This window comes from Cavia porcellus, unplaced genomic scaffold (genome assembly GCF_034190915.1).
Source record: "Cavia porcellus strain 051 isolate PalLab524CR breed Dunkin Hartley unplaced genomic scaffold, mCavPor4.1 scaffold_6, whole genome shotgun sequence".
NCBI lineage: Eukaryota > Metazoa > Chordata > Mammalia > Rodentia > Caviidae > Cavia > Cavia porcellus.
The window spans coordinates 11,501,178-11,573,266 of NW_026947489.1; the positions used below are offsets into that span (position 1 = coordinate 11,501,178).

General features: G+C 37.7%; 1 protein-coding gene and 1 long non-coding RNA gene across 2 annotated transcripts; one reads left to right on the plus strand and one right to left on the minus strand.

Annotated features, from left to right (window-relative positions):
• Positions 1–792: 792 nt before the first annotated feature.
• Positions 793–12,453, minus strand: Arrdc4 (arrestin domain containing 4). The gene is made up of 8 exons (XM_003475267.5): positions 12,062–12,453; positions 8,692–8,758; positions 8,341–8,488; positions 6,352–6,454; positions 5,133–5,389; positions 4,459–4,621; positions 3,798–3,952; positions 793–3,441 (listed from the first exon to the last, which is right to left on the minus strand). Exons 1-8 carry the CDS (start codon positions 12,312–12,314, stop codon positions 3,385–3,387), a joined length of 1,203 nt encoding a protein of 400 aa, XP_003475315.1. The 5' UTR covers positions 12,315–12,453; the 3' UTR covers positions 793–3,384.
• LOC134476366 (uncharacterized) lies at positions 12,329–26,393 on the plus strand. Its single transcript, XR_010047936.1, has 3 exons — positions 12,329–12,464; positions 21,963–22,041; positions 25,495–26,393. It is a non-coding gene; the product is annotated as an uncharacterized LOC134476366 (long non-coding RNA).
• The last annotated feature ends 45,696 nt before the right edge of the window (positions 26,394–72,089 follow it).

Sequence of the window (72,089 nt, forward strand, 5' to 3'; positions counted from 1 at the left end):
ATACTTTCTCAACGACCAACGTATGAAATGAGATTGAACGCTGTGAAAGACAGTCATTAATACCTCTTAAAATGAAACCAAAACAAAAAAAAATGAACCCCCTCTTCCCTTCCAGCATACTCATCCCATCACTCTGGCCACTTCCTGCAGCTGTTCTGGAACTCTTTTGTGTATTTAGTTGTGTTGCTGTGGCTGTTCCCACACCCCGAATCAGTTCAAAACATCTGACACCCGTGGTCACTTCGACTTTGAGAGAGGCCCAGAAGCGCAGTGCCAGAAGATCCCATGAATTAAATGAATGAGGACACACTGTGACGCTCTTTTCTTTGGATGACACTTGACAACAGCCTTCACTGTATTTTTTATCACACCTTATCATCCCCACTCAGGAGGACTTCCAGAACTTCTGAAAGTGCCAAGTATGCTAAGTGTGTCTGAAATGTGTGTGGAGAGGCATTTGGAGCAAGGATAAGGTCATGCGTCTTTCACTATAACGCTTTCTAAAAATTTAAACATTCACTGTATTTGGATCACACCTTGTAGCTTAGCCTTCCCTGTACATCTCAATTACTTTTCTTCCCCGATGTTAAAGACTGATTACCTCGGAAAACTAAGCACAGTGTAAAGGTAAGCAGAGTTCCTAGGGCTGTACCCCACCTTCTGATAACAGGAGCAGAACAAAATGATCGGAATGGCCATAGCGTTCTGTTTTTTGGTACCGATTTTCCTTGTCTCTGATCATTTCAATCAGTCTTTTAAGCAAAAGCAAAAGTGACTCAGGGACTCACAGGATTAGTGGAATCATTTTATTAACAAAAGGAACCCACAGGGTTCAAACAAGAGTACAAAATACAATCTTTTTTCTTGTGGGTTAAACTGTTACATTTTTAACAAAAATAAAAAGAGCTCTCAGAGTTAACTTATCAAAAACATATTCCCTGCCTACTGAGTTTCTCATTGTGCAAAATGAAAACACCAAAAGTAAAATTTTACCCAGGGAATGAAGAGTTTGTGTGCCAAACTACGCACATTGTCAATTTCAAACTTTTTGCATCTAAAGGAAAATTCTAAGGCCACTTTTTTTCCCCAAACTAAACATGAGCAGGAGGAGAATAAACAGGAAAACAATAGCAGCTAATTTTTTTTTCTCATTCACATACTTTCTGTGTGCCAATGCAGTTCTCCAAATTCATAAAATGTTACCTAGAGTATAAAAAGGTACTCAGCTTCAACCTATTGATAAGGTCAGGCCTATGCATATCGAGTGATACCTTTGATCTATTCCCTTAAATGTCAGTTCTGCTGGGCAAGTTTCTTAATTTCTCCAATAAAGTAATCCTACTGAAGGATTCCTTTAAGTGGTTTCTTTTCTACATGAAGCAAATAATTAAAACTTTCTCTGTCCATACTGTTTAGTCCCCCCCCCCTTTGTTTTGGTTTCATGGACATGGATGATGTCTTTACATGGCATGAAAACTGTAGCTTTGAGGTCAGGAAATAGCTGAAGATGAGCTGTCTGGACAGAATTTAAATACACACATGTAGTAAAAGACATACAGAAGAAAAAAAAAAAAAAACCCAAACAGACAAAACAAGTAAAAGACCTTTAAAAACAAAAGCAAGGAATACATTTTGTGATGAATGTACACAATTACTGGGATAGCCACTATACACTGTGATTTTAAATGGTGGCTTATAATGAAAGCCTTGTATCTGATGTTTCACTGTTACAGAGATAAGTACATCCAGGGATTGAAAAGCGCACATGCACCTAATGCTTGTAGAAAACAACCCCTGATGAAATGGCCAACTGATTTTTAAATACAAAATTTAACTGTGTAAGAATTTTTCTATTTCTAAGTGAACACACTGACTCACAGTATCTGCCTGGGAAGCACCAGGGTTTCTGTATCAAACCCTTATGAATCAGCTGGTCCAAAATTTCTAGGATGGGAAGCCTTATCTCCTTTTCCCTTAGTATCCGGAAATGTTTGCAGCTCACGACACTAACGGATTAACAGAAAAGCCAATGAGCATGTGACGATGAACAGAGGACAGGGGACAGTACAAACACTGCTGAAACTTCGAGCAGCAACACAATCCTGTTGGTCTGAATATCCTGAGGTTAAAATGACAACAAAATATTGCACCAAAACAATAAAATCACAGTTTAAATATAATTAATAAAGAATTGGGATAACTATGTATTATGGACTGACTGCCATCAGTCTGCTTAAGCTTCTTGACAGGAAAGCAAATTTATGCCTTTTTTTTTTAAGTAGCATTTCTACCTTCTGCGTATACATGTATTTTGAAATGCCTTTAGGCATACATCTATTTCCATTTAATGCCAACCTTACAGATTTTTCCCTTGGTTTAATTTCAGATTAACTGATAATAAGACTGCTGCTATAAATAGCAGAAAATCTAAATAGGGTTCACCAGGTCTAGAGTTTTGAAAAAGCTATCTGATAACCCCGTAAGAGGTAGGTTAAGATAATGCCTTTTTGTGACTGTGTGGTTATCAAGGCACCCTAAAGATATAACCATTTCTTCCCTCTTCCTTTTTCTGCTGTGCCCTTAGGTAGTTAAGACATGAGGACAGCCAAACATACACCCCGCTTAAGTACTTAGAAGTGGCAAAAAGTATAGCTTTCAACAGAACACATTTTCGTGTTAAAATTTATCTTTCCCATTTGAAGTGGCAAGCTTTACAAGAAAGCTTTTGCAGGTTTCCTAACACTGCAGAGCCAATTTTGAAAGTATATTTTAACCTATTATGCAAAGAGTGGAAACTATTCCCCGTTTAGGATTTTATGTGACCAAGATCTTAAGACAGGGGACTTGCCAGACCCTTGATCTTTGATACGACCATAAGACAGGGAGTCACGAAGACCCCGGACCCTGAAGATCTCACTGAGAATTTAGAGTAGGCCACTTTCGTGCACAGGCCTATGAGCCTACACTCTCAGAACCAAGTCTGCCAAGCAAATTCACATTGCCGTGAGTTCAGCACACATTTGCTTCTCTTTGCAAAGCCTTCTGAGAGGCTTCCTTGCTCTGGTTTCCACTCCACGGAATCCCTCCTCTCCGAGCAGCAGGCCTCCCTCACTTCCTCTGCCTCCACCAGCACTTCCGCTTCCCCTTCACCACTCACAGCGCCGTCCCATTCTCAAAGGCAGCAGAGGCCAGCATAGAATCCTGCGCAACCATTGTCTTGGCCCAATAGAAAGTTTTAGTTATCTTTAAACTTTGTTATCGCCAGTCTTGATGTTCATGGATGTCTTAACTTAATCGTTCTGCACTCTCCCCCAAAAAGGCAGGGGGGAAAGAACCAGCATTCCAATTTGATGATGCACACAGTGATTTCTGAAATACATTCATTCAGAGAATGAAGGAAACAGGCTGGGTATCCTCTACATCAGTAGGATGTGGGTCAACCTGCGAAAAAGAAGGCTGAGATTAGATTACTGCTGTGGCATTTGCTGAATGACTCTGCTGCCTCCTTGTTGCTCAGAGTCTAGTGTCTGTTAGCAAGTCCCAGGAGGCTGTGAAGTATTGCAAGGCCGCACAGAACATCTTAAAGGCAATCATGACACTGTGTATGCTACTGCTCACAAGGAAGACACCAGCAAGCAAGCTACAAGGGTCCGTGACAGTCTATCGCCACTGTGAAAGCAAATTTGTAATTTTTAATAATTATGAGTCAGCAACAGACACTTTAAATGAGTGGAAGATGACAAATAACTACTGGAAAATAGCAAAATAAAAGTGTAATTTGCTTTGGCTTTGTTTACCTCTGAGTAAAGAGGGGGAGGCTGAAACCGGAACTCTTGTATGCAGGCGAACATCGGGTAGCACGTTTCTCCCTCACAGTCTGGGGGCTGAGGGTAAGGAGGAACGTGTCTAGAGAATTCTTCCTCTGACACCACATCGGCGTAATTTGGTGGTGCTGAAACAGAGATGGAGACGCAGCTGAGAAATTCTCACAAAACCTGATTTTTTATGAACACTTTCAAAAATGAGAAATTTAGCTAAACTGAAGATAAAAATAAGGCATTTTCTCTCTAGTTGGTAAGATTTTATGTCCATTTCTGCAAAAACAGTTTTGCTCTTGCTTTTCTTAAACTATGGCTAACACTGACTGAGGAGTGTGTTTCAGCTAGGCAAGCAATTATCACTGAAATACGGCCACAGAAAATACGCAGTACTCTATACTTTCGTTTTGCCTCTTTCTGATACTTTTACTATTACAAATCGGCACTAGGAGACTTTACTCTTGAGTCTGCCACCAAACATCCTCGTGGCCCAGGTGAGTTACATTTTCGATGTTGTTTGCATGATTTTATTCATAGGCTAACTGTACCAGATTCACGTCTGAGCGCTCACTGTCTTCTAGTCCTGTCCTTAGCTCCTTCCTGCACAAAACTCCATAGGAAAGGACTCCAAGCTATTTACCTTCAGGCTGCTCTGGCAAGGTCAGCGTCAGCCAGCTCATGTCCATGCTGAACTGGCTGGCAATGCTGGAGTTTCTGCTGCCAAAGCCATGGTATGGAATGGTGCCAATGACCAAGGGCAGCTCGAGCATCAGTCTTTTAGCACCAGGAATGTGAATGTACACCTGCCGCGTCAGGGAGAGGACAAAGGCACAGAGTGAGTTCAGCCACGCAGGCGACTGCCCTGTTAGTGTCCTTTTTCAGCAAGGAATGAATTCCTTTGTTCACTACCACCCTGCTCCGCTTACACATGCAGACATCCTGACCAATCAAAATGAAAAAATGAAATGAAGGGTACAAAAAATACAGCGAACACTGTGTGACAGGCATCCGTGGGCTTCACATCTGTCAGTCTAAGCTGGCACTGCGCACCATGCCACAAAGCCAAGTGCATGGCTTCCATGTGACAGACACCCCAAAACATACCACAATCCCTTTATGCTGCTCTATTTCATTCCACAGGAGACAAAGAGAGTTTTAGTAAACGCAGAGGCCAGCATTGATAGAGTCCACAATTGGCAGTAATGGTGACACAGAATGACAATTTCCTACCTATCAACTCCGAAACTCACAGCAACGTGCCTCAAGTCACTACTACAGTCTATAGATTTTTACTTTTAAAAAGAGCTTGCTTACCGCTAAGGAATAGTCTACTCTGATAATGCAGCAGTCCAGGATGGAAGGAGTGACGGGCGGGATTTTTAAAGTCTTCCCATTCCACACGTCAGTGCTCCCCGAAGCGATGTGGTTCCCTCGCACGTTAGCGACCATGTGCCGGAAGGTCTTTGTTTTTCCACTTGCCAAGTACGTCTGGGTTTGGAAAATCGCCGCTTTGGGGACGATCAGCCGAGAGGAACAATTTTCTATTTCTGCATAAATAGGAATAGCTTCTCCTAGAAAGAAAACAAGAACAGGATAGATTCAGAAACTTTTCAAAAGACTTTTACCAAAATGGAGTAAGGTCATTACCAATTAAAGCTGAAATGTTGCTCTATTACTTCAATGAATTGAGAAGCCCTGATGGAAACTGAATATTAAAATACCCAGTGAGATAAATGAAAACTCAGTGTAATTTGTAGTGGGTACTATTTTCTAATGTTGAATTACTTATCTTTGTACTGTAGCAATATTACATTTACAATTCTAAAGACATACAAATGATCAGTATGCATATAAATTAAGGTAGGGCTTATAAATAAATGATTCAGCCCTACATGTTAAATAAACAGCATTAGCAAACTCACCTATCAGATCAAAATCTGCCTAACAGCAGAGCAAAGCTTTTGCTTTTCAGGAATTACAGCTGAGGTGCATATCAAACAATAGTTGGGATATACAAATTTTATAACACTCCCTCAGACTATTTCCTCTCACATTCATTTCCAGCAAGGCAGTGCCTGCGAGTGGGACCAAAGCCACTCCAGGAATTGGGTCATCCATACACGGGATTTTAACTTCAACATGCTCGGAGTTGGTAATCTTTTGTATTGTAAGTCTGTACATTTCTATATTTAGGCCAACATGGAATCAGAGTGCTAACAGTATTTTCCCACCACAGTTGTCTTCTAGAGGCTCTAAGTCTAGCCATTCTTTCGCAACATTGAGCAGGTACTGTATTTCCACCTCCTCTGATTTTATCTTTGTTCCTAAAATAATACCAAAAGTCTGACTGGAACTTATTCATCAACTTAAAACATGTAAATATCAATTATTTACATTAAAACTGGAATTTCATTATTCATGTTTTAAAATAGGCTATATTGTATAAACTACAAAACACACTATTTAAAATTGCTGAAAATTAGCCAGAAAATAGAAATGAATCTTCACTTGGACTTTCAAACGAGTTGCTCACCGTTACAGTATCCCTTTCTTTCAATTTTGGCACTCAGCGAGACTGGTCCAGAAGTGAAAAACCAACAGCCAACCATTTTTTCTTGAGTTTTCAATACAGGGGTCTTGAAAAATTGAAATAAAATAACTTTAATTAAACCATTCTAGAGAATCAAAGAGCTTAAGAATTACATCTCTTATCATCCAATAGCTGTACAGGAATTACTGTCATATTTCCATGTGACATATCAGGCAAGGCACGTACTGCAAACACGAAGTGCTGAAATGAATTTCTTTAGGGAAACCAGGGTGAAGGTTCAGATTTAACTGGGTACAATACCAACCTATTTACCCTAGAGTTACTGTACTTCTAGGAAAGGACATACTATCCCTTTTAAAAAGCACTACATAAAAACATGTCAGAATTTTTAAAAACCTTATATACAGATCAGGTGAAGAGAGAAATAACATAAAATCAATAATCAGAATATCCTACTTATTTTTGCACTTCCCATATGCAATAAGCAAATAGCCATTTTTACAAATCTCACTACACATTTCAAGCAGTCATGGAATGGTTCGGAGACTTTGCATAATAATGCAACATCATATTCATTATTAACAGATCTGTGAGGACACTAAATACATTATACCTCACTCTAGTGTCTTACTATATTAAATATCAAGAAAAATGACACAGGTTTAAGAGGTTCAGTTTACTAGCTGCATGCAACAAAACTTTCTAGAAAAAGTACAAATACATACAATTTATTTTTTCTTTATGGAAAGAACAGTAAAGAGTAACTAGAATTTCTTCTTGGTCAAAACAAAATCCTTTTAAGTAATTTGCCACCAAGATTATGAAGACTTCAGAAATATTTAATCTTGCAATTCCAAGTAGAGTTTTAAAACACCAGACATTTAGCATCATCCTCTGTCAAGAAGGGTTTTAAGGAGGCTTTAAAGCTCCAGCTACAGACCAGTGAGCTGGTGCTGACTATTTCATAATTTTGGGCCACAAGAAACTATGCAACCATAGCAGATTTGTTATCTTTTATGCAGAGGTGAACATTACAGTAAATTCTCTCTTTTTTTAATGTGAAAATAGGAGTTAAACAACTTCTAACTGTAGGCTTTTTTCCTTGTCTTTAAACACACTGCTAGAAAAAAGAATAGATCTTTGTCGCGTGAGTGTCATGATGGGAAGTTTAAATGATCTAAGTATTTTCTATGAAGTAAAAAAATCATTCATTCATATTTAAATGAAGAACCATTAGGTCCTCACAGCTATCATGAAAGCACAAGGTATAATTTTATATTATTTTGATAATATGGGTTTAGATAAAAGAATCCAGCTCATTAGCTCCCATCTTGCCTATTCTGTTGTTACTTATAGCCCGATCTTTCTTATCAGCCTACAGTATTTCTGGTGATGATTAGAAGTTCAATGCTTTCATGTGGCCAAATCTGTCATAAGGAAATGATAAGTGAAAGGATCTCGGCGGCAGCTGCGTGTACTTACTTAATGTTAGAAAATGACATGCAGAATGGAAGGATACATAGCATAATGGCCCGAGCCTCAATAACAGGCTGAGCATGATTAATACTCTTCCATAATTACTGCTCCTCAACCTGCTATTATTGAGGGGTTTAGAATACCACGGTCCTGTGAATGTGGCCACTCTGGTAAAGTAACTACTGTCTGTGTGGGCATTATTGTTATTAAGCCTTATTAATGCATTTCAAGCCTGTGTAACTTTTTGGCAAAGGCAGCCCTGAACGGCAGGGACATAATCAACAGTATTAACACACACAATTTGTAATTTGGCCAACCTAGAATCACATATTTATAGTGAATGCCTATGGGTTACAAGATTGTATTTTTCAAAGCCATCAAAAAGCGACAGGGCAGACTGCCCCTAAACTTGCTAAGTATAGACATTACTAGTGAAAGCAGGAGGAAGGGAATGAGACAAGAGACGGAGCAGGAAGAACAAAAGGAGGAACTTACCAGTAATGCAGGTGTGTTGACATCGATGTGACTGACAACCTGGAGCTCCCGTTTAACACTCTGGTCAGGGACCCTGGGGCGTTCTAAAACTGCCCTCACACAGTACTGAATCCTTCCGTATTTCCCTGTAAAGGAGGTCACCAAAGGTCTGGAACAAACAAGAGACATTCATTTATGAGTGCATTTCCCAACAAAGCCAAAAAAGCCTGGTTTAAAAGGTGGGCTTAGGTTGAAAACACAAGAGGAAGCAGGCATGTCTGTAGTGGCAGCTATTCAGAATCAAAGTGCGGACTTCACAGGCAGAAGATAATTGAGGGAAAGAAAGTCACAAAACCGTAGAGCTGCACTTACTCAGAAGGAAGTTGGAAGCGAAATGGAAATTCATGTTTTCCAGGTTGCAATAAAACGACTCCTTCACCTATAAAAGAGATTTTTTTTATTGTGACTTTGTGACTAAGGTTAGTAGTAGCATCAAAACTTTTCATAACCTAAGTCCTATTTTTAAAGGAGGTTTTCAGGGCTATAAAATGCAGTATACTTCAAAAATTCACTAAATACATGTATAGTACTGAGTAAGAAACTTTTTTACATATGTATATGTACACACACACACGCACACACACACACACACACACACACACAAATGACCAATTATGCAAGTACTATCATAAAGTACTAGACCCCAGGGCACCAACACACATAGACAATACATGTGTGGAAATCTGTATATATGCACATATAAAACAAATTGTTTATACCCCATTCTATTATACTAAAAGGCTTGGAAACATTAAATTGAATGAAAACTAATTTAGCAACAGAAATTTATTTTGGATGTACCATAAAACCTTACTATGTATTTTTGGGCAAAAAAATTGTAATTATTAACAGTGGGTATAATACAAAACAGCCAAACCAACAAGACAAGCTATTAAACAAGAGTCAGGTATCTATCCTTGAGTTTTACCAAGTTTAACAGGATTGCGGGGAGGGGAAGTCAGTTTGGGATTCACCAAGCAAGATCTTGACCTCTCCTGTGCTCTGGGATGCCATCTTGGCTTTATTTCATGTACAGGCTTAACATTGACTGTAAGAAGGCCTAACGGAGGGTGTGGATGGACTCTGTAAGATCAGGGGAACTAGAACCTCTGATGAATGTACCCAAACACTTTGTTTAGCTCAGATCCAAAGTAGACACAGTGCTTCCCACACTGGTCAGGTGGCTCCTGAAATATTTATAAATTTGTCCTGTGTTTCATCCTTAGACTTAAGACTACCATCTCTTTCTTGTGAGATTTTTCTTGGAGATTTGCCTGGTTACCAGACACTAAAGGAAGGTTTCTGTTTTATCCATTACAAAACAAAACAAAACAAAACAAAACAAAACCCCAAAAAACAAAACAAAACCAAACCCTGAGTATCCAGGAAGATAGGGTGTGCCTGGCACCTTGAGCACCTGTGCACTATAACAGGGCTGAACGGGAAGGGGCTTAGATGAAATGACCAGCATGAGGAAGCATTGTTAGGCCTGTTGAGAATAACACTGTCCCAGATTACTAAGAGGGACAGAACTAGAAAAAAGATGAAGTTCCCCTTTCACGCAGAAAACAAGCGAGCACAGGAGTTATATCACTTAAAATGGGACCTTCAACTATGCTGAATTATGAAACAAAACAATTTGAGCTAACTGATAAACATGGGTTTTAACATCTGGAATAAAAATTAAATTGTTTTCAATTACAAACGTTCACAAGCCGGACCTTCTACCCATTTGGGTCTCTGTTCCCAGGGCTTGTTACTTCTGTCTTGCACAGAGAACTACAATGTAAGAGTGAGACCTTTCATTTGCTGATGGTCTTACGCCAAAGCTCTAATTAAAGGTTTTCAAGAGCCCTGGGATCCACCAGACTATTTCAGAGACAAAGGTGGGCTGGGAAGAGTGACGGGGTAAGGGACTGGCCTAAGGTCACAGGGCTAGTGTTGCCCCAGAACCAAAACCAACTCTCTGGTTCTGTACTGTGTTTGTGTCACAATTCCTCAATAAAAATATGAAGAGTATCAGTCACAATGATAGTGTTTTTAGATTGACAATTCCAAAGTACTACTGAGGGACAGGATTATATTTCTCAGAAATCTAGCATTCTAAAACTCTTTAGATGATTAAAAGACAGCCCAGTTTTAGAATTAAATGATCCCGAGAATCTATAACTGTGTGAAGAGGCTTACTTTTTCTGAACTTCAGAATCAGAGGTGATTGCCTCTCAGCTAAAAGTGACCATGATTTCAAGTAAAATATGTTGATAGTATTTGTTATGACATATTCCAAAACAAGTTGAGATTTTCAAATTGTGCTTGTTTAGATGCTGTATTCCATTAGAATCAAGAAACAAGTCCATTCCATTAGAATGAAGAATGATTCACAAGTCCTGGCTTGTGAATCAAGCTGATACCTGTAATTTTACCAATGGCAGACCTTACCAAAGTGATTTTCATTTTGAATCCCATGTTCAGCTGTTTTCCTGTTTTATCTTTTTACTCAGTAGTTATGGGCTCAAGAAGTCTAGTTAGACAAAAACCGTTTGCCTCTCTTTTCCATGGCCCTTTCCTCCAGGGAGCCTTCTAGAAAATTCATGTCTGTGACCACTGGGGAGGCCACTGGGTGATCCTGAAAATTCTTCTGATGGAGGAGTATGAAGGGTAGCAAGAATTGTCATTTACCACACTGTTCTTGTTCAATCAAAATAGAAATTTGGTTCTAAATATTGTTTGTCTCCTTGTGTTTTGGGGATCACTGAGATTATCACATATTTGGAGGATTTGGACAGTCTGTTTCTCCACAGTAGGAAAAGATACAACCACATTCTACTTCATGTAAATTACAGCAAGGTTTTACATATCTACATACCATGCATTTTATTTTTCAAATTTAATAGCTGAAAGTTGATGAGGCAGAAAGGTAAAACAGTGTAACCCCTGGCTGAGAGAGAACTAAGAATCATTGGTCTTAGTGATTTCATTATTTTCACGATTATCAAAGAAATCGATTTTTTTATGTAGTATTAAGTCAATATCCACATAGTTGGTCCCAGCTTGGTTACTTTCCAGAAAAGTCTACACTAGGAACAAACACCAAGGTGAACAAGGAGTAATTGGAAGTGCTCGCATAGCTTTGTCTCCACAGGCCTTTTGGAAAACCAAGAGGAAGGAGGAAAAAGATGCAAAAGAGAACCAGACAGTAATATTAGATGTGGCAGAACTGGTGATAAAGCTCCCCTGCTTCCCAGAGGAGGGAACCCAGGTTAAAATCTAAGGACCCTTCCTTTGAACAATCCAGTCCAGAACTACTTCCCTCTTCCTAAGAACGACTTTCTGCCAATTCATCGCGAAGGAAGAGAGAAGCCTGATTGTGTAGCTCTGGGATGGGAGGGGTGGCGGCCTATGTAACAGTCAGCATCCCTGGTTCCACCCTCCACGCTTTAGACTAGAAGTGACTAGATCTCTGGGTCCCTAAACTCCCAATCCTATGTTTCCATGACAACCGCCCAGCTCGTTCCAGATCCTGGGATGCCCAGTGCTTCTCTGCCTCCGCAAGCCCGGGCTGGGTGCCAGTTTAAGCAGCTCACCAGCGGGGAGCCTGGGCTCTTCAGCCATCCCGGGGCGTCCCTGCCCGGCGCACCCCACCCTCTCGGACCCTCCCGATGCCCCGGGCCCCGGTGCTCACCGGCCGCGGGCTCGCGCAGGCTCAGGCGCACGTTCAGGTACTCCACCTGCGAGGCGGCGGCAGTGGCCCGGCCTTGGGCCTCCAGGCGCAGCGCGCGCAGGGCCACCGGCTCACAGGCCTCCAGCAGCACGTGCCCGGCCACCGTCTCGCCGCTGGAGTAGCAGCCCTTGCGCTCGTCCTCGAACACCAGCCCCAGGCTCTTCACGCGGCCCTCGCACCCCACGGCTGTCCTGGACCCCGCCTCTCCGCCCATCCTGAGAGGCGACGCGGCTTCGCCACCGAGGTCGGTAGCGGCCCGGAGCCGGGGTCGTGAGTCCAGCGGCGCCGCTGTCACGGGCGCCTGCCGCACGCGGAGGGCCGCAGCGCCGGTGGTGCGGTGCGGCACGAAGCACGGGCGCGCAGCGTAAGCTGTCCCTTTAACAAACCTCACCCGGGCTGGAAAGGGGCTGGGACAGCCCACCCCCAGCGCGCGGCCATAAGTCAGCAGGGAAACCTGCTGCTTTCCGATTGGTTGTGTGTGACCACTGAGTCATTTCATTGGCGCCCCCTCCACACACACTTACACGCGCTGGCGCAGGAAGGCAGTGCGTGATCAAGGAGTGCTGACCAATCCGGGGACGCAGCAGTGCACGTGCACAGGCCATTTATTGGCTGGAGCAAGGCACCCTCCGGGGCACAGACCAATAGTGAAGCGATGCGCCCACGTGGACAGACTGTGGGAAACAATATCTGTCAGGGAGGGGTGTGTAACAGGGTGGATCTCTCTCAGCGTGCTGGCCACTCCCTGGGTTACAAACTGGGGCGGGGATTCCCAGCTTTCAGAAGACTGTAGCAGGAATCCCTGGCTTCTCAGTAGAACTTGGAGTTGTTGAGGCAAGTGGTGGGCATTTCAAATAATATCTGCAGTAATGGAGAGGAAGTAGATTCTTTGGAAAAGCGAACTCAGAAATGTATACCTGTGAACCTGGGAGCTGGCTGCTTTGGAACTTTAATGGGTCTCTTGGAATCTTCTAGCCTCCCAAATTTCTGAGTTCCCCCTTTCCTAGCTTTCAAAATTCCTGTACTAGGTAAGAGCTGAAGACTAGACTGAAAGCTGTCTTTCTAAGTCTGATAGCCCTGTAGACTTCTCTCAGGATATCTAAGGTGGAAGTAGCTAAAATGCCAATTCTCCCCTCTTGAAATGAGGTCATGAATTCGGTTGTTTTAAAACAATAACGGCCATCCCTGTTGTTGCCAATGACAGGATTTCTTTCTTTCTTTCTTTCTTTCTTTCTTTTTGACTGAGTAGTATTTCATGTAATCATTATGGATTGTAAACATGTTTGGAATTATTGTACCCAATGAACGTGAACACATATGTCTCCAAAAAGAGACATAAAGCATCTATCACTCAGGATTCTGCCCCACCCAAACTTATTTCCTGACCTCAGTATCATAGTCCCTGACAATTACCAGGTTCTTTGATGACTTATATTCCACACCCACAGCATTTCTTCCCTGTACTAGGTTTCACATTTTCCCCTAATCTTTCATTCCATCACCCTTGTACATTTATTTTACATCTAATATAGGTGTTACTATCTGGCTATGACTTTCTAACGTTTTAAGTCTTCCATGTATCACAATTCCAAATTTCCGATCTGTTATGATGGATTGATTAGTCACAAACAGAGTTAAAAAGTTTTTCACATGTAGATTTTTTTAAAGATCTCAAAGAAATGTTACTTTTCTTGGAGTGTAGATTATTACTGTGGAATTTTAATAAGGCTTCAGTGTTCAAATTCAAAGCTTCCTTGGGACATCTCAGAATGGAAAGGACCACAAATGTAGCTCTACATAAAATGACACTCAATTTTCTGATCCTGTTATTAAAGAAGTCTCCAGTATGTTCTTCCTGGGCCTATTTTCTCTCATGACAACTTGGTCTTATGTGTTTATATGCATCTTATGTGTTTACTTGCATCTAGGTGATTTCACCCTGGGAAAAACAAATCTTATTAATTTACTTTTTATCTCCAGTATAAAACATACGGCTTAGTATACAATAAGAACTCAGTAAATGTGTGTTGACTCTGAATAAAGAATCCCAAGCCACGTGGTGTTATTGGTTCTGCAGTAGAGGAGCAGTACTCTTGAGTCTTAATATAGTTGCATTGTTTCCCGGAAGATACTCTTCAACCCACACACCTCAAAGTTAAGTGCCTGGGAAAGACAAAAAGGACCATGATCGCAATAGAATAATAAAAAGATAGAAATGCAGACATGGCATTCTGTGCTTTGTTTATTTGTCAGTTAATACTTTTGACTACAGGCAACAGAATCTGTGATCAATTGTAATTTAAATGATATGTTTCTTGTTTACTTTAGGAGAAGTTCAGTAGTGAGCACACCCAAGGATGGTTCATCAGACTTGAAATCGTTCTTCTCTGGAGTTCTAGCTCCCTTCCTGGCAGTAATGATGACTACAAGTCTAAATATGACTTCCTCAGAAGTTCCAGACATGAAGCAAAGACATATCTGTAGACAAAAGAAAAAAATCTCTCTTCTGGGAGAGAAAAACATATTTCCCTGATGTTCCCATTTCTTTCATGTTATTGGCTAAATCTGAGTTATATGTGCACTAGTAGGTCATTAAATAGCAATTCCTTTATACCAGTGATTTCTTCTCTGGGCGTTGACCAGAAAGTGGGGCAGATGGCTTTCCAGTAGGCAAGAGGTAGAGCCTTTGGAGAGGCTTCAGCAAGTCTGGCCAGGTTTGCCTCAGAGAGGAGATGTCTCTATCAGGCATTAAAAAGTATGGTTCAATAATCCAAAAATATTTTACAACTTGAAAGAAAGCAATCTACATGGAGACCCACCATACTCAGATAAAATTCCACTTGTATGTGCATATTTAAGATGAGCTAATGTTAGTATGGTAGCACAGAAGAGTTATTCATAAAAGTTCAGTCTGACAATCCCTGTGTTTGAATTGTTGTGCTTAGACCATTTGCATACAATGTAGTTTTTAGTAAGGTTGGGGTTGGGACCTGATTACTTTGTGTCCCCCTAGAATTTATATATTGAAATCTTAACATCCCAAGCAATGGTGTTAGGTGGTGAGGGCTTTGGGGTGAATTAGATCCTAAGGGCAGAAACATCGTGAATGGGATTAATGCCCTTAAGAAAGAGGCCTTGGAGGGACCTCTTGCGCCATCCACTATGTGAGGACACAGAAGGTCCTATCTATGAAGAGGGCTGATACTAGACTCCAAATCTTCTGGTGCCTTCATCCTGGGCTTCCCAGCTTCGAGAGCTTTGAAAAAGCAGTTTTGTTTATGGCATTTTATTATGGCAGCTCAAGTAGATTTATAAAAAGACTTTTTACTGACTTTGATTATACTTTGTGTACATTTCTCTGATCTCCCTTTCTTGACTTCATTTTGATTATTTATGCATCTTTTAGTAATCTAGTTAGATTTATTTCTTTTATTATGAATATTCATTTATATGTTTTCTGTGGTCAGTTGAAAAAATTATTAACCACAATAATTTTATGTAATAATTGTCATGTTTGTTATGTTTGCAAACATTCAGCACTCCACTGGAAAATATTTATGTGTTTGCTTTCAATAGTTATATGTATTTGAACTCAAGAGAAATACAATCCACTATAATTATCAAGATATTTATGATTTCTATGCTGTTTATTCCTGAAGCTCAAGTTTCCTTCATGGTAACATTTCAGTTGGGAGAATTTCCTTTACTATTTGTCTTAGAGAAAATCTGCTGGTAAGAATAAATTCACTTAGTTTTCCATTATATAAGAATGTTTTTATTTTGCCACTATTAATGTTGGTTATTTTTACTGGATATAGAATTTTAAGTCAGCAGTTCTTTACCCTTTTATGGACGTGATCACATTGTCTTTTGAGAACCTTGATATTTGTTAAGAATTCAATAATCCTTGAAATTGTTTTTCTCTCTATAGAATGAAGTCTTTTTCTATCTATTTTCAAGAATTTTTTTCAACTTTAGTTTGAAGCAGCTTAATTATAATGTTGATGGGTTTAGTTTTCTTTGAATTTATTCTTTGTGAGTTTTTCTTCATTTCTTCCACATGTAAAATAATGTCTTTTAACAAGTTTGTGTTTTCTGTAAATATATCTTCAACATTTTTTTCTATATTGTATTATTTCTCCTTTCTTTTTGGAGCTGGAATGCCAGAATACTAGATCTTTTCATAATTTTCCCTGAGACTGATTTTTTTCCAACATATTTTTTCTCTTTTATAGAAACTGGAAAACTTCTCTTGATCTATATTCAAATTCACAGACTCTTTTTGACCACTTTTATTGTATTATTGAGACCACTGAGTAGAAATTTATTGCAGATATCTTATTTTCAGTTCCAATCCCTTTTAGATTCATTTTTATGGCTAAAATAGTTTTCTTTCCATTCATTTCAAAACTGCCTATATCTCAATAAGTATAGCCTTAAGAGGTCTTTTAAGGCCTTTGAAAGAATTTCGGTGTCTCAGTTACCTTGAGGTTGACATCCAATTGTTTATTTCCCTGGAGAATTGTGTGTGTGTGTGTGTGTGTGTGTGTGTGTCACACTATTTATTTTAAAGGCTGAATAATTTTAAATTACATCCTGAACAGTTTGAGTATTTTGAGCTGTTTTCCTGTTGAAAGCTTCTGGAAATTGCCAGCTCTTTTCTTTCCACAGGCGCTGAACTTGGCATATTCAGACTGCAGGTTTTGTCTGACTGTGGCTGGGTTCAGTGTCAAAGTCTCAGTACCTTTGTTCTCCTGGTGCCCATCTGTCCCACACATAGTCTGGGGCTTGGGTGAGTCCATACTCAGAATTAAGGGAGCCTGTTTTTCATTTCTTCACTCTATGATATTTCCTCCACTCCCTGTGGCTCCCCAGAACCCCTTTAACTGTCCTCTAGATAGAAATTTGGTGTATCTATAGGTGTTTTAGGCATATATGCAACTGAGGGGTTTCATGTCATTTGGTAGAGCAGTGAGGGAAAGCAATAATGGGGATTCCCTTCATGTTCTAGCACTTTCGATGATACAGACAGCTCGCTGCAGGACGCTGTCCATACATTTGCCACCAATGCTCTGGATCTCATTTTCTTTAGCAAAAAAGACACATTTTCTCTTTGGTTTTAGGTACAACCATTGTCATTGAAAAATAGTTCGAGGATTGGAGCTAGAGAGAGAGTCAGAAAGATAGAGACAGACAGACAGACAGACACAGACACAGATACAGACAGACAAATTTTCATTGAGAAAATCTTTAAATAATGCAAAGGGGATTCTTTTTTCACTCAACTATGTGAGAGACTTAGTAACTTCCTTTCCATCTGATGACTATTACTGTATTTCAAACGGGTGATGAAGGTTACCATTATTGATAAGTTTTATCAATAGAATTTGCCTCCAAAATAATGTGTTATTCTTTCCTGAAATCCATAACTCCAGGGGAAAATGAGGAAAACCTCCAGCAAATCTAACCTAAAAGATTTTTTACAAAATACTCAAGAATCATTCCTCAAAACTCTGAAGGCCATGAAAACCAAGGAAAGACTGATAAACTATCACAGATCAGAGACATCTAACCAGACATGATGATTAAATATGATATTGTGAATCAGAGAAACACTATCAAATGAAAAAAACAACAGTCAACCAAAATGCGATCTGGGTTTTAGTTAATAATAGTGTACCAGCTGGGTGCGGTTAGTTTCCTCAAAAGAACCTGCAAATACAAGATGGTAACGTTACAAGTGAGGGACTACGAGTGAGGACATTGGACGTACAGTATGCAGGATCACTCATACATCTTTGTAGCTAATCATTTGACATAAAATTATTCCGAACTAAAATTTTATTAACAAATACAGAATTGTTTCAAAATTTTACAAATACTCATTTCCCTGGGTATTTGACTTAAAGATGGATTTTTTTCCTTGAGTTTTTGATTCTTGTGGTCTTGGGTAGCTCAAGGCCAGGAGATAAAAGAGATAAAAGAGAAAAGTCTCCACAGTACTCAGTCTTGTTAGAATTGTTCTTCAATTTTTTTTTACCTCTTTCCACAAATCACCTGCTCTTGCTAATGCTCAGATAGTTGCTGTTATTATTTTGAGAGATTTGGATATGACCTCTGATTGTCCACTAGTAGAAATCCTAATTTATCTTTCCTAATATTTCAGATCTCAAAAATGTAATGAAATTGCTGCATAAGTACCTAAAACTCACTATATTTTTATATTACACATATACTCATCTTGTTATTGCCTAGGCATTCTTTATTTTAGGAATTTAATTTGTATTTGTGCATATCTATGATTTAACTGAGAGACTATACCTATATACTTGCTAATATTTAAAATTCATTTATGGTCCTAATTCTCGTTTTACAGTTTTATAATCACAAATAAAATTCACCAAAATAATACCTTTAGAAAGAAAGCAGCACTCCCCTTTATCAAACATGTACTGTAGCCCAGGCCAGTTGTTTAGTCTCCATCCAACTCCCAAGAAGCCTGTGGAAGGGCGTCCTGAGATACAGAAGTCCAAGGTTACACACGAAGAGTCCACGGTGTGCCTAGATGGACCGCATACTTTGCTTCGTATTATATATCTAAGCTGTGGTGTGGCCCAGATGAAAGTTTCATACCCTCTTCTTGGTCTGTACTGCCTCTGAGGTTGAAGGGGAAAGAATAAGAATGAACTGATTTTAATTCCTGGAAAGAATAACCAATTGCCCTAGGGTTTCCATATGTATGCCTCATTGACCCTGGGGTGATGCAGTCTGGGTTAGTAACCAGTGAATGGAAGTAGTCCTGTATGAGAATATCCGCGTGCCTAAATTTACTCTCCACATCTTCCAAAAGTGGTTTGTGGCAGCTGAAGAGGAAATAACTTAAATGTGCTGCTTCTTTTTTTTTCTTTTTTCTTTTTGGGTTGGGATTTGGAAGGAAACAAGAAAACATAGGAAAGATGTCTAGGTTTGAGGAAATGAGATGAGCAGTGAACCTACCACCCAAATTGCCAAACACTAGGCAATTTTTGTTTGATTTTCCATTTCGATGGTGGGACAGGGAATAATATAAGGACACAGGATTCTTTTGCTAGCAATGTTCTGATTGGTAGAAAAGGTCCAAGCTTCTTATTTCATGGTTTACACATAAGTAATGTAATTGTACAATTATAATAAATAGGCAGAGAGAGAAAAGAGTTTCTGTGAATGAATTAATAGATTACGTTGCCATAACTGCACTGAGCAAGCAAACATGAAACTAAGAGAGGTAAGGTAAGTGACAAGGGTCTTAAATATAATTAGATCTATAGTGAATATCAAATCAATGAGAAAAGTTCATGTGTGGCCAAACCTTATTTGTTCCACATGATTGCTTCTTAATATCCCTCTGAGGGTCCATTTCAATTGAAATTTCCAGGTGATAACTGACTCAGGAAAAACTCTCCTTGCAAGTATTAGTATCACAAAAATTTCTGATTGAATTAAGGAATAAAATTATCAAAACAATGATAGAGATTATCGCAATTTTAAAATCTTGAAGGGAGGTCCAGAGATTGCAAACCTGGGGACCTGATAGGCAGACACATGACAAAGAGCAGATGAACATGTGATTTGATACCATTCAAACCATTCCACACCAGTTCTGAAGTAATGGTTGGTTTTGGTTGTTCTGAAGTAATAGCCATTGTTCTTAGCTTAGTGAATGCATTTACAGACACATGTGCATTTAGGAACTTATAGTTGTGTGTTTTTATGTATTATATCAGATACATCCTACATTGTTTTATGTATTTGTTTTTAACACACACATTTAGTGCCATACTCATGTTCTGCACTTTACTTTTCTTTACTTCAAACTATGTAGGGCTTTCTATCAGTATATAAAAATCAGCCTCATAGCTTTTAAGAGTAACACAGGGGGGCCAGGGTTATAGCTCAATGGCACAGTGCCTACCTGGAAAGTGTGTGGTCTTGAGTTCGATTCCCAGTACAACCCCCAAAAAAGTAACATAGTTTTATACTCTATAACCACACTATTATTCATAAAATCATAGTCTCACTGATAGTGATTTATATTTAGATTTGGGCATAATACTGCCACTACTACTTCTGCTGATAACAACAACAATAATAAATATTAAACACTCTTATGTAAGCCTGTTTGTATATACTTATGATTGTTTCCCCTAGATGGGGAAACTGAGCATAATTGCAAGGTCAGAGGATATACCAGTTTTACTATTAATAGGCTGTTGTCATGGTTTATCTTTGTGTCCCCCAGGCCTCATGACTTTGCATTGTTCATTTGTGATGGTTCATTGTCTAGTGCTTGGATTGATGGTGTCAGTGCTCCACCCACATAGGGGTGGAGCCAGGATGTGATGTAATGGCAGGAAGAAGGTGTGTCTCTCTTTTTGCTGGTTCGGGCTCGCTGTGGGCTGCCGCCATGAACTGCGGTCCAGCCATGCCCGCCTGTCTTGGAGCCAACTGAGTGTGGGCTGAAACCTCCAAAAACTGTAAGAAATAAACCTTTCCTTTCCCCAGTTTGGACTTCAGGTATTTTGTCTCAGCGACGAAGTAAAAAGTGACTAAGACAACTGTCAAATAACCCTCTGAAAAGATTATAACCTCACTAAAAATACATGAACTAATATTTAAATTCCCTGGCTATATATACCAGGCTACACTTTTTGCCAATCAAAAACACAAAAAAATGGTTTCAATGAACTTTTTTGTGGATATAAGGAGATACTAGTGAAGCTTAGCATATTTTCACAGTAGTCTGTATCTTTGTGAAATGACAACCCATTTTTTGTCTCTATTTTTTCCTTGTGATCACTGATTTTTTGGTATTTTTAGTGGATTCTGGATATTGAAACTTGGTGTTACAGATGGTAAATATTTTTCCCATCTTTTAATTTTTCTGTTTTACAGATACTGTTCCTTTAACTGAATTATATGTATATTCACTTAATATTGGTATATTTACCAATCGTTTATCTTATACCAACATTTAAAAAGAATCAGAAGGCCTTGCTGTACTTTGTCAGTATTTCCTTCTAGTACATTTGTGATTTTAAGCTCAACGATCTTTCATAGTCTGAACATCTTGTGAAAAAAAATCTTTCATTATTTTCTCCCAATAGATCAACAATCCTTCCAACATAATTTATTGAATAACCTTTTTATTTACTAAGCAAAATATTCACTTTTATTATATAACGAGTTGACATAAATCATAGTTTGTAAAATATTTTTCTTTTATACTGATCTGTGTTCCTACACTGCACCACATTTTTGTTTATTGCTTCTTTTCCTGTAGTGTGTTTTGATAACTACTAAGGCAAGCATCACTGAAACTCATAAACATTTAATTTTTCTATGCTTTATCACCTAGAATTTCAGAACTAATTTGTCAGGTTTTCATTTAAAAACCTGAATATTTTATTAGAATTGGGAAAATGTTGCATTTACCCATAAAATTATGGAGAAAGAGTATTTTTAAAGACTGATTTTTTTTCTACCCAGGGACTTTTAAATTCTTCGATAAAACTTTGTCTTTTTCTATTCATTTCTGCCATTACTTTATAACTTTCCCTCCCTATTTTGGACTGAGATGATTGTTCTCTTTGGTGTTTTGGGGTTAGTTGTTGCTGTGAAGAGGAGAAGTGTGGCCTTTTGTACGGAGCTCCTGTATCCTCAGCCCATCTTTCAGAACACTGGACTTGAACACAGAGCTTCCTGAGGTTTTTCTCAAGGGTCAAGTAGATCACAGCAACGTAGGGAATATTAGACATCAAGCTATTAAATCGATACTTCAGTTCCCTTTTTCTTATTTGAACTTTCTTGTGCTTGCATCCATTAGGCCTCACAAGAGAACAGCATTAAGCCAGACAGGTACCCGTGTCACTACCAGGATGATTGGACACCCGGCCACTGTTGAGGTGGGTGTGTAATGTGAACTTCAGAAGGATGTGAAAAGAAGGTCTGTTTACAGATGAAGGGCACAGCAGCAGTGCAAACTACGGAGGCTTTAGTTCCCAGGCTTGTAGCACTTCCAGTGTGGAACTGAGGAAAGGCCCAGCTCACCAGACTTCAGATGCTAGTGCCGTCTTTGTTTGTGTCCCTATCATATTAAATGCATACTGCATAAAAAGTGTCTGGTATACATCAGGTGCTCAACAAATGGAGGCCTTTGCTCTTGTTGACAAGAAGGTGGTGGTGGAGATGGACTTTTAGTGTGATAGGCCTGGCTCAGGGTCCTGGCCTTGCCCTTTCTTGGTGGTGTGATGCAGGACAAGCTACCCTTGAAGCCTCAGGTTCCTCAAATCGGACTGCACTTGAAGATTTAAGTGAAAACATGCAACATCCGGAATTTCATGGGCTGTGAAATTTCATGTAACAGTGGCCAGGAATCGTGGCATTCTTGGCAGTTTTCCTGGTTTCTCAGGGTGAGAGAGACCTTCTCATTGGGAAATAGAGAAGCAATGTATGTTATTGGCTTAGAGAAAACTGCATTTTGTGATGACACTATTTAAAGGTGACTTTGTGTATTCTGTGTACAACAAGAATTTCAGAATTTTGAGCTAATGAATTTTGTGTTTTAAAGATATAATCAGATTATTTTCCATGCAGCTCTGTAATAAGGACCCAAGGTAGCCATCGAAGACATTCATTCATAACCAAGTAACTTTCATGAAACTGAGTAGCACAAGACACTGCTTTACTGAGACATAATGAGCTCTGACTGCAGCCTTGGTATCTTGCCTTAACCTCAAGCAAAGGTGACATGGAAAAACAAAGACACAGCAGTTGTACTGGGCCCAATATCACTCTTCTCTTTAGAGCAGGTTAAAAAGATCTTTTTCACTTATAAACTAAACTTAAGCATAAAAGAGATGCAGTTAGGTTAGGTTAACAAGGGAGAATGAGCTGATTATTATAATGTTGAGTCTGAACTACAAGTTCTTTAAATTAAAGGGACATACGAACAAACTGCAGTGTAAGAACTAACGTCTTTATCAAAGAAACATTTTGTGAGGATACTTTTTCCAAATTATATCCAGCTCCAGATCAGTGGTTAATTTAACCATTCTGGAAGAAAAACCAGATGCTAACCATTCACCAATAGCTGTCCTTGGGTAAAGAACAAAAGAAAACAAAAACAAAAAATAGAAGTCAGTAAGCATAATTAACTGCGAAATCTAGTTTTAAGACTAGCTATCAACAGTCATCAAATCTGTTGCCAAAATCCATGAGTTTTAAATTTATTACTAAATGATTTTCAAAGAAGTAACTTACTCTAAGGATTAAATGGGAAAATCCAGCCAGGTGAAGTGATGCACACCTGTAATCCCAGCACTTGGGAGGCTGAGGCAGGTAGATTGCTGTGAGGTTGAGGCCAGTCTGGGCTACAAAGTGAGTTCAAGACCAGCCTAAACTGCAGAATAACACCCTGTCTCAAAAAATAATGGGAAAATCCATCTTCTTTTATAATGAATGTGGAAATGATGTGCTCATAGGGATGAGAGGAAGTTATAAATGCACACCTTTGTGATACTGATCCCCAATTTAACACCATATGACTCAACTGGAACTTCTCACCACAAGTGTTGAAAGACAGCCGGCATTGCAAGCGAGGCCACTGGTCTTTCCCCATCCAGTTTCATATAAAACAAGGTGGAGAAAGAGTTTATAGCTCATTAACAGATGTTGATTAAACTTGGGTAATTTATAGTATTTTTCCAGGTTTGATAATCGGGACGGGATTGCACCTGAGTAAAAAAAGTACAAAAAGAAGATCTGCTTTATCACCACTTTGAAGTCTTGGTGTTAACAGCCTCTTCGAGGAGGTGCCAAGAGGGATCAGGCAGGGGGAGACGGAGTAATGATTATCGCTTAATTAAGATCTATCTTAGGGCAAAGTGCCCATAACACTTATTAGACTGCTATTAGATTCAATTAGACTACTTAGAGTTTTCAGGATAGAAATGTGTCCAGTGTACAGAGTGAGGACCATGGTTCGACACACTTGGTTTCAGAGAGATTAGTTTTCATTGTTTTGAATCAATGGAATACAATCTGACAAGCCTTATTTGTGTAGAAACAGTGATATGATCAGGCTAAAATGAATAGCTTCAAAGAAGAACTAAAAGTAAAAGAAAAGTGCCAATGATGATTTCTTAACCTATGATTCATGTAGTTCTTAGGGATTCCATAACTCTTGAAATGCATGACAGATTTTGAGGACGTGTGTGCCTCCACATTAGGAGGAGGTAGGATTAAAAGACTGAACAGATTCATCCATTCCAGAAGCTAATCATAGGAAGCCACAGACAGCAGATCTTTTAGGAACTACCAACTGAACACTCAATTTAAGACAATTCGTGCCCACACAAAGGCATATATGTAGCTTTTTCAAGAGAAGGTTCACAGACCCTGAGTACTTCTCTAAACATTCACTTTTCTCTTATTGTTCCTGCACCCTGTCACTGCACTGGCCACCAGGGCCACTAGGATCCAGGGGAGTGGAGCAGCTCCCACCTGCATTCTGACTTAGGGAGAGACACCTTTCCTTGGGTGCCTTACTTAGCACAGCTAACTGAGCTTGATCTTCTCCAAACCACACATCGAGTTGTGAAACACATGGAGATGGGCAAACAGTGATGAAACAGTCATGAGACTCAAGAGTCAGATGGGAAGTTTGTTCATGTTTGAACTCCAGGTTTCTGTTTCACTTTCTAGGAAGCTTAACGTGTTTCCTTCCAACCCTGTGTTTCCCCTGGCTGGGATGGTCGTAGTTGTGGTGCAATGGGAACCAAACAGATATCACAGGTCACTAAGGGACTTTCTGATTACTTTTTCAATGTCTTGGTGCCTCTTGACATTCATGCATTTTATTATTTTATTTTGAAGAGTAAAAGGAAAAAGAACAGAACAGAGAAACAGAAAAATCAAGAAGCAAACAAATAAAACAACAACCACAGCAAAAGCAATATGACAACAATAACAACAACAAAGAGCAACAATACCTATATAGGTTTTCAAAATGATGATAGGAATTTAATAAATAGCAACAGTGGGAGATTTCCTTCTGTCTTGTCTTTGAAATCCAATGTGGTGTTCTGTTTTACTGTTTTTCTCTTTATTCCTATTTCTGATAACCTGAGCAATTATTTCGAAGATAACAGCCATGCATTTTAAACCTGAGTTGGTGAGGAAATAGGTTTCGATTCCCATTAAGTCTCACCAGAAGATAAGGACAACCTAGCAGAACATTTTTCTTTTTGTTAGTACGTGTGTGTAGTGCCCAATGTTTACATTTATTATAGGGAGAAAGCTTATGAAATTAACATGCTACTTCCTTTTTATCCTCCTTCTCCTTTCTCCATCTCTAGGTCCCTGTCTCATTTGCAAAAGATCTGTCTTCCTCTAACAAAATTTCTTAAATGGAAATATGTGAAGTGTGTAAATCTTGTTAAAATGGAGATTCTGGAATCCTCTGAGGACCACTGTGAGCTGTGAGTGTCTGCAGCATTTTGTTGATAATGATGCTGAAGCTGGTGGCCAGTGATAGTACTGAACCCTTCAGCTGTGTCTGCCATGGTGCTGGGAAAGGAACAGCGACACCCTGGTGACATGGGTTTAACATCTCAGACAATGGCTCTTGGTTCAGCCTATCAGCCCCATTTCTATCTGGAACACCAGGACTTATGTCAGCTCCTCACTGTGTCCCTTTACCTACCGGGGGAGGTGAGGTGATCTCTGTGAGTATGAAACAGCTCACCTATCTGCCTTCAGCAAGCCTTAGCCACGTGATGCAAACTTGCTGTCTTCTGTGGATGGAGTGGGACTGACATCCAAGCCATCATGGTGTGAACAAAACTCTGGATGTTTGGTGGACATCAGTCTGTGATTGCTTGGATATTTTGTTTCTTTTCAAATCCAGATGTTGTTCTCCCATGCTCTGGTGATGCTGGAGCCCAGCCTTGAAGCATAGAGGGTTCTTTCCTCTCTTCTTCTGAGTTCTGACTCTGACCCTGCTACTCCTGGCGCAACTCATATGGACTGAGGAGATGTGATGCACAGTGACCGGTGTTCACCTGTGAACCTTCCTCTTGCTTCCCAGGTGGCTACCTTTGGCAGCCAGTCAGTGCCACATAGGCCAGTTTTAGCCCTGTGACTGTGACTTGGTGACTTACATGTCCCTGAGTCTTACAGACTCAGGCCTGGAATTTGTTGATGTACTAAATTATTAACAGTAGCACTATTACTATCAATAAACTCAGTAATGAAAGCAGCAATAATGAGCATTTATTGAAGGATTCCAGTGTCCCAAACTCTGATTATGTGGCTTGCATTTATTGTTATATTAATTCTCAGAAGAGGGCTGTGAGTTTCCTTTTTTTTTGACAGTTTTTCCAATGGAGAAAATAAGACCCTAAAAAGCTTAAGAAACTTGCCTACAATCAGGGAGTAAACAATGAGACTCAGTTTGAAACAGTCTTTGGGTTAAATGTTTAACAAGATCTCTCAGTGCTTCCTCTTTCCTAGTTCCTACCTCCTACAAGGTACACCGAAGCTGAAAAGGAGCAGTTTGTAAGCAAACCAGGTCAGACTTGCTCAGGTGCACGGGGCCTCAGGCACTGTTACCGTGGCTGAGAACCCAGGCTTCTTTGGTCATGAACAATAGGAACTAAGTCTGACTAACTTGATTAGAAAAGAAAGCCATTTATTAGAAAATATGTGATAGTTTAGAGAAAGCAAAAGCTGAACCACACAGAACAAGCAATGGGAAAGTCCCAGACATCCAGGCTTCAAGGACAAATGTTCTACATTTTCAAATGCTCATTGTCAGGATGAGATCATTCATTTGCTCCTTGTGGGACCCCAGCCAAGACTTCTAGGGTAGAGTATTTGTCCTGGCTTAGATAGACATTCTAACATTGGGGTGAAAGATCAGAAATACCAGCCATTCTTCTTGCCCTGTTACCCATTCCCCTTAGGCATGTGGCATTGTAGCTTTTCTCATCAGAAAGAGATGTTTGTTTCCCTTCCCTTGATTCTTGGTTGGCTCGGTGACTCCTGTTAACCCATAGTGTAGACATCAGGGAACCTCACAAGCTTACTGTCTCTTTCTTGGTCTCTTGCTATAATGTTTAATTTCACGTGTCTACTTGGCAGAGCTAAGGATTATACAGATAACTGAAAACATTAAGGATTTATAAGTGTGTTTCCAAGGGTGTTTTGGAACAGATTAGCATGTGGATTGACAGATAAAGAAGACTGCCTTCGCCCAGAGTGAGTGTGCCTCACTTAGTTCATTGAGGGCTTCAACAGCAACAAAAAATGGAGAAAGTGTTAATTCATTCTCTTGTTTTAGGCCAAGATATCTGTCTTCTGCTGCCTGTTTGGACACTGGCACTGTTTCCTAGACCTTCAGATCTTGGGACTTATGTTCTGCCCCCCTTGAACCCTGTTTATCAGGCCATTGGCTTTGGACCGAGAATCATTGACTCCAGCGCTTCTCAGGTCTTGGAGACTGACCTAAATTATGCCACCAGTTTTCCTGGTTCTCCAGGTTTCAAGTAGTAGACTGTGGGAGTTCTCCATAATTTCATGAGCCAACCTTCATAGTTCATTCATTTTTTCCCCCACCTTTTGATTTCTCTTTCATTTTCCACCTTTCAAACACACAGTCTTAGTCCATATTGTGCTGCTATAACTCAATTTCTGAGACTAGCTAATTTAGAATGAACAGAATTGTATTGACTCGTGTTTTGCAGGCAGAGAAGTCTAAGACCAAGAGATTGGCAACTGGCCCAGCCCTTCTTGCTGTGTCATCCCCTGGTGTACGTGCAAAGAAAGGGTGAGACATAGAGTAGAGAGGGACTAGCTTTTATTATAACGAGCTCTGTCCTGTGATGATGGCATCAATTTATTCACTTTCCCTCACAGCTTAATCATCATATCCGACTCTTACATGGTAGATTAAGTTTCCAGCACATCATTTTGGGAAAACACACACACAAACCACAGCCCATGCGCATCCTATTGATTGCATTTTTCTAGAGAACACTGATTAATACACTTATAAAGCCTGGGGAACAAGTCTGGACCAGCAAGCACCACGGAAGATCAGAGGCCACATAAGGAGAGAAGAGCTGTTTCTGCGGAATCCTATTTTCCAGTGTATCGATTACTCTTTATTATGCAGTAGATTATTCCAAAAAACACAGTAGCTTCATACAATAATCACATTTTTTATTTCATAGTTTCTGAAGCTCAGGAATCCAGCTGCAACAAATTCTGACTTGGAGTTTCTCATGAATTTGCAGGCAAAATGTTGGGCAGGGCTTAATTGTCTGAAGAGTCAGAGGCATTTTCAAGGTGACTCTCTCCGGGCTGGCAGATTGCCAGATGGCTGGAGGCCTTGATCATCTCCCCATGAGGGCCTCTCTGCTCTGGTTGTTTCAGTGTCTTTGGGACAGGCTGGCCCACCTTTGCAGAGCAAGTGGTCAAAGAGAGCAAGCTGCAAGTGACAATGCCCCACAAGTCCCATCTTTACTCTGCCACATTCTGTTTACCAGAAATGAGTCACTCATTTGGCTTGCATTCAGGAGGAGAAGACTTATTCTCTATTTTGTGAAAGGCACAATCTGAAAAAATTTTTCAGGAACTTTTAAAAACCAACACGAAGACACATTCTCTAAGCAAATCTCAAGCTGACTGTAGGTACACAGATGAGGCCCCAAGACCAGCCTGGCCAGCCCATTCCAGCAGAAACTCACAGTCAACATGCAGACCCACAGGCCAGATGGATCCTTTGAGCCAGGAGGTTTCAGCATGATTTGTTACACAGCAATAATTGATGGCCTACCAAGACTGCAGCAGTGAAGGCTGGTTCGCCAATGGAGAGTTGGAATGTTGCAAGGTACAAACCAGGTCAATTAAAGCACATGCATTTAAGGAGCCAGGACCTTTGTAAGGGAAATGGATAGATAGTTGAAATTCAGGGAAATAGTAAAACAGTAGGAAGCATTATCAAAATCCCAACTGTTCACAGACTGTAAGCACTCACCATATTTTCTATTAGTATACCGAAATGCCCAAATCAGGCTAACTTGATGAGAGAAGAGGTTTATTTAGTTCACAGTATTGGAGGCAGAAGGTCCAGCCAACATGGTATGGAATATGGTGTAGTCTACTATGCTGTAGTTCTTTTTCCCAATGTGGCAGATGGTGCTGGCGGCACTGCCTGTCACAGCAAGAGATTATGTCACAAACCAGATGCTAGAGAGTGATTTAGGGATTGGGTTCACTGTTATACTAACTAGATCGTATCAGAGTTCAGGAGTCTTATCCGCCTTGATCTCTTCCAAAGGTAAATGCCTTAAGGTTGTGTAGACCTCTCACTGGTCCCCAGCTCTTATGATCCCATCTCCTTCCATATCACCACATTGGGAACTAAGCCTCACATGCATGACCCTGTGTGGGTCATACTCACCTGTATCCAAACCTTAGCCTCATGGTTAATTGAACAATCCTTCAAGGTGGGGTACTGTCATGGGGTTATATGGGGTGGGGTATTGTGACAACTTGGGAAGTTTAGAAGTTTAATTAAGAGACTCAGAAGGGGGCCAGGGTGATTCCTTTGTGAATATTCTCAGCCTGTGCAAGAGGAGAGAGGGGCACAGAGGTGGCGTGAGTGCTATGCAGCCCTGGGGTGAGTGGAATGGTTGAAATATGAGGGAGGAGAAGGAGCGTCCCTTCTGTTTTGGCTGCTTTTGCTGGCTGCTGCCTTGAAGTGTTGTCCCAGTTCCATGTCACCTGCCTTAGAGTCAACTGATTATGGACCAAAATCTCCAGAAACAGTGAGCTACATAAACCTTTCCTTCCTTCATTTTGGATGTTGGGTATTTGGCCCCAGCATTGAGAAAAAAAGTAACCAAGACAGGTACTGTGCATGTGCTCCTTTATTAGATCCTTTATTAGAATAAGTAAACCATAGACTCTGGAAGATGTTGCACTTGTTTTTCCTAAGAGATGTTAACTGAGTTGGGTTTTAAAGCTCAGTAGGAATTTCTCCAACATTCCCTCACAGTCTGTTCAGGGAACTTTGAATATACAATTCCTTGAAAGTGTAAAGCAGCATGGCATATGGATATATCTAATTCCTAGAATCTGGGCTGTAAGCAAACTCCAGCAGAAGAGCAGACTGAGGAAAAATGCAGGCCACCAAGAGTGTTACATTTGGACTGATCATCCATGCCAGGTTTTCAGGACAGTCTTGGTTAACACATGAGATCCTGGTATTGGGCCCCATTCACAATCGCAATGTTTTGGTTTGGTTAAAAAAAAAATACATGATCAGTTTAATTGTGTGCTACAATCAAAAGAGGTGTACACAGTTTAGTTGATACCTGGATTTTTCACTCTGTAGTAAAACAATAATAAAACAAATGGAACTATTGAATTTTTCAGTTCAGAATAACTTAGAAAATTAGAATCATGGGAACTGATTTCCGTGAGAGACAAACAAGGCAATACAGTTAACAAAATCTTCTTAACCTGTTTTCTACAAGATTATGTATTAATTTTCCTACAACTTCTGGTTAGAAATTTCAAATAATCTTTAATATGAATGGGAAGTTCTCTTTTACTCAAACACAAATGAAGAAGTTTAAAAAGGCACTGCCATTATTTGAAAAATTTGTATGAATTAACTCCTTACTTTTACTATGGTCAGAGACAAGCCGTAGAAGAAATGTCATTCTTTTTCTAGAAAATAATTATAAGCAGTGCTACTACTGACTCACATCATCTAGAGGTTTGCACTCAAAATGATTGCTCATTTTCTTTTGATTTTCAATTAAGTTGTCCAATTTCAACAACACTCTTTCCTACCCACCAAGTAATTTATTTGCCTTAGACTATTTTGTTCTAACAGAATACCTGAGCCTGACTAATCTATGGTGAACCAGGAGGTGAACTGCCTTCTGGTTCTGAAAACAACAGAGCATCTGTAGAGACCCTGGCATCTGTCCTGGCGAAGGCTTTCACATCACAGAAAGCTGCAAGGACAAAAGCAAGTGAGAACACTCCTGGGAGCTCTTTTGACAATGGTCATTCATAAGAGCTCTGACCCAAACACCTCCCAGTATTGGGCCTCATCAGAAGTCAATGCATAATTTAAGTGTAACATTACATCCCTCTAACCTAGTATATAGGTCTGGGTAAGTCCATTAAAACCCTCAATGTATGTATCAGGATCATCTGAAAATTTTCCTGGATTTTGCCTGATCTGTTTTGGATCACAGAGTAAAGGACATCTATACTCAGGTAGCTGCAAAACTCCCCATTTACTTCCTATGAGATACTGCCCTTAAAGAGTTTGATCAAAATCAGTTATGGATGAATACAGCCTCTTCAAGGCTTTAATTACAGCTGGCCTGGAAGCTCCACCCTCAGGACCCAAAGCGCAAGTAGGGGAAGGCTCAGACTCAGGAATAGTGGGCAAGCCTTTGTTTTAAATTGTCTTGGAAACCTCATCCTCAGGTTCCAAAAGTTGAGGAAGAATAGACTTATGCTCAATCATAGTGCCTGCCTTAAGGGCCAGAGGTGTCTGGTTTTCCGGGGGCTGCACTTACATTTCAACACAAGTACAGATTATTTCTGTAGTGCAAAGACAGTCTGAACATAATGCAATTTTGACTGTTTTTCCTTTCTTACAGTACAATTAAGATTGTGAACTAGTATCATAGTCAATAATTCCCTCTGTATTAACAGTCATCTTTAAGGAAGGAAGCATTGTTTAACACTAAACCTTTGCTTTCTAGTTCCCTGAAAGAGAACTGTAGAGTCCTCTTTTTTATTTGTTTTGATATCTACAATTTTAATATTTGCAGCTTCTTATTTGGGGGTCATAAATTAACCCATACTGGCTCAGTAACTTTCCATTGGTTTAAGTTTGAGTTAACGTCGACTTAAGGAGTCTCAGTGTAAAGAGTCCTTGGACTTCAGTGCTTTTCCCACCTCAGCCTCTCCCATAGCTGAGATTGGAGGTGCATGCCACTGTGCCTGGCCCAGCTGAGGGGAGCAGGGAAGGGGACGCTATGTCTGTGTTACATGGCTCTGTTGTTGGCCCCTTTATTCCCTTTGGCAAAGGTCCTGCACCCCCCATCGCTGCCTCTGTCACTACCACTCCCTAAGACAATGCAACAGTCATCTTGGGCTTGTTGCATTACAAACTCTGAGTGTGTAGGCTAAGAAAGACTCTCTTCAACTCTCATTAGTATATTTGTTGTGCTATATCTGTAAAGGCCCTCATATTCAGAAAGATTTAAAAGTTCAGTTATGTTGGCTCTATTTCTCTGTCTATTTCTATCAGCCTGATCCATTCCAACCCCTTGTAACTGAACACCGAAGTGTAAATATTGGCCAGGAGACAAACAAGATCAAGCCAAGAGTCTCACATCATTGGGAGTTAGGTGATATCCATTTATTACCAAATTTAAAATTCCAAGGATACATGTTTCTTCAGTTCCACTATTTAAGATATTTCGTTTTAATTTTTCAAGAAGTTTAAAATCAAACACCAACACTCAAGTATAAACTGGTTTTAATTATTAAATAATTTTTAACCACATCAGAAAGCAAGCAAGAATATCTCCTTGCATAGCCACCTTCTTGACAGCCTGTTAGTATGTAGATATACAAGGTTTAGAATGTTTGATCTTTATATAGTCTGGAGGTATAGGATGAGGAGTTTTTTAAAAAGTCTCACCCACTTCTGTGTCTCCCACGGGAGCCAGCAGCATGGTGAGCAGCTTTTATTTCCCTTGTTTGAAAACAGAAACTTTAGTACTTAATGGATCTAAAACAGATTTTACCAAACTCCAAACTGAGAAAGTCTCAAAAGAGTTTCTTCTTTGCTGTGAGCTCTCTTTAAATTTTTTCTTTTTTGTTTTTCACCTCACCCAGATTTTAAATATCCAAAGTTTATCACCCATGAGAACCAAAGATTGTACTTAATTATTTCCCAGAGTGTTTTGCTGATAATGCTAGCTGGCACTGTGTATCTTGCCTTCTTTAAAGAGTTTAAAGAGAGAGATTTTTAAGAAAGTGAATACCTATTGTTTCAATCCCAGTGAAATTCTTACTTGTGTCAAAAGCATTTACCTTAGCTCTGTACCAGACATCAGGTGAAATCTGAATGCCATTGAAACACTCCTAGTAAATTCATTAGGCAGGTGAGAATGCATTGGGTTCAGGCCAAATCCCAGTCTATTGCCAAATGTTAAGGTGTTTGTCAGCAAGAAGAAAGAAAGAAAGAAACAAAGAAAGAAAGAAAAGTAAAGGAAAGGGCAAGCAGGAGAGAACAGACAGAATGGCAGTAGAGCAGAGATACAGGTTGACCATTTGTTCATGAGGAATGAAAGACCACAAGGTAGACAGAAGTTGAAATGTATTGATTGAGGAGTGGGTTTAGAAAGGGAATTATTGGATGACTCAGAGGGCAGTAATGGTCTTATTCAGAGAAGGCTCTTAAATTTTAGTAGTCTTAGTCTTAGTCTTAGTCTTAGGAGGTGGAAGAGGATGGGTCCACCCTTAATGGGATAACGGAAAATCTCAAAAGAGTAATAACAAAAATCCCAAGGCTCCATTTGTACAACTAGCCATTGTGAATTTGTGGTCCCCAACATTGGTTATAATGTAGAGTTCACTGAGCTACTTGGATTTGTAGGTTTAGAGTTTATAACAAATTTGGAAAATTTTTCAATTGTTATTTTTTCATTTTTTTTTGTGTGTCCCCCTGGCCTTAAGGGATTGCAATTGCATGCATTTTAGGCTGACAGAAGTTATCCTATAGCGTCTCCTTGAAGCTCTGTTCATTTTTGAGTCTTTTTCTCCCTCAGTTTCATTTTAGATAGTTCTCATTCCTCTGCGTTGTTCACTAATCTTTATTCTGCAATGCTTAACCTTTCATTAATCCCATGAAGTATAAATATTTAACTTGTAGTTTTCACTTCATAATCTTTGATGTGTGTCTTTACTTCTTTCTGTGTACAACTTCATGAGCGTGTGGGATGCAAGTATAATAAATGTTTGATAACATTTAAGTGTGTGTTGCATCAATTTCAGTTTAATTTTCTCCTTAATATAAATTGCATTTTAGTGCTTGTTTCCATGCTTGGTAATTTTAATTGAAAATCAAATATTGTTAATTTTACCTTTCTTAAGTACTGGATTATTCTTGTTCTTTTAATATTTCTATAGAGATTTTTGAGCTCTGTTCCAAGACATAATTATTTGAAATAATTATGTCTTTTACATCTTGATCTTAAGATTTGTTAGTTAAGACCAGACACATACTCAGGTTGTGATGAATTCACACTTCTGAGATGAAGCCCTGTGAATATTCTACCCATTGGCTCATGGACCAAGAGGCTTTGCAATTTTGATAGTGTGAAAAGGCATTATTTTTAGTCTTATGTGAGAGCAGAACTTGCTACTGTTTTTCCAGCTAATTCTTTTATGACCTTTACTGGTTTCTTCAAACACCTGACTGATGAGTACTCAGCTCAAGTTTTCAACGAGATCCTCTGAGACCCCGTGCTTTCTCAGTCCTGCTTTCTTTTGCTTGCTATTCTATTCCCTAAACTCTAGCCATTTCCATCTTCCCAGACTCTCATCTCTATCTCCTTAAGTCTGAAAGCCCGCTCTTCTCTCATAGAATGCGTCTCTATACTCTGTGAATTTGGAACTGTCGACAGGCAGCAAGCTGAGGGAATCATTGGAATCACTTTGCTAATTTTCCTTTTCTTAGACATCACTGTTCTTTATTCTCTTCTGTCTAATGTCCTAAACTTCTTGAAGCTATTGATTTTATGTATTGATTCTCTAACCTCATATCTTACATAAGTCCTTTATGAGTTTCTAAAATTTACTGAATTATATTCTTGGATTTTCTGAGGAAAAAAAATCGATGGATATAAGGAGATATATTTTCATGTTTTTTCATTCTAAACTTAGTACCATTTTCTCTCTTAATATTTTTCTAGTAACAATCTATTTTTAGTCCAATAATGAACAATAGAGGGAAAAATAGACAATAGGATCTTTCCCCACTTTAATGGGATTGCATCAAAGCTCTAATCAATATGTACACTTGTTGCAGTTTTTAAAAAAAACTTTCCACTTTTGAATAAGTGAAGAAAATGTGCCTAGTTTAGTTTTGGTTTTATTTAAATACATGAGTTACATCTTCTTTTAAATGCCATTAGTACCTATTCAGATTACCATATGGTTTTTATCATTTAATATAGAGAATCATGTTAATATATTGATTGATGTTAGTATATTCAAGATAGTGTTATCTTCTTGATTCAGCTTTGGAAATACATAACTGTCTAGGAATCTGTCCATTTCTTCTGCATTTTCCATCTTAATAAAAATACAAATTTTCAAAGTATGTACAGATGATCTTTTGGATTTCTGCAAGATCTATTGTGATTTTACCCTCTTCATTGCTAATTGCATGGATTTGTGTCTTTTCTTTCCTTTTCTTGATAAGGCTGGGTAAGGGTTTGCCAGTTTTATTTAATCAGCCAAAAAACCAATTGTTCAGCTCATTGATTCTTTTCGTTGTTCTCTTAGTCTCCAATGTGTTAATTTTTGCTCTGATCTTTGTAATTTCCTCCCTCATATAAGCTTTTGGCTTAGCCTGCTCTTCTTTTTTCTAGAAGTTTGAGGTTCATCAATAAGTTGTTTATTTGTGCTTGCTCTGTTTTCCTGATATGGGTATTCACATCTATAAATTTCGCTCACAAGACTGCTTTCATTGTGCCCCGTAAGTTACGGTATGTTGTATTGTCATTATCATTTACTTATGGAAACTGTCTAATTTTTTAAATTTCACTTGTGACCCATTGGTTGTTTAGGAGACTGCTATTTAATTTCCATGTGTTTATAAAGTTCTTGTAGTTTCTTTTGCGATGGATTTCCAATTTCATTGCACTGTGGTATGAGAGTATGCGTGGGATAATTTCATTTTTTAAGGAGGATAATACTAAACAGAACAAAACAGAACAAAGCAGATCAGAAGAAAACAATGCAAATGACACAAATTTGAAAGCAAAACAACAGGAGATCTACAGTGGCTACCATAATGTCTCTTGTTTTCTTCTAAATAGTTGTCTATATCTTCACACACAATGAATTCATACAAAAAATAATATTAAACTGATCAGAACAGAGTGATGAAGGCATTACAAGCCTTCAAAACCAGACAATTGGAAAATCAACAATGGCTGCCCATAACGTCTCTTGTTCTCTTCAAAATAGCTGTCCATAACTTCGTGCATGTTGAAATTAAATAATACAAAACAGACTATAGCCACTCTGAACAAAGAATAATAGCATTACTGGATTTCATAGCGTGATGAAATGGAATCAGCAATGGATACTATAATGTCCATTTCTTCAAAGTAGCTATTCATTTCCTCATGCATAATATAATCGATTCTCATAAACTGTTTAGGAATAGTTCTATGCATGTAAAAGCCTCTACATGTATACCTATACTTTCTGTATTAGGGGGAAAAACAAACCAAATTACTAGAAAAATATGAAACAAAGAATACAAATATATAACAATAGCAAAGAGCCCCAAACAATGACGATACAGGCCTTCAAAACAAGGTGGTAGGAGCAATATCTAGAGTTGTTATTGTACGTAATGATCTTCAAGAGTTCCTCAGATCACACCAGACACTAACTTGCAATATTGTTCCACTCCTATGAATGTTAACTGTTTTGTTCCAATAACTTATAGAATTTGTAGCACAATCACCTTAGCTATCCTAAGTGTGTTTATACAATTTTAGATATTTTTTATATTCCCTTCGTTTTTCTTTTTCCTCCATTTCCCTGAGATATTATTTTTTACCTTTTGAGAAGATTCTTATCCTGTCACTGTATTCACTGAGGATTTTGTATCTTATGTACTTTTACCATTCTTTACCCTAGGGAGACTATATAGTCTCCCTATATAGTATATAGTTTTTACTATATAGTATTATATAGTATATATAGTATAGTATAGTATACTATATAGTAAATACTATATAGTATTTACACATGTGAGTTTGATTTATTTCACTTGTGAGTGTGGTCTCAAGTTGCACTAATTTACTTATAAATATCTCAATATAATCATTCTTTATAGCTGAGTAGTACTCCATCATATAAAATACCATATCTTTTTTATCCATTCCTCAGTTGATGGGCATTTGGTTGTTTCCAAGATCTGGCTATTACAAATTGTGCTGCTATAAACATGGGTGCACATATATCACTGTGATATAATGTTTTCAATTCTTCTGGGAATATGCCCAGAAGTGGAATAGCTGGGTCGTGCATGGGATAATTTCAATTCCTTTTCATTTACTGAAACATATTTTATGAGCCAGTACGTGGTCTATTTTGGAGAATGTCACATGTACAGCTGGGAAGAATGTGTATTCTGATGTTGTGGGGCAGTATATTTTTTAGCCATTTACTAAGTCCATTTGTTCAAAGGTTTGGTTTAGTTCTAATATTTCTTTTAATTTTTTTCTACTTGATCTGTCTTTTTGTGACAGTGGAGTATTGAGTTGCCCCATTATAACTGCATTAGTGCTTATTTGATTTCCATGTCCACTATCATTAGTTTTATATAGTTGGTGCACTGCAATTTGTTGCATATGTATTTATGATTGTTATCTCTTCTTGAATTGTTCCCTTTCAAGAATATAATGATCTTCTTTATGTCTCTTAATTAGTCTTGATTTGAAATTCACTTTGTCTGCAAATAGAATAGCTACTCCTGCTTTTTTCTGGGTTCCTATTGCATGGAATATTTTTTCTATACTTTGACTTTCACACTATGAGTTTCTTTTTGAATTAAATGTGTTACTTGTATTCAGCATACTGTCAGATATTTATTGCCTCTTGATCCATTCTTCTAGTCTGTGTCTTGATTGGTGAATTGAGACCCTTAACTTTGATGGTTATAGCTAATATGTATTGATTTTTCCTTGTCATGTTATTTTCTTATTGTAGGCTTTCCCCATTTGTTTAATTATTTGCCCTGACTGGTGGGTTATTCTGTTGGAATTCATGGACTTGTATTGCTTGTTATCTCTTTCTAGAATGCCCTTAAAAACATTTTGAAGTGCTGATTTGGTGATCATAAATTTACTCAAATGTTCATTGTCATGGAAGTATCCTATTCTGCATCAGTTTTGAAAGATAATTTTGTGGGCCTCATCAATTTGGATTAAAGGTTACTTTCCTTTAGAATTTGAAATACTTTACTCCAAGCTCTCCTTGATTTGAGGGTTTGTTCTGAGAAGTCAGCTGTGATTTTGGTGGGCTTTCCTTTATAAGTGATTTGTTTCTTTTCTCTCACAGCTTTTAAGGTCTATTCTTGTGTTGAATTTCTGGAATCTTGATCATGATATGCCTTTCCAGTCATAGCTAATGGGAGTTCTGTATGCCTCACTTATCTGAATGCCACATTCTTTTACCCTACCAGAAAAATTTTCTGTCAAGACATCTGTGAATGTGTTATTCTTTTCCTTATCATTTGTGGTATCTCTTGCTTTTTCATTGACTCCAGTCAATCTTATGTTATTCTTCTTTTCCTCATCTAGTAGTGGCTGGACTAATTTCTCATGGTTCTTTTAAGTTTAAGGAGTGTTTCTTTTGATGACCACTAGCCACAAGCCTGTCTTCTATATCTGAGATCCTGTCTTCACAGTCATTTGATCTGCTGCAGATAATTTCAATGGAATTTTTATTCTGCCGGATATCTACTTGAATCATCTTACGGCTTCCATTTATTTCCTAGGCTGACATTCATGGTTTCAATAATATTCTTAAACTTCTCTATTTTTGTTGGTTTTTTTGCATCTGTGCTAGAATCACTAAGCATGGTTTTCATTGTGGATACCATCTCTGCAGTTATCTGAGAAATTATGTTTGATTTTTTTTCTGCAGCTCATCCAATTGCTTTGGTGTTACCACTTCAGAGAGGCCAGGTGGGTGGCTTTCAGATTGTCTCACCACATCGCTCCCTGGGTTTACCTTTGGTGAAGTGAATATCTGGGTTTGCATCTTGTTTAAATGACTTCTCATTTTCTTTTCTTTTTTTAAGTTTAATTCCTGAATGATGCATATAGTGGGTTGCTTTATTGTTAGTATTTAGAAAGTTTAAATAATTACTGTTTCTCTGAGGTATCTTCCAGGTGCAAGATCTTAGGTCTTCAGTTTTCTGGGCATGAGAAGTTGCTGCCTATTTCGTCCAGCTCCTGGTTCTTTGGCATTGTGTCACAGTATTTTCTATGATCCTTAGTCTATCTCTGTGTTGGAATGCAGGAAGAATATCTGTTTAGAACAATTATGTCACTTTTGTCTAAAATGACACCATAAACCAATAACAGTAGCAACAATCATAGCCTAGAAAAATGGCAAACTAGGTAACCATTAATTGGCCACCTTTAACCAAGTGAACTAGTTTATAGTTATATAACAAAATGTAAAATAGGCCAGAATATTTTATGTAGTACATTGTTCCTGAATGTGTCAATTTTACCCTCAGGGGTTAAAATTAAAAAGGGGTTTAAGGAAAAAATAGAGAGAAAAAGAGGAAGAGATTAGAAGTTAGGCTTCAGGACAGAAGGGAATCACACTAATTTTGGGAAACCAGAGTAGAAGACTGGAAGGAAAGAAAGAAGGAAGAGATAAACAGACTAGAACAATAAGCACAAAGAGGTTAGAAACCATGTTCACACATATAAAAACAAAATCAAACAAGGAAGAAAACAAAAATGAAAACCAAAAACAAAACCACTACCACCACAACAAAAAACAGTGGATAGAGAGAGAAAGAAAAAGTCCACTTCTAGGTTTGTCTCTGCTGTCAATGTGTGGAAACAGATTTGACCTGCCAATAGTAGCTTTTTGGTGGGGTAGTGGGTGATCTCAGTGAGCCTGCACTTTTGGTCAAGACCAGATTCATTTGGCCTGCACCAATCAGCTCAACTTCACAGTCCTGAGCACAGCTGGGAGTTGCTAGGTGGAGCCAGCAGCTGTTCTAAGTTCTGAGCTCAGCTGGCCCCTTTATAAGAAGGTCCCCAGCTAATCACTGTCTAGTATGGGATGATTGACCCTCAGCATTCACCACTGGCTTGGTCAGTCCTTCACATCCCCTGCTCCCTTCCACTGCTGTGTCTCCATGGAAGCCTCTCATGTTGTCAGTAGTCATCATGGGTCTACAGGCTTGAATTAGCCTGGAATACTCTTTCCCTTGGTGTCTTCAGGGTTGCTATCCTCATTTCATTCTTATCTGTACCTGCCTTATCCTTGGATCTTTCCTAGTCACAATTGTGTTGGTCAGGATTCTCAAAAGGCCCAAGACAATCATAAATAGGTATAGATATAGACATGGGCATGGATATATATCCATCCATATATATATATATATCCATATGTATATATTTGTTTATTAGGGAAATTGGATCATACAACAATGGAGCCTAAGAAGTTCTAGAGAGGCCATCTACAAGTTGGAGATTATAGTTTGCTGGTCGCATGCCTCAGTGCAGGTTTGAACCTATATACATGTGTAAATCTTCAGCTATGAAGCCCAGAGATGCTGGAGTTTAATATCCAACAGATGGAGAAGAAAAAGAAGTACTGCTTTAGCTGAAAAGAAGGAGACAAGGAGAAAGAGAAAAAAGAAAGAGAGATGGAAAGAGATAGAAAGAGACAGAGAGACAGAGATTGAGACAGAGAGAGAGAGAGAGAGAGAGAGAGAGAGAGAGAGAGACAGAGAGAGAGGAGAAAGCTTGTCTTTCTTGTTTATTCCTATTTCAGTTCATAACTGATGCCAGTCCAGAGATAGTGCATTTTTTCCCACTTAGTCCACTCACCCCAGTGTCTTCTGAAAACACCACAGGCATACCCACAAACAATGCTTTACCAGCTTTCTGGATATGACCTTATCTAGGCAAAATGGCTCCTAAAATTAACCATAACCCCACTACTAACACATTTCACCCCCTATGCTATGTCTCCATATCTGATTTAATTTTTTCTCACAGAAATTATTGTTTTCCAATAAACCAATATATAACAGTTATAACCATTAATGTAAATGGTCTCAATGCACCAATTAAAAGAAACCGACTGGCAGAATGGATCAAGAAACAAAATCCAACCATATGCTGTCTATAAGAAACCCATCTAACCCAAAAGGATACCCACAGACTGAAAGTCAAAGGATGGAAAACAATACTTCATGCAACAGGAAACCCCCCCCAAAAATGGGGGTGGCTATTCTGTTTGCAGACAATGTGAACTTCAAGCCAATAATGATCAGAAGGGATAAAGAAGGTCACTACATACTGGTTAGTGGAAAACTCCAAGAGGAAGAGAAAACTATCTTAAATATATATGCACCAAATTCCAGAGCACCCAGTTATATAAAACAAGTACTAACAGAAATGAAAAACCAAGTTAACAGTGACACAATTCTAACAGGAGATCTTAACACACCATTGACACCAATGGACAGATCAACCAGACAGAAAATCAGCAAAGAAATAAAAGAACTGAATCGCACCTGTGAACAAATGGACTTAAAAGACATATACAGAGTATTCTACCCAACAACAAAAGAATACACATTCTTCTCAGCAGCACATGGGTCATTTTCTAAAATAGACCATATATCAATTCACAAAACATATCTAAATAAGTGCAAAAGGGTTGAAATCATCCCTTGCATGCTATCAAACTATAGCGCTATGAAATTAGAAATTAATGATAAAAGATACTACAAAATTCCCACAAACACATGGAAACTGAATAACACACTCTTGAGTAATCAGTGGGTCACAGAGGAAATCAAAGAAGAAATTAAACACTACCTACAAGAAAATTAAAACACAAATACAACTTACCGGAATCTGTGGGATGCAATGAAAGCTGTCCTCAGAGGAAAATTTATAGCACTGAGTTCACACATCAGGAAAACAGAACGAATACAAATAAATAACCTGATGTTACACCTCAAACATCTAGAAAAATAAGAGCAAGTCAAGCCCAAACCCAAAAGAAGAGAAGAGATTATAAAAATCAGAGCAGAAATCAATGCAATAGAGACTAAAAAAAATTCCAAAAAAATCAATGAATCAAAAGTCGGTTTTTTCAGTCATGCTTTGGCCTGTATTGTTATATTGTTATGTCCTGTTTTATCTCAATCTCTCCCTTATTCATTAAAAAATTATTTAGTTATTTCTTATGTTTTTTTAATTAAGGGGAAAAATTAAAAAAAATTAGGATATATAATAGTAACTTTTTTTGATTTCCTATTAACTTGTTTTGAAGTCCTGTAATACTCCCACGATCTTGTTTTGACTGATTAGACTCTGTTCCATTCTGTATGATAGTATCAAGTTTGAGGATAGAGGCAACTACTTTGAAGGCAATAAGATTCACTAAGATGCCCATTCAGGTTTGACTATTGTCTCCTTTGGAAGTCCTGTAATGTTTACAATGCTTAAGTTTTATTGGTCTTGTTCTCTACTGTTTTGTTCAACTTTATAATATATAATGAGATAGACAATTCTTTTTAAGGAAACAAGAGATATTGTTGATAACCATTGTTGATAACCTTGTACTCTGTTTTACATCATCATGTGCTATGTCTACCCTTGGTTTTGACTCACAGCTTTGTTTTGCCATATTTGACTTTATTCTCTCCCCCCCAAAAGTAATAAGAACTAAGGAGTAAAGACCCCCAAAATGTGTAAATTTTGTTGTAAAAAAGAGAGGGAAAAAAAGAGCTCTAAAGGATACAACAGCAAGTGTGTTTAGGGGTGTTAAATAGCTGACCATATTAATGTTTTTGGTTGGATCACTGAACACAACTGTTTGCAGTCTCACTGTTTGAATGTCCACTTTGTATGCTTTGATACTGTGATTTGAGCAACTATCTCTAAGATGATAATATGTAATCTATTAACTGGTGATTTCTTACTGGTTTTTTTTAGTAGTTCTGTATTACTTGTATCCTTACACCGCTTTGTTTTGTTTTGTTTTTTCTCTTTTTCCTTTTAAATAAAATTTTAAAAAGTTGGTTGTTTGAAAGAATAAATAAAATTGATAAGCCCCTAGTCAACCTTATTTAAAAAAGGGAAGAAAAAGCTCAAATTCATGCAATAAGGAATGAAAGAGGAGAAATTGCTACAGACCCTATAGAAATACAGAAAATCATCAACACCTATTTTGAAAACCTCTACCCTCAAAGGTTTGATAACACAGAGGAAATAAACAGATTCCTAGAAGCATACGAAATACCAAAGCTAGGTCACAAAGATGTAAAACTACTGAATAACCCAATTTCTATTAATGAAATAAAAAAGATAATTAAATCCTTACCTACAAAGAAGAGTCCAGGGCCAGACAGATTCACTGCAGAATTCTACAAGAAATACAAAGAAGACCTAATACCAACACTCCTCAAACTCTTCAATGAAATTGAAAGGGAAGCAATCTTTCCTAAGTCATTCCTGGAAGTAAATATTACTCTAGTACCAAAACCCGAGAAAGACCCAACTAAAAAAGAGAACTACAGACCAATCTCCCTAATGAACACAGATGCAAAAATCCTCAATAAAATATTGGCAAATAGGATGCAGCAAATCATCAAGAAGATCATACACCATGACCAAACGGGATTCATTTCAGGCATGCAGGGATGGTTCAATATACGTAAATCAATAAATGTAATACACCATATCAATAGAGCCAAAAGTAAGAACTACATGATCATTTCTATAGATGCAGAAAAAGCTTTTGATAAAGTCCAACATTCATTCATGATAAGAACCCTGCAGAAAATCGGAATAGATGGTCTTTACCTCAATATAATAAAGGCCATCTATGACAAACCAACAGCCAATATCATACTAAATGGCCAAAAATTGAAGGCCTTTACTTTAAAATCAGGCACAAGACAAGGATGTCCCTTATCACCACTCCTATTTAATATAGTACTGGAAATACTAGCCAGAGCAATTAGACAAGAGAGATAAATAAAAGTCATAAAGATAGGAAAAGAAGAAGTTAAGCTATCATTATTTGCAGATGACATGATACTCTATATAGAAGATCCCCAAAACTCCATTGAAAGACTGCTAGATATAATAAATAAATTTAGTAATGTAGCTGGCTATAAAATCAATACTCAAAAATCAATAGCATTCCTATACATTAAGAACAAAGTCACAGAAAGAGAAATAAGAAAAGCCACACCCTTCACACTAGCAACTCAAAAAATGAAATATCTAGGAATTACTCTAATGAAAGAAGTGAAAGACCTGTACAGGGAAAATTATATTACACTGAAAAATGAAATTGAAGATGATCTCAAAAATGGAAAAACATCCCTTGCTCATGGATAGGGAGAATAAATATTGTGAAAATGGCCATTCTTCCAAAACTTTTATACAGATTCAATGCAATCCCGATAAAAATGCCATCAACATACCTCATAGAACTCGAGAAATCACTCCTAAAACTCATCTGGAGTGAGAAGAGACCCAGAATAGCAAGGACAGTTCTAAGCAGTAAAGGCAAGGCAGGAGGTATCACAATCCCTGATTTGAAACTATACTACAAAGCAACTGTAGTAAAATAAACATGGTACTGAAACCAAAACAGAGCTGAAGATCAGTGGAATAGATTAGAAGATACAACCACAAATGCAAACACACTCAACCACCTTATCTTTGATAAAGGGGCCAAACAGGTTCACTGGGAGTACGACAGTCTCTTTAATAAATGGTGCTGGAAAAACTGGCTCTCCATATGTCAAAAGCTAAAACTAGACCCATGCCTATCACCATGTACTAAAATAAAATCTAAATGGATCAAAGATCTGAATATTAAAACAGAAACACTAAATCTCTTGGAAGACAAATTGGGTAAAAACCTTGAAGATATAGGAGTAGGTAGAGAATTCATGAACAGGACTCAAACCGCACCGGAAATACTTCCCAGAATCAATAACTAGGATCACTTCTTATTAAAAAGTTTCTGCACGTCAAAAGAAGTCTCCAGTGTGGTGAGAAGAAAACCCAAAAACTGGGCAAAAAATCTTAGTGAACTGCCCCTCAGACAAAGGACTTCTGTCTAAAATATATTCAGAATTAAAAAAAAATCAGGCCCCCCAAAATCCAAAGACCCAATCCAAAAATGGGCATCTGAGATGAATAAACAATTCTCAGATGAAGAAATACAAATGGCAAATAAATATATGAAAAAATGTTCATCATCATTGGTCATTAGAGAAATGCAAATCAAAACCACACTGAGATTTCATCTCACTCCTGAAAGAATGGCCAAAATCAAGAAAACCAACAACAACAAATGCTGGAGAGGCTGTGGAGAAAAAGGAACTCTCCTGCACTGTTGGTGAGAGTGTAGACTAGTGCAACCATTGTGGAGGTCAGTCTGGAGATTTCTCAGAAAACTAGGACTGGAAGCCCCATATGACCCAGCTATACCATTCCAGGCATATTCCCAGAAGAACTGAAAGCATCATACCACAGTGATATATGTGCACCCATGTTTATAGCAGCACAATTTGTAATAGCCAGATCTTGGAAACAACCTAAATGTCCATCAACTGAAGAATGGATAAAAAAGTTGTGGTATTTTTATATAATGGAGTGCCACTCAGCTATAAAGAATGACCGCATTGAGACATTTATATATAAATGGAGCAGCTTGAGACCATACTCATAAGTGAAATAAATCAAACTCACATGTATAAATACCGAATAGTTTACCTAGTGTAAGAAATGATAAGAATACATAGAAGTATGTGGTAATCATGATTGCCAGTCATATTGGTTTGAAGCCATATAGTGTTTTCACTCATTAACTGCAATGGTTTTAACCTGGGTTGTTCGATTTTAGTATCTATGATAGCACACATAGCTATTTTGAAGAAAGCAACACAACATAAAAGCTAGTGCTGATTTAATATCGTCTTGTTTTAAAGTCCCATCAAGCTGTAGTACATCTGTTTCCACTGGTTTTAACATGTTGTATCTTACTATATTTCACTATATGCTATAGTATAAACAAAACTCTTTATAGGCAAAGAGATAATATAGAAACCATTGTTTGTTTTCTATTAGCAGGTTGTAAATACCCTGTAATTCTTGCATTCTCTTGAAAGGCTCCACACTGTCTAGATATGCTTGATATTATAGCATGCGAAGTTATACTCAAATAATTTAAGGAAAGAGGCACCATGGTGACTACTATTATGTTAGATTATCTGGTTGAAACACAATGATACTTGAATTGCTCGGTTCTGCCCTGCATTGTTCTATTACAATACCCTCTCTTATCTCAATCTTCCCCCTATTTTTAAATTAATCTATTTTCTCTCATTTTTTTTAATTAAGGGAAAACTAAATTAAAGAATAACGGGACATATTATAGTAACTTTTTTGTTGTCCTATTAACCTGATTTGAACCCCAGTATTGCTCTCCCCATCTTGTTCTGTCTGATTATTATATATTCTGTTTGATAGTATCAAGTTTGAGGGTATAGGCAATCACTTTGAAGGCAATAAGATATACTATGATGCCCAATATGGATTGATGGATTGACTATCATCCTTTTTTTTTTTTTTTGAAGTCCTTTAAGGTCCTCAGGGTAGATTTTATTGGTTTTGTTCCATATTGTTTTGATCAATTCTATTATACCTGATGATATAGACAACTCAGTTTGAAAATAGCAAGAGGCACAATGGTAACCACTTTTGATCACCTGGTATTCTATTTTTGCATCACGTGCTATGCCCACCCTTCTGTTCTGACTCTGTTTTGCTTAGTCACATTTGTTTTTATTCTCTTCAAAAAAGTAATAAGAATCATGAGAGTAATGAAACCCTATAAGTCTAATTGTTACTTTAAAAAAGAGAGGAAAGTAAGGTGGACTAAGGGATATAACCACAGGTATGTTCGAGAGTGTAGGACGGAAAACCATATAACTGAGCTTTTGTTGGATCATTTTACGGAACAGTCTTCAATTCCAGTGTATGAATGTTCACTTTATATGCTTTAATTTAGTGATATGGACAACTGTTTCTGGGAAGATAATGTGTAGCCTGTTAACTGGTGATTTCTTACGGTATATAATTTTTTCTGGAAATACTGTATGATTTTTATGCTTTTACTGCATCTTTTTTATGTCCTTTCTTTTTTTCCTTCTCTCTTTAAATAAAAAAAAGAAATTATTGTTTTCTAGGATTTTCTAGTATCATTTTCTAGAATGTTTATAGGATAAAATAATATCCTATTTATTTTATTTTTTTATTGTTGATGTCTGCAAAATAGAAGATAATTGTTCAAGAACTGAGTTCTCTTTTACTTGTGGCTGTAGGAGCAACATCTCAGTAAATATTTGAAAACACAAGACAAATGAATACTATCCCTGCCTAAGAACTATGGATCATTAGAAGATCAATAGTGCATATGTCAGATTTCCATCATGATGGAAAACACCTGAGATTATCAACCTATAGCATGAAGAGATTTACTTTTAGCTCATAGTTGTAGAGTTTTCAGTCTGTGGAAAATTTGCCCCATTACTTTGGGCTTGTTGTGACATCATGGTGGGATAGCATGGTGTGACAAAACTGCTTATCTTACAACCAAAAAGCTAAATAAATAGATAAATAAATAAAGGTTGGAGTCATTTCAAGGCTTCTATTCCCAATACTGAAAAGATTTTTCCATAAACCCCACCTTTAAAAGGTTCTACTGCTCTCAATAACATTAAGTGGGAGACCAAACTTTTAATATATGAGCCTTTGGGGGAAATGTCAGATTAATAGTAAAACAAAGAGTTTTGGTGGAAATTAATTTAAATAATTGTACTAAAGTATACATAGATATTTTCTCTAAGTTCTATGGAACTCAAATTATCTATAAGTAAAGCAAGATAATCTAACTATTATAAAACATTAAGGATGTACATCTAAACATTGTCACAAAAGGCTGTAATAGTCCGCCTTATATGTCATAATTTTAAATGGGTAAATTGTGGATACAATCGGTCCTTGTATAAACATTCATGCTTAAGATTATAGTAATTAATTTGGAGTAGTTTCTGTAAGGCGTTAAAGTAAATATGCAAAAATAAATATTTGAAAGAATTTGTTACGTACCAGTTTGAAATGTTGATGATAAAATTTGCTGTGATCCCTTTGTCTCTCACTGGGTTGAACAGTTTTTGGTCAGCTCACAACGTATGTGGATTATATGCCTTGCTCCAGGTTTGAACTCTAACATGCGCACTGTAAGTCATTTGAATCCTTGGGAAGAAGTGGTAAGTTTACAAAGTGGTCACAGACATTTGTTGTCCAGAAAAGCAGCAGAAGTTTAAAAGATTTTTGAGGTAGTGTGAAAATATCTTGAAAACATAATGCAGATGATTTCCACTGGGATAACTGAGGTAATTTGCTCAACTAAACTAAATTATAGATAAAACAGCTTATATCCTTAAAATGCAGTAGGTTATAATCTATTGGAAAGGATTATCACTAGACTATATTCAAGTGAAAGAATTTTTCATTCCAATGCATTTTTTTTTCACTTAAATACACTCTTGCTTGTGGGGTTGAGACTGCTGGTTGCTTTCATGCTAGGCTCTTGCTATTTGGGAATCTTCAAGGCAAAATGAAGGGCTGATTGACATTTGTCTGGTCCTTCAGGTTTGCTCTTGTGGAATTTATATCTAATTCCTTCTTGTGCTTCAATAATAATTATCATTTCATGTTCGATCACTGTGACAAAATAGCTAAGAAAAATCAACTTGCAGGAGGGAAGATTTTATTTGCTCACGATTTGAGAGGCTTCCGTACATAGTCATGTGGGCCCATTGTTTCCTGGCCTGCTGTGTGGCAGAGCTCGGTGGAGCGTAGTGCTGAGTGGGAAATAAAGCAAAGCTGTTTGCAGTAATGGTAGTCTGCAAGCAGAGCGAGGAAGGGAACAGAATTAGTAAGGGAGTGGGGAGCACAAATACCTTTCAGAGAAAGCTCAGTGACCCCGACTTCCTCCAAGAGACCACAGGTCCTTAGGTTTCCACCACATCTCAATAGCCACTGAATTCAGTGGAGATACACAAAATTACTGACAGGCATTTGACTTTAGCCAGGATTCAATGCAGGGATGAAAAAGACCTTGGACGTTTATATTAAAGGCTTCTGTCCTCTATAGATCCCTCCCTCTTGTCTCATCGTTGGAATTTTCACTTTCTATATTTTTAAAGCTATACTGTTTACTGTATGGAGGAGACTCCTGCTATTGTATGATCTTGGTGGGTCTCACCTTTTGTCAGTATTAAGCATATTGTGTTCAGTGTTCTTTGTCTGCTCTCAATATACTTGTTTCATATCTGTTCTGTCTGTGGAAAAACTGCTCACGGCGTTACAGGGCTGCCATGTGCCAGCGTCCAGCTGCTGGCCTTCATTTCTTATAGCTTTCAGATAGGGCTCGTGCTTTGAAGGGAGATGAGAGAATGGGGAAATGGAACAGTGAGAGTACTCATCCTTCCTTCCTTCCTTCCTTTTTGCATTCCATCCTTATATCTGAATTGCATCTTCTTATGAAGAGATGCCAGCTACCGCTTGCCGGTCTACAGTGGTTATGGCAGCCCCTGTGCTCTGGGCACTGGAGATGAGGCCCCAGCCTGCCTCTTTCTACCCTTCTGTAACATTTCATTTTGAGGTCAGATCTTCCAGACCTGTAAATAATTCTCACCTTAAATTCTCTGTACCAACCTGGCAGGAGTTTCTGTTTCTCTGGTTAGGTTTAGTAAAATACATTTTCTTTTGTTCTCCTTTGTCTGATATTTTTATTGTCGTTTTCTTTCTTGTTAGTTATTGCCTGATATGTCATCACTGACTCTTTATTTTCAAGTTCCGTACCTCTGTATAAGTGCTTTGCTTTTAAACAGAATCGAGGTGAGCTACGTTTGCTTATTTGCTTAACTGGAGAGGACTTTTTCTATGAAAAGGTAAAATTAAGTCTTTTACATTTATTTGACCACATGCTTTTGCTCTTTGATTTTATATCAATTGTTTCTATTCTTTATCAATTGCTCAACTTTTGACTCATTTATAAAGGTGTTTATTTTCTTTTACCTATAGCCACCAGAAGTTTTCATCTCATTTCATGCCATTAAGATCATAACAAATGTTTTGAACCAAGTATAACGTATGTATAGAAAATTGACAAAACAAAATGTACAGCGTGAGGTATCACACGGTGAGCTTACATTGTAACTGGAATTCTTCAAGCCTCCTTTTTGTTCTCTTTCATTTATTTCTACAAAATGTACCCTAGAGTTTTGGCAAACATTTTTAAGCCTACAGTTTTCTATGGCATCAGTATCTGTCATCTCTAAAGAAAATAAAGCTTTTAACATTTCTAAAAATTTATATTCACCCTCCTCTTTTCTTTAAGAGTGAAGTTTTGATAGCTGTAACTTTGACTTTTTAAATTCTGACTCCAAATTTTTGAAAATATGCGTTTAAAATTTCCTTATGCCTCCTGTGTATAAATGTGTCATCCTGAACAGTTGTGTCAAGTCCTGGAAGTGCCTCGTCATTCTTGTTTCCATGTAGCTTCAGGTTTTACTGGTTATGTTTCTCTCTAGAATGTTTCATATCTAAGAGGTTTCTCTTTCTGGATGTATGCATATAACTTTTCATTTTGATCAAGTTGTCATTGAGCAACACTATTGTGCAGACATGACGTATCTGTTGGGTATTTCCTGAACCTGAACCACTGGGAGGGGGCCTGGTTTGTCTCCTGGTTTGTCTCCAGCTTGTGGAAGTTCTCAAGGTTTTCAGTATTGCTTTTGAATCAACAATGGCTGGCATTTCTTCATTGTGTTCTTGGGTTTTATATTTTCCACAACAAATTAAACCTTTCTTTGCTTCTTTAATAGACATATTTTATTTTTCTAGACATTCTTAGTTTTTTTTTAGAATAAACCTTTGAATTCAGAAATGATATTGGGGGATGTCTACTAATATTTGATGCCTTTCAGTATTCCTTTTTAATACTTCAGTACTTTACTTCTAAAAACTCAAATATTTCTCAAAAATACTTCTTAAATACATCTCATTTTTGTTTTTATTTAACATTTTTAAACTGAACTTTTAAATGACTACTTGACAGGTCATGTGTATGAACACTTTTTTATTCTGTCACGCTCTGAATTTTATTTAATGCTGGTCATATTTTATCCAAGGAGTTTTTTAAGATTTCTGATTAGACATCTTTATCAGCACGTTTTTGTTATACTGAGGGGTATAATATCACCTTCAATATTACAAGATATTTGGCCCTTATAGATTCCTTTCTCTAGAATCTTTGAATTATCCCAGTAGTCCTGGCCTCTGCATGGGACTCTGTCATAATATAGTCACTTGACAAGAAGGCCCCATCTATTTAGCTTTCACCCCCAGTCCTGAAGCAACAGATGCTCCACCTGGTTATTTGGATTGGTCTACGGGATATCAACTGTAAACTCCAAATGAAAGAATTTGAGTTACTAACCACTTCCGTTGGAGGCTGAGTTTATTTCTGCCTGATGAATTCAGACTTTGGCCCACAGAATTCTACACTGTTTGATGGCCCGTTGCAAAGGTACAAGGAGGTCTCCGGATTAAAGCAATTTTATAGCAGTTCTCATGGATTTGTTTCCATTTTTAAAATATAACTGCCGGTTAAGGATGGCTATCTATTAATACTAATGTTGTTAAAATATTATCTCTTTCCTCAAATATACAGTAAATGTGTATTAGCTTTTAAAGTAAATAAGAGGCTAGCACTTTATTTGAGCTATTATTGTGCAGGCTAAACATTAAAGTTTAACCCAGAGTGAAAGGCAAAGATACTGAGCGATAATAAAATAGATACAGTAAGAAGTTTGTAGATTGAGAGGCAGTGACCTGGATTCCTCCCTGCTCACCACTGCTTGGCCAACCTACTTTTTCTATAGAAAATGATTAACCTAGATCACTTAAAGCTATGCTTCAGTAAGAAGAGGTAGAAACTTAAAAGGGTTTTAACAGATTTAGTGATTATGCTATGTTCTATCTAATGTCAGTAATGAAATATTTAAATATTCAAATTTGACTTTGATAAGTTGATTAAAATGTATTGCCTATTGACCCAGAATCACGGTATCTGGTGAATAATTAATATTTCAAGATTTTTATTCCTCATGGATGGCATTATTCAAGTTTTGGACCGTGGTGGGTGCAGTAGGAATACAGTGGACATGAACAGTATTCCTATTTCAATTTCAGCAGCACTGCTGCCTAGATTTGTGAATTTGGTCCAGTTATTAATAGCTCCAGGATTCTATTTCCACATCCTATAATAATAACTGTGTGTTTATTAGTGAAGGGATAGTACCTGTTTCAGGGGGTGACGATTAAGACACTGAGCTCTGAGGTTAAGCGGGGTGAATTTGTTTCACCACTAATGTATAACTGGGTAATTTGTGAAAGTTGCTAATTTCTCCCAGGCTCAGGTTCTTCATGTAAACTCAAAATAATAATGACACCTTCCTGTAAGTTTTTGGTGAAAAAATACCATTTTTATTTCACAGTGTATAACACTATAAATAGTCAATCAATTTAAATATTTTTATTAAAATCATAGTATTTTAAAATGCATTTATTAATTTTTCCTTTCTTTTTCATTCTCTTTATTTTTTGTCCTTCATTTGTTATGTGAATGCAGACTACAACAGCACACAATATAGGTATTGTTTGTGCAATATTTTACTGAGAAATCCAGAAATAACCAAAACAATGACTGAGCAGGTGGACATGGAAACATGAGAATGTATGCCATGCTAATTATTGAATATATTTTGATTTGACAGTTTACCAAGGAAACAAACATTTTAATTTGATAGGAAAGACTTTAAAATATGCCTCAATCTGCCTTGTTCCAACTGGTTTTACTGTAATATCATTTTCAAATTGGCTTAAGGGCATCTTGAATTATTGTGTATCTATTATAAATTATATAGGATGTGATCTCTTTTTATATATGTTTTATTCTTTCCCCCAAATGTTCTGTATGAAATACATACAATTAACCACTTGTCTGAATACCTTCAGAGGAATTTCAGAATTTTCAATCTATTAGAAAACATACCATGTGCATATTACTGATTACCAAAATCTTGTCTCTGAGTTTAAAGAAATGTTACATTGTCAGAGCCATTATTATTTCTTTAATGACATATATATATATATATACATATATATATATATATATATATTTGGGTTAAGTATGGTAAGATATATAAAAGTCCCTGTAAGAATTTAGGTGAAGTTAAACACAAAATGAGCTGCAGGTTGTATGTTTCATGGAAATCCGGATAGTGAGTTTGAGTAGGTAATGAACTTTCCTGTAGAACACAAGTGTCAACTGTCACTTAAAATATATTACAAAAAAAGCTTGGAGAGCTCATAAACTAAGACAGAAAGTATAGCAGAATTGATACATAGATGAAGACAATATCACTGTTGTGAGTCCCACTGTTGATGGTCTTTCTAGTTTGAGGGCAGATTCTAGTTGGGGACTTGCTGGGGCTTTTAAAATTATAAATAGAAAACTCATAGTCCAACTGTATTGAATTAACAGAATACATATTTGGAGATAAGTTTAGAAGCTGGGAAATGACATGGAAACCCAAGAAAGGCGCAACAGAAAAAGGAGCCCCAAATTCTGTGTGTAAGCATCGTTAATCTTGCACTGACATTTGAACCACACAGGCTTAGGGCTGATTTTAAGCAATCTTTTTAATTTGAGGCTGAAAAATTAATCTGGAATTTCACCTGCTGCACGTTATACAGGAGATGGAGTTTGCAATGTCAGTCCACTTGCATTTACTGTTCTCTAAAATAACAAAAGGATTGTTTTTTGGATAAGCACATTAGAATCCACTTTCTTTGGAATGTATCATCACAGTATCTAGGACATTTCAGAATTATTTAAATACCTAAATCTAGGTAAAGAAGACTGACATTCTAGAGAATACAATCAATGGTTGTTCAGAAATAAACACATTACCACTGTTAACTGTGTGAATTTAAATTAGCAGGCGAATGTTAAAGCAACGTGGCAATTATGCTTACACACAAAAAAAATGTAAACAATGTTTACGTGCAACTATGCACAGTAATGAAAGATAGGAAGTCCTAGCAGAGAAAAGGAAACTATGAAATATGTACATGTCAGAATTCAGAAATATCTATAAATTCAGAACTACCTATAAAACTTACTTGTAATCAGGATTTTCAGGGAATAGACTCAATACACATATTTAGGATACATAATTCATTGGATATTTTATGATAATCACCTAAAAAGCCAAATGCTTAAGAGTGCAAGATCCTGTCTGTTATGGTTTGATAACTAGTGGTCAACTTAATGCCAGCTGGATTACATCAGCATGCATTGAGAGAAGATGCTCCACCTGAGAAGGGTTGCCAGGATAAATAGGTGGAGAAGAAGAGAGGTGTGAAGAGGGATTGAGGCGTTATGGAGGCATTGTTAGTTCTCCTACAAGTTGCTGTCTGAGCTGTTGGTTCTCCTGGAGAAGCTTTGGTCCTCACATCGAGCATTGCTTCCTGGCTCCGGAGGGGAAGACATGTGCTGCCTGGTCTCCAGGGTGAATTCGTCACACTGCTTCCTGGCAGGTACCCGACTGTGCTTGTCGCCGGAGGAGCTCGGGGCCTCCATGTCGCTGAGGACAGCTGTGATTCCTTTCAGGACAGCCTCGCTCTTTGTTGTGAGTGTGACTTCTCAGCTCCAGTGTAGAACCCTCATCCCACTAGCACAGCTCCTTCATCCTGCTGGCATGGACTTTCTGGCTTCCACCACTGACCCTTGGGTCTTCCCGGCACGAATCCGTAAAAGAGACTGGCGTGAGTCCTTCTTGTGGGCTCTGGACTTCCAGTTGGACTCGTGGAGGCATTGTCCTGAGCTCTGGGTTTTCATCTGGACTCATGTGGGACATTGCCATGGGGTGTAGACTCTTGACTAAATAATCTGTGTCGTTGGTGTTGTGGATGGATTTCCTGCATTCTCCTGTGTTAACTTCCAGTGACCATTATAAAAATATTATAAACTCCATGTCCTGATTTGAATTGTTCTCTGTGTACAACCCCTGACTACAACACTGTCCATGCACTAGAGACCCAAAGAATTCATCTAAGAGTCTGGATCCCACAGCAATGAGTACAGTTGAAAACTTACCACCCATGCCGATGTTATTTATGAGTCCAGCTGGGGTCTAGGGCCCATGGCAATATCTTGTGCAAGTCTGTATCAAGGATCTACACGGGGAGAGCTCAAAGGTCAGTGGTGGAAGCTAGAAAGTGCATCAGCAGGAGAAAGGATCTTTGTTAGCAGGCTGAAGGTGTTCTGCACTGGAGCCATAAAGTGATGCTCAAGATAAGGACCAGAGCTCCCCCCAAAAGAATCACAGCTCACCTCAGCAACAGGGAGGAACTGAGCTCCTCCAATGATGAGAACAGCTGAGTTTATATCAGGAAAGCCAGCATGACAAGCTTCTCCAGGAGAATCAATAGCACACCATTGTCCCTCTACGTCTCTTTTTTTATTGTTGGTGACAGTTCTCAGGTGGGCCCTGACAGCCAGCACCACATTGATTCAGTTCAGCGGGGTGTTATAAATTACCCATTAGTGAATCCACCACACCACTGAGAGCTTAATAACTGATTGAAAGAGATAGAGGAAATAATTGTTGTCTCATCAAAAATAAACACAAAAACTAATATGAAGAATCAAGGGAAAAATGTGGGTGTGGAGCCAATCTACAATGACATGGAGAATCCTGAAAAGATCTAACATCGTCGGAGTCTTAAAGGAAAAGTGGAAGAAATAAAGATTGAAAATATTTTAAGAAATAACAGCACAAGTTTTCCCCATTGGGGACAGGTAAAATTTACATATTCACACAATTCACTAAGGTAACTTTTTCAAAATCAAATATGGAACCCTTAGGAGCATGCAGAGACAACTGACACACTGTCAGCATGAGAAAAGTGATTGGTAATGCAACTAACTTTTTGTATTGAAACCAGGGAGACAGAAGGTAACGGAAATCAATGTCTTTAAAGCTTTAGGGGGAGAAACACTTAGGTGAATTATATATATATCCTGTAATTCTCCAGGAATTCTTTTTTTAATTTTTTTTATTGTAAAGAGAACAAAACAAAACAAAGCAGATCAGAACAAAGCAATGCAAGCAACACAAGCTTTCAAAATAAGACAACAGGAAATCAACAGTGGCTACCATAATGTCTCCTGTTCTCTTCAAAATAGCTGTTCATACCTTCACATATATTGAAATTAAATATATAAAACAGACTAAAGCCAATCAAAACAAAGATTAAAAGTGTTACTAGACTTCACAACAAGATGATAGACAATCAGCAGTGGCTAACATAATGTCTTGTTTTCTTCAAAGTAGCTATTCATATCATCACATTTAATAAAATCAATTCTTATAAACTATGAGAAGTTCTAGGCATGTATAAGCCTATACATGCACATCTATCTTTTCTGTATTAGAGGGAAAAACAAAACAAAACAAAACAAGACAAATCACACACAAAAAAAACAGAAACAAAAGACAAATAACAACAACAAAAAGCCCAAAACAATAACAATATAGGCTTTCAAAACATAGTGGTAGGAACATAATGAAGGTTATTTTGCATAGTTATTTTCAAAAGTTACTCAGATTACAGATATAAACATGCAAAATTGATCTAATGCTATGAATGTTAACTGTTTTTCTCCAAGGACTAACAGAATTAGTAACAATCATTTTAGCTCTCTTAAGTGTGTATTACAGATTTGTATCTTTTTTCTTTTCCTTTGCTTCTATTATCATTTTTTAAGTTATTTTTCTTACCCTCAGTTTCCTCCCCTTTCACAATACTTATTGAAGATTTGGTATCTTATTTACTCTTTCAGTTTCTTACACTAGGGAGACAATACAGCACTTACACATAAGTTAAAAAAAAGAAAACTTTTCACCAGTAAGCATTCAAGGAAGCCTGTGACTCAGCGGGAAACCAAAAATATTTGGGCAATCAGGAAAGAATGAGGAACACTAGAAATGTGGGGGTGAATATAAGACTTTTACTGTTAATTTCTTTAAATACATAAGACTGTTTAAAGCAAATTTCATAACTTTTAGTTTTCAGGTTCAAAATATATGTACATATAACATTAAAAAATACTATAGTGAATAGAGAAGAAATAAACGGACCTGTACTATGCAAGACAGCTACACTCTATAGGAAGCAGTACAATATTAACTCTAGTTAATGTCAAAAATGTCAGAATGCACTGTAGTCCTCATAATAATTATTAAAATGCAAACATATAATTTGGAAGGTGATAAGTCAAATTAAAATTGTAGTTCAGTAAAACTGATAGTTTAAAATGTGGCAAAATGGAGAACAAAAAACAAGAATAGAGTGATAAAACCCAGGAAAAATAGTAAAATATAAAATCAAAATACAATATTCATTCTTGGCTAATACAAAAATTCTAATTAAAAGGTCAAAACTTTTCAATTTGGATAAGAAAACTGAGACCCAATTATAGTCTGTGTAGAATAGGCAAGCTTTGAATGCAAGGACACTGAGATCCTTAATTGTGATACGTCAGTCTGGGTAAGAACCACCTAGCAGATTAGCAGGGCTCTGCGTGTCTGTGCTGAATGACGTGTAGACTGCAAACCGAGGCAGGAAGACCCACCCTGCATGGCTGGTAGTCTTGATGGCGCCCAAGAGCAGACTTGTGGACTGTATGGAATTAAAAGGGAAAGAAGGTGGTCTTCCCATTTTATCCTCGGAGGACTCCTGGCATTTCCCACTGACTTCTGACATTGGCCTCCGGTTCCTGCTGGTTGCCAGTGCACGCTCTGCAGCCTTCCATCATACACCTTTCAGCTTTCGAGTAGGGAACCGCACTGCATTCTGCAGTGAGCTTCAGCCCTGTGGCCTTAACCGACACCTGGATCCTATCCTAGGACTCTGTAGCGTGGAGCTGTCCGTTCAGCATTGGCGTTCTCCTGGATCTTGTAAGTGAGTTCTTACTTTTGTGAACCCTGATATAGACATCACTATCTAGAAGTATACCAGCGGGAAAAACAAAAACCATATGGACAGAAAGCTTAGGAAGGCTTCAGTATCTTTATTAACATCTGACATAGACAGGAGGCAAGGGGATTTAGTTTCCATAATGAAGGAGGGTTCTGGATGACAGGAGGTCAATTCATTAATAATCCTCAATGTGTATCACTGAACAACAAACTACATCAAACAAAAGCTTGAAAGAAGAATCACTACAGAACTTAAAGAAGAAATCATCAGTTTCACAGTCATAGTTAGAGATACTTACTCCCTCTCTCTTAACAGTGAATCAAAGAATTAAACAAAAAAGCATCAATGATGAAACTGATTTAAATATGGTCCTGTGTAACCAATATTTGCAGATGTCATACTTATTTTCGAATGGATCTAAAGACTTAGTTTCCATATCTTTTAAAAGACAAATTTCAGGTAGGAGAGGGTAAATTTAATTTATTAACATCTTTTCACAAAGGAGAAAAACAAGCACAGTACTTACGTCATTAGGATAAAATTTGATTCCAATAACCTTTTAAATTTTCAGCCTGTACTACTTTTTAGAGTAATTTTTTGGATCACAACTTGAGACACAGTCTACATGTTTTTGTCTCCCAATTACATATTCGAAATCAAGCAAAACTTCCACTCAACTGATATGAGAGGTCTTCATTTGATTTTTTAGACGAACTTGTGCAGAGTTGCTGAACTTTAGATTCTAAGTCTGTTACTATTATTTTTCCAGGTTAATGAGTGGCATTTTCCCATTGTTTTTGGACCAACATATGTGTTGAGTTTTATTTTTCTCACATTCTACATCCCATAGATGTCAGTCTTTCCTTTCACATACATTCAGAATATTAATATTCCTATTTCTCATTATTTCTACTCTTCCTACTTTGGCCCAAGCCTCCATCAACTCTTACTTGAATTATTCCATAATCTACTTATGGGTAATTGTTCTAGTTCTATATTATTGTTCTAATTATCATAAAAGTTTAAAATAATACCTATTATCTCATTGTTCTGTTGGTCAGAAATCCAGGCAACTTGTGGCTCATCTGTTTCTGTTTTCCGCGTCTCACAAGAGTAGAAATCAAATTGTGGACACGGACAGGTCCACAGGTCTTGGGGGCTCTGAGAATAAATACTCTTTCAAGTTCATTCAGGATTCTGTCATCCTGTGTGACGGTGTAGCTGAGGACCACTTTTCTTTCTGGCTATTGGGTGTGGCTAATTCTCAGCTTCTAGAACCTCAGCCTCTGTTCTCTTGTGGCTTTTTCGTCCACCATCAAAGCCAACTACAGTAGATTAAAGTCTCATAATTTATGTCCTTCTACTGAGTTGCCTCATTTTTTGCTTTTAGGTACAGGAGATTGTGTTGAATTCCTTCAATAATGCAAAATATTCTCCCCAGGTTAAAGTCAGATAATACCCTTAATTACCATCTGCAGAGTATCTTCATAGTAATATGTAGATTAGAATTTGATTAAATAAGCAAGGCTTAGATGTTTTATGGGAGATTTGAAATATTCTATCACACCAGTACTGCAGATTCTATTCTTGCTCTTCATCTCCTCCCCCTAGTATTTTCTAAACTCAGCGGTCACACTGATTGTTTAAAAACATAATTAAGGTCATTGTCATTTCTTTTCTGAGAATTTTTCTCCCACTAATATAATTAAGCTTTAGGAAAAAAAAAAAGCCTTGCGTGCATGGATTTCCTCTGTGTTCTAAAGTCTCAGAACGATGCCTTTTAAGTATGTGAACTCCATTTTAATTTGCTTTTCTCTTTTCCCCTTCAATTGAATTTATGTCACTTTAAACACAAAATTTCAGAGAACAATGAAGCAAAGACTTATGGACTCATCAGCTATATCTCACAAATGTTAAGCTTTTGCTATTTCCTTTGAGAAATGTTTTCATATAAACAAGTGCAATGTTACACACACAAGTAAAGTCCCTTTGTGAATCCCTAAAAGGCAAAATTCCCCTGCTAAGTTACAGGTCGTGCTGCCAAACAGACTTTATGAAAACAGTGTGATATTGGCAAGGGTCAGACATATAGATGGAACAGAACACAGACTCTGGAAATGGACCAACGCAAATGCGATAACTTCTTGTTGGCAGTGATGGGTTAATTAGTTAATGGAGCAGGAACAGGTTTTGTTATGAGTGGTGCTCCGGCAGCTGGACATTCATGGATTTAAAAATGAGCCCCAATTTAAAACACATGCTTTATTCAAAAACTAATGTGTAAAATTAAGACTAAAATAGGAGAAATCTACAAGATCTAAGCCCAAGTACAGTATTTGTAGAGTTGACACCAAAGACCACTGATCAGTGGAACCTCACCTAAGTTAAACAGTTTTGCTTAGTGAAAGATTTCAAGAGACAAAAAGACCGTAAACAGACCCAGAGAAGAGTCTGAGACTCGGGGAAGTACCTGGCACGGATGTGAACCGCTGAGGAAGTCAGTTATGAAAGGAGCAAGGCTGGAATCTGTGTGCCTTGTACGGTCAGCGCTGGCCCTTGGTCAGTGCGAACTTAACGGAAACCTGCGACACGGTGAGCCCTGGGCTGGGCAGTTTCCCTGCCGTCTGGGGGCAGCTGCCCTCTTCCTGCCCATTCTTTCATTATTAAGAGCAAGGCACGTTATACCTAAGCCAACACTTGAGTATTGACTTCCTTTGCTTATGGACATTTATTTGCAAGCAATGCATAGACCGTGCACTAGGGAGCTGCCTTGGCTGCGGAGCCTGGTGCTCGAGAACTTCAACCCTGCACGAATGGCCAAGGAACAAACCTTGGAACCCAGAAGTGGACAAATGCCCTCTTTTTGCACTGTCTCCTGCGCGCCCTCTAGTGACAATGCTTAACGGTGCCAAAGTGACCGGAAAAGTACTTTTAATGGGCCCGAGATCCCTTTCAACAAGCAGGCAAAATGAGGGAATTTAGACTCGAGAGGAAATGACAAGTAATCAACCCAAAAGATAACCCGAAATATTAGCATTATTTTAGAATTTTCTATCCTTACTGATCTTTAATATCACATTTATATGAAATTTCCAAATAAGTTTGCATCCACTGTGTGCATTAGTTTCCTTTGTTAGTTTATTTTTCTGCTAAGAATTACTCTCTTTCCTTCTTTGATATATTGCAGATCTCACAAGGCTAGGTCTTCTGTGGTGTTCTTATTAGCATTTCTTTTGGGTTTTTAATCTATTTTAAACACTCTGTCTTTGTTTTAGAATACAGCCTGGCAGACAGTAAGTTCTAGACATGGTCTTTGTAGTTACTGTTATTATTATTCTGTGGTATTGCATCTTCACAGCCAATAAAAGGTGCGTTTCATTTATTCACTTTTTAAAAATTTTATGTCCATTACAAATATTTGATTTTTGTAGAAGTGTGACACACTTCTCTGTAGGGGGATTTACTGTCATTGGCAATGTTACTTATTTTGTTAATCACAGCTCTCTTGTACATTAGGCTGGTGAAAAAAGATGCCATTGATTTTCTGTGCATTGATCTTGAGCCTAGAAACCGCACTAAAGTCTTTTATTTATTTTACTTATCTGTGGGTTCTGGTAGGTTTGTTATATGGAATAAGAGTGGATAAACTGGTTTCTGGAAAGGATCAGATGGCACATTTTTGGTCTTTGAAGGTCATACAGCTGTCACAACCACCAGGCTGTGATCTACTGTGAGAACAGCCACGTTAAACAAGTGGGTGATTGAGTCTAGTCTGAAGAAACGATGCAGATAATTTTAGTATCTTCATGCTAAAAGATGTACTATGCATCTTTTGTTCTTGGTCTTATCCCATTCCATGAGCTAGGGTTTCTAGTAAAATATTAGACAGTAGTAACAAACAGTGGGAACCCTTGGGCTTTCTCAGAATGGATTAGGCTTCCTCACAAAGTGTGATGTTAAAAATGATGTCATCACCACATTAAAAAGTAATCCTGGTATAACTTTTCCAACAGCTTTTATGATATTAAATGTTGACTTTTAAAACTGCTTTGTAACTGCTGACACAGCCCTCATTCTTTGATCATTACTCTTATTGTCGATTGATTTCATAATTTTGAACTACCTTTGCCTTGCTGATATAAATCCAACTCATTCGGGTTGTGTTAGTTTTAGACACCATTGGATTGGAATTGGCATTATTCTGGTATTTTTGCAATTATGCTTATTATTGCATTGGGTTTAGTCTAGTTATCCTGTGCAATTAGTTGGTGAGTACTCTTTTCACAGAATTGGAACTTATTTGAAGACTGCTTAGCAATTCAGAATGCATTTATTTGTGAGTAATTTTGATGATTAAGTATTTTTAGAAAATCTGACATTTCATATACTAAAACACAATTGCTTATGATGTTCAAATGTTATAATTTATCTGTGGTTTAAGTTTTTTCTATTACTAGTTATGTTAGCTTGTGACCTCTCCTATTTTTTCCTTGATCAATTTGGAAGAGATAATTAAATAGTACTCAGTTTTTCAAGTAACTAGATCTTGGTTTTGTTGTTCATATCAAAATTTCAAAGTATACTAAATTTTATTATTATAATTATTCATTCTCTGCTACCTTATTTCAATTTGCTTTTTTATTCATTTTTGAGTCTTCGTTCTTTAAAAATTCTTTCAAAGGTTTAAAATTTCCTGAAAGACTAGCTTAATTGTAACATACAAGTTTTAATATTTGCTGTCATTTAGTAGCACATAATTTACAACATGTTAAAATTTAGGAGTGTTTCTAAGTATTTTAGTGTTTGGATATCTTTGGCAGTTTTTAGAGTGAAGTTTTAATTTAGTGCATAATGATTAAACAACATTTTCATTGCATTAACTTTCAAATTTAATTTTAAAGGGAGTAAAATAGAAAAATAAATCAAATGGAGGAAATGATCAGACAGCAAATCTACAATACTTACTATATTACATATTGTTGCCCTCTAAATTGTTGTTCAGACTACCAACGTTTGGCTCATTGCATCAGGTTTTGAGTCGTGGTCTGCATACATTTCCTATATTCCTTGGGGGTAGCCTGCAGTGAGAATTCCTGGAATTGTAGGTGTGGGAAGGAACAGAGTTGTAGGCAGGCAGAGGCTCACTACAGAAACCAGTCTGCTTGAGCTTTTCCAGTCTCTAGCTTTCTTGATTGCCAAACTATCAAATTTTACGATGTGGATGGTTATAATATACTGTCTTGCATTTTAGCATTCTGTATACATTGGCATCAGGTGTATATTTTACTTAAGGACAATTTACAAATCAAAACAGAAACTCGTAATAAACTCTGCTTACAGTTGTGCATAGAAGAAGCCTCTGGTTCCCTGAGGCTTGACTGATAAAATGTAGCATTTATCCTATTCCTAGGACGATGTTCAGCAAACTTTATGAGAGAGGGAAACAGCTGGCTAAGTGGGTTCATGGAAAGGTGAAGGTAATATAGGCGTAACAACAAGAGGATAATGATTTTTTAAAAGATAATAGTTGTAACAACACCATTAACCTTTTGCTTCAAATTATTGTGTGTGTGGTCTTTTTCAGAGGTCTAACCAGGGGTTTGCAGTAACTGCAACATGAGAGAAATAAGGAGTAATACAGTTTGTCATAATTTTCCCCTTCAAAGTCTTCTTTTTCTCTAATTCATTAAGAAAATATGACCACTGCTGGGTTTAGGGTTGTTTTAGAAAGAAGATAACATTATTTCCAAATAAATGTATTGATTCTTGTAGTGGAAAAATATTAAAGGATGCATATATAGCCACTTAGTGATACCAAATACTTGGTATTAGGACCAGCTATTAGCGTCGATCGAGAGCAGAAGGCATATTGCTGAGGAGGTAGCGAATGACTGTTTTTTCTGTTATAGCTTTATAAATACGCTACCGAGTATTCCTGCCATTTGGACAATAGTTAGATTTAGCGGCAGCTGAAATCAGTCTCCTTGTAGAGTTGGCAATTTTGGTGGAAGGTGCTTGTGTGCAGGAAAGATGAATTTATTTGTAGAGCACATTAGATTGATGTAAATAAGATAATGCCTATGTTGGTGAGAATAATTTAGAAAAGCTAGGATGACCAAATTTTTGTCGGAGAGAAAGATAATTCTTGATACTGAGTCATTCTAAGCTGATGCTAAAGGGCTGGGGATACAGCTCAGTAGCACAGCACCTGCCTGGCAAGTATGGTCCTGAGATCGATTCCAAATACCAATAAAATAAAATAAAATAAACTGATGTTCAATGACATTGAGGTTTCTAGACTGTAGTGATTTTATAGGTTTCCTTGTGCTCAGTTATCAGCAACCAGCCCCTTGGAACCCCTCCATATTGTCTGTAGAGTGACTTTAACATTTACTCTTTCTAACCACATCTCAGAAGGTAAAAACTATTTTTTAACACCTCAGAACATTGTGCTTGCCTGTACTGTGGCTCTTCGCACCATGAAGTTCTTTATTTGTGTACATGTTTAAAAATTAGTATCTGTTGCTCGGATCCCACATGAAATATTTTAGTGACTCATTTATCTGGATTTTTGATTCATGGAATGAATGTTATAGTTGATCTTGTTGGGTAGAGAGGAAATTCATTAGTAGAAAAGATCCAAAACTTAGAGAAACAATCACCAGTAGATAGCTGTAATTATCTGTAATATTAATAATAATCAATAATAACTATAATTGCCTTGCCCATTTCTGCTCTTAACACATTGCATCAAAGTATGTGACAGCAACTTGATTCATTAGGTTTCATCTTTTATTAAAATAAAACAGGAGCAATATGAGTGTATAAGGAGTAGAAAGAACATCTTATTGTTGGTAAAACTACTACATTTTAATTCTGCACCTGCCATGTATTATCAGGTGAATTTAGTGGAAGCTTGTTGCCCTTCTTAAAGCTTAACTTTTTAATCACCATGTTAGAATCACAGAAATATATTTTTGTCTTATGACTGAGCTGTAGCATTGCTATATCATTATGCTTCTGGATATGCAGAACCATTGTCTTAATTTGAAAGTCCACACTAATCAAGAGTGTCAAAACAGAAATTGAAAGTAAGTGTCTTCAGCCTTTCCTCTTTTACTGTCCCCTTGGAAGACATCACTAGTGGATGTCACCTTTGAGGCCACACTTTGATTCAGGCTCCTTCTCAGCAACCATTACCGACTGATCAGCGTCTGCCTCCTCTTTTAATGTTAGCTTCTGAGATTGAGGAAATAGGAAAAAGCAGGTTTACAGGCAAATGCACTGTATATAGAACTATATTATTCTTTTATTGTTTTATGTCACAATAGCAGGGTTCTGCATGGGTACACGGTTCCTCAGAATAAAAATAGAATTTTCTGACCTATTCCATACTTGTGGCTATGGACTGAGATCTCCGGCAGTGAAAACTGAGCTGCTGTGTGTATCACCATCTGGAACTGATGAAGGCAGTTGTTACAAACTCTTTGCTTGTCTTCTTATCCTAGCTGGAATTCTGTTCCCTATAACATGGACCTATAAAGAGGAGGGTCCAGTGAGCTAGAAGAGCTTACTTCCCTGAAAATATTACTGAGCAAGGCCTGCAGGCCAGCCCTTGACCATTTTGTGTTGCTTAAGACCCTGATACATCACCATTGAAATTTGCTTAAAGATCATTATCCATCATATACAGTTCCCTTAAAGTCCGTCATTAGGAATTGTTCTCGTGTTATAAGGCGATCAAGCAAAAAGGCAAAACACATGGCTTTTAGGCTTGAGAAACAATGGGAAGATTTCTATATATTTTACCAGCTTGCAAACATTTATTATGCTGATGTCTAGCAACTGCTGCCATAAAGACAGCGAGCACGTCTTTATGAGTTAGAGCCGCAGCTTGGGAGACTAGAATGCCAGATCTTGGCTTTGGATCTTTGTAAGTTGTCCGAAGTTTTCTACCTACATAGTACTTCAGGTTTTTAGTTAAAAAATGGTCTGTAGGCAACAGGTAAGCTATGAAACCAGTCTAGGTACCCATTGTGAAGACACATTGAAAGAAGAACATTATATATACTTGAATATTATTTAAAAGTAGCATAAAATCCTGTCATTTTCAGTAAAACTAGATGTAACTGTAGGATATGATGTTAAGCAAAATAAATGATACCCAGGAAAACAAGTGGTATTACATGTTGTCCCTCATTTATGGAAATTAAAAAATAAAAATATAAATAGACTTGAAAGAAAAGACAGTGTTACGGACTGGAAAAGGTGCAGGACAGTAGTGGAGATAAAGACAAAAATGCTAATAGACATAGTTCACAAGGTATGTGTAGTTTTCAGCTCTTTTCCTCTAGGAACAAATATTGAAGCTGTAGTACTTAGAGAAAGAAGGGTTTATAATTGCTCCTGGTTTCAAAGGTTCAGTCCACGGCTGGCCATGGCAGAAACATTATGACAGAAGGACGTGGTGGAGTAATGCTGCTAAGTTCAGGGTGGCTAGGAAGCAAAGTAAGGGGCCATCACCAGAAAAGATGGGCAGGAGACCAAATACAGTCCCCAAGGTCACGCCTACATTATGCACCCAAACTTATCCAGAAGTGTGCACCACTAATCCCTTGGATAACTCCTAAGTCAGTAAAGTTGACAGTTAAGCTTGACCATCATAGGATACACATCCGGAAATATCAGTAAATTCTGCTCATCTATAAACAAATTGATATAAAAGTGACATGTGTATCCGAGAGGATGTGATAAAGGTTCACACTGATGAGGAAAGAAAGAGGTTTGTGAAGATGGGAGAACAAAGATACATAGTCTGCCAGTTTCTAGACAGCCAGCCATCAAGTGGGGAACTGGTGTGCTTGCAACGATCATGTCAGAGGGTTTACAAATCAAGGACAGGCAATGAGTGATACATTTGTACTGTGACAACTCGGTGTCCGTGGGCTTCGTGAATGCACCTGATACACCTTTAAGGGTGAATGGCTTTGTTCTTTTCGGTATGCACTGCTCACTTTAAATGTCTGTCACAAAGTCCTATCGTCTTTCTCGTATTTCGACATATTCCACATACATTTGAATATCTATAGTTATTCTGACTACAGTAAAAAAGTATACAATAAAATCATTTGACATCAAGAGCATCTTTTTATCTGCTTTGTTAGAACTTCATTTAAATAGCTGCATTCTGTTAATGCACAGTAGTTAAATAAACTCCAAGATTCTTACTCTGCAATAACCCATTAAATCATCTTAAATACTATGTCATAATGACAACTTGATGCAAACAGATGTGATATTTGGGGATTAAAAATACTTTTCTAAAGACGTAGCTTTCTGATTTCACACTGTCAAGCCTATTTGCACAGCTGTTAAATCTCTTGCCTCTACTTTCTTGGTGTGTATATCACTTATGTTCTGTTTCGTGCAAAACAGGGCTGTGTATGAGGAAAGTTCCCCAGGACATTGTGACACATATTTTTTGTGAGATCTGCACCAGCATCACACAATTCTGAAAGCATAATTTTCTTCCTCTGGAAAGGTATTGGCATAAGGGCATTTTAATAACAAGTCTTGCAAAGTTCTCCTTGTCTGGGAGTCAGGGAAGGTCAGTCTGGGACAGCAGTTCTCCTAGTTGGGTTTAGTAGAGGCTAACGGTTTGCATAATGTACAGCTACAATTCACTTACCCACACCTGGATTGTAATTGACTTTCTGGTTGGGTTTCAATATCATTGAAACAGGAATCAAATACTTTCGGTTCCTGCCCTGCATTGCAATAAATTACTCCCACAAGGTGTAAGCTTTGTAATACTTAAAGTTGCTATGGCACCTGGGTTGGAAGTGAACTTTTGAACTTCTGATTTTATCTGTTGGTATAAAAGTTGGCACAATTCAAAGTTGCGTGTATGATGAACCATCAAAGAGGCAAAACCCATTTGACAGCCATGTGATGCACTATACTTGGGGAAGGATAATGCCACCATCAAGCAGGATTCTTAGAAATTAGGTCATAATAGGCGCTACAAGTGGGCCCTAATGAACCCGGATGCATATCAGTGGTGAAATTATATGCTGGAAAATGTCCTCTGAAAAGCTGCCATCTTTCACTCTGGAAAGAAGCCCATTGCTGATACAACAAATCAATTGATAAGAAGTATCTTTATTGCATTCAATAAAAAAGCACAACCCCAAATAAACATACATGGCTCATAAAACAAATTGCTCACCTAAAATGAATTACACTCTAAGTTTTTTTTAAAAGTAAATTATGCCACAGAATATTCAGTGATGTATCCATTCACTGAAGAGTAAGATTATAAACAGCACTAAAAGTAAACATTTTCACGTTTCTTTTTAGTTTAGCTTTTTTTTTCAATCTACAGGATTACCAAGAGCAAAATGTAAAAGGGAAAAAAATGGCAGAAATGGCCTGCTTTGTGAAATACAGGAAAAAATATACCATCTGTGATTTAGCACAGTTCTCAATATTCCATCTGTGATCTAAACATGGATCTTAACAAAGGCTGAATCCCATTGTAGTTCAGTATGATTTTTAAAAAAGTTTTTCTAAGAAAACTACTTTGGTGACACACCATTATTCTTCACATGGAGCATATCAATGGAATAGTAAATACGACTTTTCCATTGCATGGCCTGAGGAGGTTTAAAATCTGATAGCTAATGACTAGGGTCGTGCCTAGTCAACTCTCAGCAAACTCCCCTATGAAGGAAATAAAATTTACACCCGCATGATAGGCCTTTGTTTCTTCACTGATCTCCTAAACACATATAAATTATCCAGCATATTAGATGGACTTTCTTCTGGAAGGGAATATAAATAGTAAATTGTATAACTATCCTGACTTAGTCAATGTAGTTCTTGTTCAGTATCAAAATCAAACCTTGATGGCACATGCACATGGACTCATGGGCCACTCTGTCCAGTGGACTCATTTGGGCAGATGAAACCCACGTGGCCAGTTACCCATGTCAGTTTTGCAAATGATAAAAGCAAGGTCTCTCAACCTGAACACCACTGATACTTTAAGCCAGAGAATTCTTTGTTGATGGGGACTGGTTGTGCCCTGAGCTATGGGATACCGAATAGCACCTGCGACTTTGCTCACTATATTCCAGTAACAACCCCCCAGCCTATATCCCATCATGGTAACCCAGAATGTCTCCAGTAACTGCCAAATGTCTACCTGGGAGAAATCACTTTTGACTGAGGACCAATTATATAAGAGGAACCAATGGATTGTCTTATTATCAATTCTTGAAAATGATTACATTTGCTTTTTCATTGTCATTAAACAATAATGTGTATGTAGCTTCTTGTAAGGAAAATGTCATGGAGATTTATCCTCAACATAGAAAGGAAGACTGGGGAATGGTTTAGGGGAAGCCAGGGCTTTGGAGCAGTTTTGTGCTTGTTGAGATCACACACAGGACCAACAGTAGGATTCTCACTTAACATGATATGGTGGAGATTATGCTTAAACCATTTCATCTTTGCCTATCATCTTTTTGTTCATGCAGGATCCTTGATGTGGCACTGCCAGTCCTCCTTTACTGGGAAAAGTTTTATTTTGCGAAATCCTGCCCTGCTGTCTTTTTCATATTTTCTGAAAAGTCCCTAGTCCCATTGAGAACACATTTGTCTCTTATCTGTATTGAAGATCTCTGTCCAGTTGAATTTATCTAGTTATTTCCATCTTGATTGCAGGACAGCAAGCAGCTCCCCCCCACCTCGCCTCTGCATGTTAGGTGGACAGGGGTAGGGCTCCGAAGTGACCAGTAGGCTTTCTTACAAAGAAAGCTCTGTCACATAGGGCAGAGCTGAGTCACATGCAATTATTTATTTGTTTGTGCTAGGAATTGAATGCAGGGCTAATCCACATCTATATACCTTTTTAAAATTTTGAGATACAAAATTAGACAAATAAGCTACAACTAGCAGTCCTCTTGCTGAGCCTTCCAGAGGTCCGGGAATACAGACTTGCATTATCACCAAAGCCTTCACATACAGATTTTATTTTTCCAGACTGTAAGGAGAAAATGTTAAAACAAAGAAGGTTAGAATGGACTTTGAATAAGCCATCACTCAATGACTGTGTGCTAAGTACTTCTGGAAGAAATTCAATGTCAGCTATGCTCAAGTTAGAATTTATTATGTAGCCTTTTGGTATAGGAAGACAAACACTCTTAAAAAAGAAAGTTCCTGAAGTATATTATGTTTATTTATTTGAGGAAATAAACACTAATTCTGCTGGAAGGCAAAGTAAGTAGAAATCCTGAAGACATAGGGTTGGGCAGAGAATTCATGAACAAAAGTCAAATTGCAGGGGAAACACTTCCCAGAATTGAAAAATGGGATCTCATTTTACTAAAAAGTTGTTGCACGTAAAGAGAAGTCTCCAAGAGAGTAAAAAGAAAATCCATGAATTGGGAAAAAAAAATCTTAGTCAACTGTCCCTCAGACAAAGGACCTCTATCTAGGACATATAAAGAATTAAAAAAATCAGGATCCTGAAATTCAAATATCCAGTCCAAAAATGGGCATCTGAGAAGAATATACACTTCTCAGCTGATGAAATACAAATGGAAAATAAATACATGAAAAAATGTTCAGCATCATTGGTCACTTAAGACAACTGTAACACAACACTGAGATTTCCATCTCACTCCAGAAAGAATGGCCAGGATCAAGAAAACCACCAATAATAAATGCTAGAGAGGTGGTGGAGAAAAAGGAACTCCTCTGCACTGTTGGCAGGAGTGTAGACTGATGCAACTACTGTGGAAATCAGTCTGGAGGTTGAAAATCTAGGATTGGAAATCCCAGTTGACCCAGCTATTCCACTTGTGAGCATATTCACAGAAAAACTGAAAACATTATACCACAGTGATACATGTGCATCCATGTTTATAGCAACACAATTTATAATAGCCAGATCTTGTAAACAACTCAAATGCCCACCAACTGAGGAATGGATAAAAAAGATGTGGTATTTTTATACAATGGAGCACTACTTAGCTATAAAGAAGGATCACATTCAGGCTTTTGTAGGTAAATGGATGCAACCTGAGACCATACTCATAAGTGAGTAAATCAAACTCACTTGTATAAATACTGTAATGTCTCCCTAGTGTAAGAAAATGTAAGAGTAAATGAGATCCAAAATCTTCAATAAATATAGTAAAAGAGAGAGAGAATGTTCAAAGTGGGAAAATATCTTAGAGAAGGAAAAGGAGAAAAGAAAAAAGATATAAATTTATATATATATATATATTTAATATAGCTAAGATAATTGTACTACTAATTCTATTAATTCTTGGAACAAAATAATTATCCTTCATAGCAATAGATCAATTTTGCATATTTATATCTGGTAATCCGAGTAACTCTTTTGAAGATAACTATGCAAAATAACAACCTTAGTTATGCTCCTACCACCGTGTTTTGGAAGCCCATATTGTTTTGTGATCTTCGTTATTATTTGTGTCTTTTTTTCTTGCTTTTCTTGTATTTTGTTTTTTCTTTAATACAGAAAGGATAGATGTGTGTTTATAGACTTACACATGCCTAGAATTTTTCCTAAAGTATTTATAAGAATTGATTTTATTATATGTGATGGTATGAAAAGCTACTTTTAAGAAAATGAGACATTATGGTAG

Bases quoted from the DNA above. Each gene is read 5' to 3' on its own strand.
- Arrdc4 (XM_003475267.5), bottom strand. From the start codon at position 12,314: ATGGGCGGAGAGGCGGGGTCCAGGACAGCCGTGGGGTGCGAGGGCCGC. The intron at 6,455-8,340 runs GTAAGTTCCTCC...CAATTTTTCAAG, and splicing joins TCAACACACCTGCATTACTG to ACCCCTGTATTGAAAACTCA. The intron at 5,390-6,351 runs GTGAGCAACTCG...TTTTCTTTCTAG, and splicing joins AAGAAAGGGATACTGTAACG to GAGAAGCTATTCCTATTTAT.